We start from the raw sequence: 51,507 nt of genomic DNA, 5'->3' as shown, positions 1-51,507 counted from the left end.
TCATTCAGTGACGGGGGTCAAAGTTCACAGGGTTCTCTTCCTCATTGTCAGTCTGTGTCTGAAAAATAACAATAATTTTACAAACTGCTAAACACTTTAAATACATACATAATCATTTAAGGATTGAATATTGCTTTGGTCAATTTCATGGGGTGATGAATCGAGTTGCTGTTGAAACACTCATTTAAGATCGTATTTAGGGTAGATATATTATACAGATCTAACAATTTATACCTGGAGAATTTATGTTTTAGTTTATTTGAGTGAATTTGATTTCATTTGCCATGGTATTGGAAAATAAAGGTCATCATACTGGATACAATATGGAAGATTATGATTAAGCAGAATTAATCTGAAAACACAATTGAATGGACACAGAAATTAACATACTGTTCTGTTAATTTATAATGCATGCTGTGCCCTTTATATACAACCCTGAGGTATTTATGTTATCTTTCTGAAGCAAAATTTGAAACATAACCAAATCTGATATTTTTGCAGTAGCCTATGAAAAACCTGTGGTGCAAACACATAGATTCCATACTGAAACTGAAATGGCTGAACACAGCTGGCCAAGAAATTTCTAGTTTCTAAGCCTACAAGGCTAGTTACAGCACATCTACTTGATGTTTGAATGGAATTTGACAAAATAATTTACATACAGACTCTTTGAATGTAAGGATTTCCTAGCGTGTGTAATAAATTTGGTTAAAATCGTATATTGTAGCACCTTATTTCCATTTAAACTGCTGTCACATCGCGATAAGGTCAAAATGCAAAGAAGCACGGTGGGTAAAAATCCCTTCCATGTATCTCAAGTTTTTCTGAATAAATTGACATTCACAAGTGTTGTTTTGTAGAGCTTTTAAATAAGAGCGGGCTATCTTTGTCCATCCTCAGTCATTATGTCAGGACCGTGGGCAAAGTTCTCAGATGCATGTTCAGTTTTAGGTCTGTGTTGCATTTTCAGAAAACTTTTCAGGTTGTGTAAGTCTTTCAAACTGTCTTACATGTACCAAAAGAGTACATCACAACTCATTTGGTTATGAAAGTACAACCAAGAGAGATACGTCATCAGCCAAGTAAATGTTTAATGTACAAACATGTATCTATATGTTAGTTTAATTGGAAACATGAACGATGGTGTCATATCTATGATAGAAGGTGTACCACTACTGCTAATCCTGCAGAATATAAAACATATCGAGAAAATTTTCAATATTGCAATAAAAAAAAATGATGGAAGTTAGGCTGCCATGGAAACCAACGGAAACTAAATTTTAGATGGTTTTACCGTTTGGTTACCAACATTTTGAAGAAAGCAATTGTAGTTGGACAGTGGAGTTATAAAAATTCAATTTAAGTTTACATAATCAACCATTGAAATGTTGACATGAAATATTTATTGTCTTTGCCAAGAGAAAAAATACAGATTCTTTATTAAAGTATAGGATTAAATTCTTACATAAGATAGAAACAAACTGATGTGTGGTTGATAAATCACTAGTAGTACATCGTGTTTGAATTAACCAGATTAAACGACAATGTTATCTAGTCCGTAATTGTTCCATTTACTGCTAGTAACAGTATCAATTTAATGATGTTAGTAGCTCTGAGTGACATGATCCTCCAGATGGATGCTCCCCGCCTGTGGTTATGTTGACAGATGTGAAGATTTCATTAGGTGTACAAAATTTGGGAGGAGAAGACAAAGAAGATGGTGTAGAAATAGCTCTCCTCACAGAATTTACATGGCTGACTTCTTCCAATTCAACTTATGGTTTGGGTTATTGCCTACTCATCAGAAAATTAATTTGAACACTGTTTCAATTACCAAACAGTTAGAATTTCAAATTTAAAACCAATGTGTTGAGACAGAATGGGTCGCTTATTGACATTTTAGGTTTGTTGGCTTTGAATTGTCAAAATCAAACAACAGAACAATTCAGCCGGCAGTTCAATGATGATTACATTCTTCTAAATTTTCACCAGCATATAAGGGGAGACGAAAGAGATGACATTTCTTCAATCAAAATGACTCACAATAATTTATACATATGTACCTTAACATCTTAAGATAGTTTTTAAAACACATATTCAGTGAGTAATCCAGAGTTCCATAAATGAGGTTATTCTCAGATAAAAGGAGGAGGTGGATATGAATTAGTAAGAGATGGATATAACTTATTGAGAGGTAGATATGAATTGATAGGGAAAAGATATAACTTATTGAGAGATGGATATGAATTGAAAAGGGATGGATATAATTTATTGAGATGTGGATATGAATTGATGAGGGATGGATATAACTTATTGAGATGGGGATATGAATTGATGAGGGATGGATATAACTTATTGAGATGTGGATATGAATTGATAAGGGATGGATATAACTTATTGAGGTATGGATATGAATTGATGATGGATGGATATAACTTATTGAGATGTGGATATGAATTGATGAGGGATGGATATAACTTATTGAGAGATGGATATGAATTGATGAGGAATGGATATAACTTATTGAGATGTGGATATGAATTGGTAAGGGATGGATATAACTTATTGAGAGATGGATATGAATTGATGAGGGATGGATATAACTTATTGAGATGTGGATATGAATTGATGAGGGATGGATATAACTTATTGAGATGTGGATATGAATTGATAAGGGATGGATATAAATTATTGAGATGTGGATATGAATTGGTAAGGGATGGATATAACTTATTGAGAGATGGATATGAATTGACGAGGGATGGATATAACTTATTGAGATGTGGATATGAATTGATGAGGGATGGATATAACTTATTGAGATGTGGATATGAATTGATAAGGGATAGATATAACTTATGGAGAGATGGATATGAATTGATGAGGGATGGATATAACTTATTGAGATGTGGATATGAATTGGTAAGGGATGGATATAACTTATTGAGAGGTGGATATGAATTGATAAGGGATAGATATAACTTATTGAGAGATGGATATGAATTGATGAGGGATGGATATAACTTATTGAGAGGTAGATATGAATTGGTATTGAGAGGTGGAAATGAATTGGTAAGGGATGGATATAACATATTGAGAGATGAATATGAACGTGATACCCGATAATATTTGTGGAGGACTAGTATCTCCAGTGGTGATAGAACTTAACTCTGTGTAATCTTCCCGCTGAAATGACGTGATCCCACGATAACATCATTTGATGTCATTCCATCACCAATAGAAACAAACATCCCGCACAAACATAACATTAGGTATCACGTGGTACATGAATGAGTCTCACTGGTTATAAGGGATGGATATAGATTATTGAGAGGTGGATATTAATTGGTAAGAGGTGGATATAATGGTTTCCTATAGGACATGATCAATTAAAAACATTTTGGTAGCATGTGTTTAAATGGAGTATTTGTTTCGTTGCAGGTTGTGACCTTGACCTCCACACCTCCGTCCTGGATATTGATGGCGTGGTAAGTATAGATATATTTAGTCTTATTGTCAGCTTACAATGGTAGACGGTCATTTCAGAGGAGTCTTATCCTTTTGGAGAACACAGCTTCACTTCAGCTCAATAAATGGCTACGGACGTCTGAAAACAAAAAAATAAAGAATACTTCTTTATGAGAAGGAAACACATGCAGCTGAAACCTAGTTTGGATGACTTCTAAGTGGATTCTGATTTAAAAAAAACTAGAATTGTTATTTAGAGTTTGATCTCTCTGTGTTGATGACCTTGTATTAGAGGGATACATCTGTGACTGACTGACTAAGGGGTTTAATTGTAGTGACCTCTCTGTGTTGATGACCTTGTATTAGAGGGATACATCTGCGACTGACTGACTAAGGGTTTAATTGTAGTGACCTCTCTGTGTTGATGACCTTGTATTAGAGGGATACATCTGTGACTGACTGACTAAGAGTTTAATTGTAGTGACCTCTCTGTGTTGATGACCTTGTATTAGAGGGATACATCTGCGACTGACTGACTAAGGGTTTAATTGTAGTGACCTCTCTGTGTTGATGACCTTGTATTAGAGGGATACATCCGTGACTGACTGACTAAGGGTTTAATTGTAGTGACCTCTCTGTGTTGATGACCTTGTATTAGAGGGATACATCTGTGACTGACTGACTAAGGGTTTAATTGTAGTGACCTCTCTGTGTTGATGACCTTGTATTAGAGGGATACATCTGTGACTGACTGACTAAGGGTTTAATTGTAGTGACCTCTCTGTGTTGATGACCTTGTATTAGAGGGATACATCTGTGACTGACTGACTAAGGGTTTAATTGTAGTGACCTCTCTGTGTTGATGACCTTGTATTAGAGGGATACATCTGTGACTGACTGACTAAGAGTTTAATTGTAGTGACCTCTCTGTGTTGATGACCTTGTATTAGAGGGATACATCTGCGACTGACTGACTAAGGGTTTAATTGTAGTGACCTCTCTGTGTTGATGACCTTGTATTAGAGGGATACATCTGTGACTGACTGACTAAGGGTTTAATTGTAGTGACCTCTCTGTGTTGATGACCTTGTATTAGAGGGATACATCTGTGACTGACTGACTAAGGGTTTAATTGTAGTGACCTCTCTGTGTTGATGACCTTGTATTAGAGGGATACATCTGTGACTGACTGACTAAGAGTTTAATTGTAGTGACCTCTCTGTGTTGATGACCTTGTATTAGAGGGATACATCTGCGACTGACTGACTAAGGGTTTAATTGTAGTGACCTCTCTGTGTTGATGACCTTGTATTAGAGGGATACATCTGTGACTGACTGACTAAGGGTTTAATTGTAGTGACCTCTCTGTGTTGATGACCTTGTATTAGAGGGATACATCTGTGACTGACTGACTAAGGGGTTTAATTGTTTAGTTGTGACCTCTCTGTGTTGATGACCTTGTATTAGAGGGATACATCTGTGACTGACTGACTAAGAGTTTAATTGTAGTGACCTCTCTGTGTTGATGACCTTGTATTAGAGGGATACATCTGCGACTGACTGACTAAGGGTTTAATTGTAGTGACCTCTCTGTGTTGATGACCTTGTATTAGAGGGATACATCTGTGACTGACTGACTAAGGGTTTAATTGTAGTGACCTCTCTGTGTTGATGACCTTGTATTAGAGGGATACATCTGTGACTGACTGACTAAGGGTTTAATTGTAGTGACCTCTCTGTGTTGATGACCTTGTATTAGAGGGATACATCTGTGACTGACTGACTAAGGGTTTAATTGTAGTGACCTGTCTGTGTTCATGACCTTGTATTAGAGGGATACATCTGTGACTGACTGACTAAGGGTTTAATTGTGGTGACCTCTCTGTGTTGATGACCTTGTATTAGAGGGATACATCTGTGACTGACTGACTAAGAGTTTAATTGTAGTGACCTCTCTGTGTTGATGACCTTGTATTAGAGGGATACATCTGTGACTGACTGACTAAGGGTTTAATTGTAGTGACCTCTCTGTGTTGATGACCTTTATTAGAGGGATACATCTGTGACTGACTGACTAAGAGTTTAATTGTAGTGACCTCTCTGTGTTGATGACCTTGTATTAGAGGGATACATCTGTGACTGACTGACTAAGGGTTTAATTGTAGTGACCTCTCTGTGTTGATGACCTTGTATTAGAGGGATACATCTGTGACTGACTGACTAAGGGTTTAATTGTAGTGACCTCTCTGTGTTGATGACCTTGTATTAGAGGGATACATCTGTGACTGACTGACTAAGGGTTTAATTGTAGTGACCTCTCTGTGTTGATGACCTTGTATACTCATCACACTGATCAATAGTAGCCGAGCCTGTGTGATAATTACAGATTACAGTTGTGTAAGTGGTGGATCAACACTCGTGTCAAGTCCATTTCTCACACCATTTCTTCCTGTCTGTTGTCTTCTATCAAGCTTTTGTGATAATTTTGTTTATGTTTTCAAAATTTTAATTAGACATATATATATATTTATTATTCAAATTAGCATTGTTACAATGTGAGTTACATTTTTACTATGTATCAATCATTATTAGTTGTGGATTTCATATTTTCCATGTTTTGGGCTGTGAAGGATACAGGCCCTTTAGGCCTCTTGTCATTTCATAAGTGATATCAAGATTGCTTTCACACAGTTAATAATAGATCTAATCACTTTGTGTTCTACGTGGTGTGAAATGTGTAGGGGTAGAATACAGGTGTCAGAAACAATTAAGTGGCCATGAGAAAAACAACAATAAAATTTCAGACCTAAACAAAATATAGGACTATGTCTATGATATCTGTATAAAACTAGAGTCTATTGTCATATTGACGATGGTCGACTTATCACTAAGCTATTTAACACATTACTAACTGTTATTTGTTTGTACTGGATCACATTGTTACCACACATTTTATAAACAGTTGTTTACTCTAGAGTTGATTAAACTAACAGTATCAATTTCAGCATCATATGATTAAATGCTATACGTCCTATCTAATCAGTGTAAATTAAAATGTTTATCAATTACAGATGTTATAGACGCTGGGACCAGTCAGCTAGACATGACATGTTTGTACTCAATACATAGAAATAGTCTCCTCCTATACTCATTAGTGCATTTCATTCTTTTAATAATATTTTTAAATCTTAAAAGTCAAAAGTTTCATATCTGTTCAATGTACAGCAATTCATATCTGTAGGATAATGCATAACAATAACAAACTTTTTTGGAGTTATGGCCCTTGATTTGATTACACGAAAAGTTCCTATATATATCATTAACTATATTAGGTTACAACGGTGTGTGAAAATCCAGATTTCTGTACACCAGTCTATAGACCAAGCTAATTTTATTTGAGTAATTAAAAAGATATAACAGATCAGAAAGCAGATACCTTCAGATTATTACAGATCTTTTGTTAAATTGGAAATTTAATTTCCTTCAATTTCATTTATTTCTATAATTGTAGTTGATAATGTCGTGTTGGCAGACTGAACCAGAGGTTGAAAAGTTTAAGATTAGAATTATTTACAGATCGTGGCATTAATTACCTGTACGAGTAAGTCAGTCAAGTAAGTCGAGTGACCTTGGGTAGAGGACGGGGAGTTTCTCAGGTTACAACCCCCAATAGACAACAATTACAATCAACATTCATAGCTCACCCTAATGTTAGACATAATTTATGAAACTGGCATATTAGAAATGTAAATTAGTCTATCTCACCTTGATACAGGCGACCACTTGATGTCTTGTGCAGTATTTTAAAATTTGCTTTTGTTTGTTTTTTAATACTACTTTCAAAGAATTTAGCTATCACTGTCATATCTGTTGCCAACAAAAGGTGTTTTTTTTTGTGAAATATTATGAAATGTATTAATCATGTGTATAATGCTTATTGTAAGTGGTCATAATTATTGTGTTAAATTTATGAAATCATTATTCAAACTTTCAGGTGATTAATGGTCCTGACAATTTCATGTTTTATTGATGGTAATAAAAGAAAATGTGCTTTCTTCGGGACAAGGGTTTTAAAAGATTCGGAAAGTGAATAATGAATTAAGTTTGATATGAATAATGTATTTATAAAGAATAAGGGTGGTCTTCAGCAAGGAGCAGAACAATACTGTACCAAATGCTTCTCAAGCTCCAACGCATCACCAGTAATTCGAACTGAAGGCTTGTAGAACTTGATAAACCAAGCGCAGGATAAATCAGACAATGGTAAAAATGAGTTTTAATGTATTGAAACGACAACATTTAATTTAGATCTTGTGACGGAAAAAAAAAATTTGTAGAAATCTTTATCACCAAGTTATTAGGTTCCTTATTGAATGTGATCTACCACCAAACATAATAGGTTCTCTAAGGAGGGAAAAATCTCCCATTTAAAATGGATATTATTGAGAGGTATATTTCTATTTATAAAACAGTTGTGACAGCCCAGTGTACATTAACTAGTGGTTAACTGTAATGTGCGACATGATCTTCACTCTGGTGTAGGGAAATACTGAATGAAAGAAAATGATGATTCATACTTTAAGTGCAGAACATATATATTTTTGTGAAAAGTATAAGTTTTTGAGAGTGTTGTCCCGATAGATGTACTGTACCTTATAATGGAGTTTCCCAGTGTAAAGTTTATGTAAATATTATGTTTAGGTCGCTGTGTTAGCTAGTGCAGAAACACTTACGACATTTGATATGAAAATATCTTTTAGCAATAAAATTAAACAATTTTACAAGAGTATTGTGTCTGTTTTTAATGTCATTTTAAAAGGAGAATCTACCTGAATATCTGTTGTCGTCCTTAAACTTTCTTTGTGTGGTCTGCAAGTCAGTAAAAATATTTCATGATGGAATCTTCTAATAACCCCTACATGAAATTGGATGGGGAGGAGGGGGGGACATCTTTAGTATTACGGATCTGTCCCATCTTGTCCTGTCCTAGTTTTGTTGACAATATAATAAATCTAAATGTAGGTCACTGTACCCCTCGGGATGACCTGTAAAATGAGAGTTGTATAGAAATAGTGAAGATAAATAATGCGTTAATTTAGTTAAGTTACATTTATACATAGATCAAGACATGTTCATTACCAAGGAAGACTACAGCTTAATTTCTGTGATAGTCGGTACATATACATTTCCTACAGCCATTTTTGCCTACAGTCCTAAAGCATGTGGAGTCTGGCACTGCACTTGATACAAAACCTAATATTTAATATGAAAAAAGGGTTACGAGAAAAGCTGGAGTGCCCCAGGTACATAAGTTAAGAGTTTTTAGCCCACCATCATCAGATGGTGGGCTATTCAAATCGCCTTTCGTCCGTGGTCCGTGGTCTGTCCGTCCGTCCGTCCTTCCGTCCGTCCGTCCGTTAACAATTCTTGTTACCGCTATTTCTCAGAAAGTACCGAAGGGATCTTTTTCAAATTTCATATGTAGGTTCCCCTATGGCCCTAGTTGTGCATATTACATTTTGGGACGGATCGGTCAACAAGATGGCCGCCAGGTGGCCATCTTGGATTTTGATTGTTAAAGTTTGTTACCGCTATTTCTCAAAAAGTATTGAAGGAATCTTTCTCAAATTTCATATGTAGGTTCCCCCAGGGCCATAGTTGTGCATATTGCATTTTGGGACGGATCGGTCGACAAGATGGCCGACCGTCGGCCATCTTGGATTTTGATAGTTAAAGTTTGTTACCTCTATTTTCCCAGAAAGTACTGAAGGGATCTTTCTCAAATTTCACATGTAGGTTCCCCTAGGGCCCTAGTTGTGCATATTGCATTTTGGGACCAATCGGTCTACTAGATGGCCGACCAGCGGTCATCTTGGATTTTGATAGTTAAAGTTTGTTACCGCTATTTCCCAGAAAGTACGGAAGGAATCTTTCTCAAATTTCATATGTAGGTTCCCCTAGGGCCCTAGTTGTGAATATTGCATTTTGGGACCAATCAGTCAACAAGATGGCCGACTGGCGGCCATCTTGGATTTTGATAGTTAAAGTTTGTTACCGCTATTTCCCAGAAAGTACTGAAGGGATCTTTCTCAAATTTCACATGTAAGTTCCCCTAGGACCCTAGTTGTGCATATTACATTTTGGGACGGATCGGTCAACAAGATGGCCACCAGGTGGCCATCTTGGATTTTGATTGTTAAAGTTTGTTACCGCTATTTCTCAAAAAGTATTGAAGGAATCTTTCTCAAATTTCATATGTAGGTTCCCCCAGGGCCATAGTTGTGCATATTGCATTTTGGGACGGATCGGTCGACAAGATGGCCGACTGGCGGCCATCTTGGATTTTGATAGTTAAAGTTTGTTACCGCTATTTCCCAGAAAGTACTGAAGGGATCTTTCTCAAATTTCACATGTAAGTTCCCCTAGGACCCTAGTTGTGCATATTACATTTTGGGACGGATCGGTCAACAAGATGGCCGCCAGGTGGCCATCTTGGATTTTGATTGTTAAAGTTTGTTACCGCTATTTCTCAAAAAGTATTGAAGGAATCTTTCTCAAATTTCATATGTAGGTTCCCCCAGGGCCATAGTTGTGCATATTGCATTTTGGGACGGATCGGTCGACAAGATGGCCGACCACCGTCGGCCATCTTGGATTTTGATAGTTAAAGTTTGTTACCTCTATTTCCCAGAAAGTACTGAAGGGATCTTTCTCAAATTTCACATGTAGGTTCCCCTAGGGCCCTAGTTGTGCATACTGCATTTTGGGACCAATCGGTCTACTAGATGGCCGACCAGCGTTCATCTTGGATTTTGATAGTTAAAGTTTGTTACCGCTATTTCCCAGAAAGTACGGAAGGAATCTTTCTCAAATTTCACATGTAGGTTCCCCTAGGGCCCTAGTTGTGAATATTGCATTTTGGGACCAATCAGTCAACAAGATGGTCGACTGGCGGCCATCTTGGATTTTGATAGTTAAAGTTTGTTACCGCTATTTCCCAGAAAGTACGGAAGGAATCTTTCTCAAATTTCATATGTAGGTTCCCCTAGGGCCCTAGTTGTGAATATTGCATTTTGGGACCAATCAGTCAACAAGATGGCCGACTGGCGGCCATCTTGGATTTTGATAGTTAAAGTTTGTTACCGCTATTTCCCAGAAAGTACTGAAGGGATCTTTCTCAAATTTCACATGTAAGTTCCCCTAGGACCCTAGTTGTGCATATTACATTTTGGGACGGATCGGTCAACAAGATGGCCACCAGGTGGCCATCTTGGATTTTGATTGTTAAAGTTTGTTACCGCTATTTCTCAAAAAGTATTGAAGGAATCTTTCTCAAATTTCATATGTAGGTTCCCCCAGGGCCATAGTTGTGCATATTGCATTTTGGGACGGATCGGTCGACAAGATGGCCGACTGGCGGCCATCTTGGATTTTGATAGTTAAAGTTTGTTACCGCTATTTCCCAGAAAGTACTGAAGGGATCTTTCTCAAATTTCACATGTAAGTTCCCCTAGGACCCTAGTTGTGCATATTACATTTTGGGACGGATCGGTCAACAAGATGGCCGCCAGGTGGCCATCTTGGATTTTGATTGTTAAAGTTTGTTACCGCTATTTCTCAAAAAGTATTGAAGGAATCTTTCTCAAATTTCATATGTAGGTTCCCCCAGGGCCATAGTTGTGCATATTGCATTTTGGGACGGATCGGTCGACAAGATGGCCGACCACCGTCGGCCATCTTGGATTTTGATAGTTAAAGTTTGTTACCTCTATTTCCCAGAAAGTACTGAAGGGATCTTTCTCAAATTTCACATGTAGGTTCCCCTAGGGCCCTAGTTGTGCATACTGCATTTTGGGACCAATCGGTCTACTAGATGGCCGACCAGCGGTCATCTTGGATTTTGATAGTTAAAGTTTGTTACCGCTATTTCCCAGAAAGTACGGAAGGAATCTTTCTCAAATTTCATATGTAGGTTCCCCTAGGGCCCTAGTTGTGAATATTGCATTTTGGGACCAATCAGTCAACAAGATGGTCGACTGGCGGCCATCTTGGATTTTGATAGTTAAAGTTTGTTACCGCTATTTCCCAGAAAGTACTGAAGGGATCTTTCTCAAATTTCACATGTAAGTTCCCCTAGGACCCTAGTTGTGCATATTACATTTTGGGACGGATCGGTCAACAAGAATGGCCGCCAGGTGGCCATCTTGGATTTTGATTGTTAAAGTTTGTTACCGCTATTTCTCAAAAAGTATTGAAGGAATCTTTCTCAAATTTCATATGTAGGTTCCCCCAGGGCCATAGTTGTGCATATTGCATTTTGGGACGGATCGGTCGACAAGATGGCCGACTGGCGGCCATCTTGGATTTTGATAGTTAAAGTTTGTTACCGCTATTTCCCAGAAAGTACTGAAGGGATCTTTCTCAAATTTCACATGTAAGTTCCCCTAGGACCCTAGTTGTGCATATTACATTTTGGGACGGATCGGTCAACAAGATGGCCGCCAGGTGGCCATCTTGGATTTTGATTGTTAAAGTTTGTTACCGCTATTTCTCAAAAAGTATTGAAGGAATCTTTCTCAAATTTCATATGTAGGTTCCCCCAGGGCCATAGTTGTGCATATTGCATTTTGGGACGGATCGGTCGACAAGATGGCCGACCGTCGGCCATCTTGGATTTTGATAGTTAAAGTTTGTTACCGCTATTTCCCAGAAAGTACGGAAGGAATCTTTCTCAAATTTCATATGTAGGTTCCCCTAGGGCCCTAGTTGTGAATATTGCATTTTGGGACCAATCAGTCAACAAGATGGCCGACTGGCGGCCATCTTGGATTTTGATAGTTAAAGTTTGTTACCGCTATTTCCCAGAAAGTACTGAAGGGATCTTTCTCAAATTTCACATGTAGGTTCCTCTAGGACCCTAGTTGTGCATATTGCATTTTGGGAGCGATCGGTCAACAAAATGGCCAACCGGCGGCCATCTTGGATTTTGATAGTTAAAGTTTGTTACCGCTATTTCTCAGAAAGTACTGAAGGGATCTTTCTCAAATTTCATATGTAAGTTCCCCTAGGACCCTAGTTGTGCATATTGCATTTTGGGACCGATCGGTCAACAAGATGGCTGAACGGCGGCCATCTTGGATTTTGATAGTTAAAGTTTGTTACCGCTATTTCTCAGAAAGTACTGAAGGGATCTTTCTTAAATTTCATGTGCAGGTTCCCGAAGGGGTCTAGTGCATTTTCGGACCGATCGGTCAGCAAGATGATCGACAGGTTGCCATCTTGGATTTTGATAATTGAAGTTGGTTACTGCTACATATCTCAGAAAGTACTGAAAGGATCTTTCTCAAGTTTCATATATAATATGTAGTAAAAGTTTGAAAAGCAGGGAAAAGATCCCTCTTTCTGTTGTCAGACATAGATCATTCTTTGGTGGGCGCCAAGATCCCTCTGGGATCTCTTGTTTTTTTACTCTGAGCTTCTGGGGGATTTTAGAAAACAATGATGATACAGAGTACCAGACTCTGCCAGTAAATGTACCCTTGACAGTATTGTACAGTAGGGATATGTTAACACAATAATAGCTGGCTCGCCTTAGGCCGCCAACAAAACAAAGACTTTCTACATAGGAAACAACCTGCAAGAAGTATTAGCAATGCTTTTGATGGATTTGTTTTCTGAAGTTTCTTTCAAAGTTTGAATGTTTGTAACCATTTGGTTTGATTGGGATACCATTCTTTTAACAGCCAGGGTCATTTAAGGATGTGCCAGGTTTAAAATTTAATAACTGTCCACTTGTGATCTCAGTTAATAAGGTGCGGTTTTTAATTGAGTTAATATGCATGTTTAAATAACCCAAAGTGTGGAATTGTTGCAGAACAAACACTACTGGATGCATTCACCATTAAAATGACCTTTAAAATTTCCCATTAAATTTCCTGTTAAATAACCATTAAAGGGCCACTACCTTTCCGAAACGGCTTTTAATTTTTAAAATAGGAATGTAAAACGAGATCAATAATTTTGTAGAGTTGCAGAAGTTATCAACTATACGTTTACTAGCACACTTATCATCACCTTCAGAACTGTTTAATTAGAATAAATAAAATGTTAATTTTCATAACGCGGGTCGTTTTATGTTTCCCGCCGTCGTCCTAAATGCCGCGTGGTAGTAGTTGATTATCACTGCGCTAGACGGCAAAACAGCGAAATGAATCTCCACTGTTATCGTACATTAGACAGGGAATCTTGCATATGTTTGGTGTTGTAACCTCATCTTAAGCCATCGATATATATTTTCTTTTGTTATTAATGTTTTTAAGAAACCTATAAATTTTGCTCCGGAAAGGTAGTGGGCCTTTAAATTCGCCCCTTAATCATGTACACATTAAAGGTAGGTTTCGCTCAAGCAAATAAATATTTTTTGTAAAACCAGACAAATAAGAGAAAAGACGAAAAATCATATTAATAGTACCTCAATTTAATTTCTTAATGCATATGAAATTGAACAAACGTGTCTTGAATACAAAATTGATGGAAATCCTTGTTTAATATAAAACGACTGATGGACGAAATACGATGTAAATGACGTTTAGGTTGTCGAAGTTTCGCGCATGCGCATTGCTGCATACTAAGCGTAAACAAAACATGGATGATCGAAAGCGTGTGAGAAAAAAAACTGTGTCTGAATCGGCAACAAAGAGGAGGAAATTGGAATGGAGTCGGCAGCATCGAAGGATATCTTTAGGGATTGAACTTGAGAGGTGGAATGCTGCAAAAGTAGAGATCGAAGCCGCATCTGATGCAGAGCTTGCAAAGACTCTGTTGGACTCGTGGTAAGTTTAGATTTCAACATATGTCAGTGGACATGCCGTGTCAGATTAACTACATATATGTTTTATGTACTATGCTAGCGAGCGTGTTTCAATAACAATAAAGTGTTTTAGATCATATGACATGTGTAAAACGATCCTTCAGACTTCGATTTGACTCATTTTTACGCAGACGAACTCGATAAAATAGGTCTGAACAGTTTACGATCGCTAATTAAGGGGCCTCATAAGGGGTAATGAAATGTAATTATACTAACACTAATTTATAAATAATCACGCATGTTTAATTTCCGTTTGCTGTACACACAATATCTGTGGCAGCAATATGTGTAACATATATTATTTATATCATTATGAAACTTGTCTCTCAGCCGCCCGTGACGTTAGGTATTTCTATTAGTTGTTATTGTTTTTGGCGAGGATCACCTCGCCATTGTGATCCTGGTTGCAAAATTCTCTTACAGTCAATTTCCTCAATATGATTGGCTTAGAAATTGCTCGCAGATACTAGCGCTCCAAGCGGCAGTGTATTCAACAACTTTGATTTTACCGGGAATTTTAAATAGCAAATTTTGAATATGAAAGTTACTGATATAAGCGTATCTGTAACGTTGAAATAGGAATAGTATATTACGGCTTTTATATCCTTACTATATACACTATCCAAAAGATCTTCTGTTTGAAAATTTTCACCTGAATTATTTACAAAGTATCTAGACTTTTCGTTCCCAAAATGGTGTTTACAATGAATGAAGACGTTTCGTCCCAAAAATGCTTCGCTTCGAAGCTGGTTCCCCCCAGTCGTTTACTCCCTATTAGTGACAGTTATCCCGCAATGGAAAAAAATGAAATCAATATTTCACCTCGAACATCAAAATTGATACCTTAATGCATTTTGTAATTTGAATCAAATTTGTCTCGGAGCAAATACATTTCATGGCGAAATGGAAATGCATTTATCACGGTTGTGTTATGGCACATGGCGTTCATCCGGAACTACAATGGAAGAAAGACAACTCTAACAAAATTTTGGACAAATTTGGTCTACTGATAAAATAGTACGTGACAGACGGTGAACATTTTGTAAATGTCCAGGGATGGCGTAATCTTAAAACTAACTGCAGTTAATAAGGTATGAATATTTACCACATCCATAATTATCGATAATTTTATAAGCACATGTATAAATATCAGATTATATCCATATACTAAAGTACGTTCAGAGATTACCACTAAACCATACTTTTAAAACATTTTAGTTATTTTCACCACAGGAGCTTGACGTTCTGATCATATACATACAGCATATTCATTAAACTAGGTAATACGAAGTAAATTTTTGGCCGAATGACATAAATCATATATGGAATGTTCATATAACTCGAAGTGAAGTGGGGGGATAGTCAACAGAAGGCTTTTGATACCATTGTTGGTCTTCTATCATCTCCACCAGTGTTAGCATATGCAGACTTTACTAAGCCTTTCATTGTTAACACGGATGCCTCAATAGAAGGTTTAGGTGCTGTACTGTACCAGAATCAAGGGGGCCATGAACGGGTAATAGCGTATGCTAGTCGAGGATTACGTCCCAGCGAGAAGAACTACCCAGCTCATAAGTTGGAATTTCTTTGTCTCAAATGGGCCCTCACTGACAAGTTCCATGATTACCTGTATGGCAACACTTTTGAGGTACGTACAGATAACAACCCTCTAACCTATGTGACGACCACTGCAAAGCTGGACGCAGCAAGCCATAGGTGGTTAGCCTCACTCTCAAACTATAATTTTAAATTAGTCTATAGAGCGGGCCGTCTTAATGGGGACGCTGATGGGTTGTCAAGGCGACCATATCAGCTAGAGGAAGTTTTCCCAGATGTTGTGAGAGCAGTTTCCTGTGCTTGTTTGACTACGAGAGAGGAATTGCCATTAGCTGAAACTGTGGTACTCTCAAACACATCATCCCTAGAACCAGAGAATGATACAGAGAATGACACTCTAGATATGGGTAATGTAAAACTCTCTGGTGTGGATTGGGAAAAAACAACAGTCCTTAGATAAACATCTCAGGAGGGTTATACATTTTGTCAGGGAGGGGGTTCGACCTGATAAGAGTGTTCTGAGACACGAACCTGAGGAAGTGCGGCAGTATATGCGGGAGTGGCGGCTGTTTGATCTGCGTAATGGTGTGTTGTATAGAAACACCACCATTGATAATGACCCTATTCAGCAGCTAGTCATTCCTGAGGCATATAGAGAGAAGGTCCTCAGGGGAGTGCATGAAGATGTCGGTCATCAGGGACGTGACCGGACAAACTGGTTGGCAAAGCGTCGGTTTTTTTGGCCTGGCTTTGATGCCGAGGTAAATAGATGGGTCGAAAGCTGTGGTAGGTGTATTCGTAGAAAAACCCCTACTGTCCCAAAAGCAGAGTTGGTTAACATCCAAAGTTCTCGACCAATGGAACTACTCTGCATTGACTATTTGACCTTGGAAAGGTCAAAGGGGGGCTACGAAAATGTGCTGGTTATCACTGACCATTTCACCCGCTATGCCCAGGCAATTCCAACCAGGAACCAGTTAGCGAGTACCACCGCCAGGGTGTTGTACGAACAGTTCATTGTCCACTACAGCTTTCCTGCCCGAATCCACAGTGACCAGGGTAGGAATTTTGAAAGCAAAGTTATCAAGGAACTTTGCAAGATAGCTGGAGTGGATAAAACGAGAACTACCCCTTACCATCCTATGGGCAATGGCATGGTCGAACGGTTCAACCAAACTTTGCTAAAAATGTTAGGTACAATGGAGGAAGAACAAAAATCCAATTGGAAATCTTACGTGGCTCCTCTTGTTCACGCATATAACGCTACAAAACATGAAACCACTGGATATTCCCCTCATTACCTAATGTTTGGTTGGCACCCAAGACTTAGTGTAGATGCATTTTTAGGCATCGATACAGATTCTGAGACTGTAGGGAGTCGCCAGGAATTATGCCCAAAAGCTTAAGCGTCGGTTAGACTTTGCCTACAAAGCTGCCTCAGCTGAAAGTGATAGGAAGGGTAAGAGGTACAAAGATAGGTACGATAGGGGAGTTAGGGAAGCTACTCTAGAAGTAGGTGACCGGGTTCTGATGAGGAACGTAGGTATATGTGGCAAACAGAAATTAGCTGATAAATGGGCTAAGGATCCCTACATTATCCTTAGTATACCAAATGCTGATATGCCCGTATACAAGATCCGGAAAGAGTCGGGACAGGGACCTATTAAAACTGTGCATAGGAACCTGCTCCTCCCTTTCATGTGGCTACCTAGAACTCAGGGTGCTGATGAACCAAGGGAGACAACTCAGAATCAGAATCCCGGGATACAGTTTGACGAGAGTTCCTCCTCCACTACTGACTCTGATAGCTCAGATGATGATGGAAGTCAATCACCCAGGTACGTCATTCCTGCGAGGAGACCCAGGCGCACTGTCGCTGGCGCGCAACGACCAGTGCAACCAAATACTGTTGGTACAGGGAATTCTCCGAAACAGGGTACCAACGGTGTGTGTCGAAATTCTAACGCTGCAGGCATGCGCAGTGTTGGTCAGACACAAGACTCAGTTCCAGCTACAAGGTCCAGACGAGCCTGTAAACCTCCTAAGTTGTATGGAGAATGGCTCATGGAAACCTTGGTGCCATCAAATTCTGGGTCCGAGGTCTACGTTTAGACATTTAGAGCAGTGGGAGAATGTCATAGTGAGCAAGACCACTCCTGATTGTGAAAATTATATTTAATCTCTACAGCTACTAATGTGTATTACCTTATGGTTTACCATTTATTAAGTAGAATTGTAGCATAATTGCAATTTACATTCAATTATAATAAATGTTAGATTATATTCGCATCAGGAATGTTTTGTTTCACTTGGCAGAGGAGAAATTCTAGTTAAGCTATAGATGCTGGATATTACCTTGGGACACTGGCCAAGGTGATAAATTTTGTAAATATTGATTTCTAATATTGGTAAAAAAAAATTCTGTTCAGTGAGCAGTGATCCTTTAATCCTTGTAGGTAGGGATTGCCCCAATCACTTTGATACTGGATACTGTACTGCTCATTGATTTTCCTATGAATATTTTAACTGTGATGTTTAACATTAGGTGATTTAAATGCCAGGAGTCATTTTCCTTTGCAGGGGAGAATGTCGCGGTGTTTAAATTCACCATATATATAATATGTATTATATATGGTGTTTTAACTACATGCGCTGTGTATTGTCTGAATTTACATGTCCCTGTGTCTGTCTGAATTTACATGTCCCTGTGTTATGTAATGTCCTGTACATGTAAATCTGTGTGTGTAAGTTGTTATGATGACGTATGAGAGGCGAGTGAATGGATTGGTTGAGTGTGTCACATTGACCCTGCATGACCCTGTCCTTGCACGTGCACGCCCACCCTTGAGGAAGCGTGTCCGCACATTACGTGGAAATAGGCACTGGACTGTACATGTGTGCTTTACGGCCACAGTACTAAAAGGTATGTTTATTTAATGAATAACTAGAAATAAAGTAATTAACTTATTCTTCACTGTGCAATATAATTAATATACTTTATATAATTAAAACTTCTTTAAATAACTTGTCCATAAAGCTTTATATTATGTATAAAAAAAGGACCGCACGTGGTCGGTGAGGTTAGGGCAATGCATAGAGTCAAGTGACTGTAAATTAAATGTTATTTGTAAATATATGTAACTCGGAAATTAAAATACAATTTAATATTATAATATATTAAATAGATACCTGTTTATATTTTATACCTTACAGTATAAATATAGAAGATATAGTAGTCTGTTCATTTATGTGTCCCTATATATTGTCAGGTATTGTTCTTTTTATTTCAGGGTTATCTGTCTCCGTTTTTGTGTAAATAAACTTTCAACTGTTTATAGCTGTTGGATTATATTTATATATTCGTGAACCAACCCACATACTATCACTCTCGTGACATGATATTTTTTGGACTACTAGATCGACGAAAATGCCGATTTCTTTTTCATAATTCTTCCGTAAAACGGCATTTAAAAAGCTGTTTCAATCCGTAACAAATGTAGAGAAATTAATTGTTAATCGTTTAGCAATTATCCTGAGTTATATTTTACCAACAAGCATCAGAGATTAGCAATCAAAACTTACATAAACATATTCCCGACTCTCACTTGCATTGTGTGATCACTCGAACGGAACTAATCTCTACCACCTGGCACAGTCTTAGAAATGCAATCGCACAAAAGCCCACATGATCACTGTTTTTAGTGCGATTACATCTTAGGGTGTGAACAATGTTAGTTTTTTTAACTTTTCACTCAACAAAATAAACTTTACGCTTTTCATGATCAGCACCATCATTTTCTGTATAACTTATTAATTTACCACTGTACCCATGCATACGTGTGTATATTTATACTTCTTTGTGCACATTATATAACAACTGCTATATTACAAACAATTTATGAAGGACAAAACTCTTACATGTAAGAACAGGAGGACTGAAGAACAGCGGGAATTAAACTTCAATAATATTTCCTCTATGCTGGTATTGGTATTTATGATTAAAATGTTTAATTATATGATATTAGCCTTTTCAGTAATTACTCTGTTAACACATTTATTGTTTCCTTATGTTTTACAGAATGTCAGCATGCATGTTTCATTTCAACTGGAAACAGTCTAGGAGAAGAAATTGTGTGAACAAAAAGAAGTAATTTTCCACTGTGGAAGCTTAATATTTTAATAATTATCAATCCGAAAAAATTACTATCATCATCTTCAAATTCCTTATTGTGAATTTAACTGTAATATGATTTAAGCATATACCTGACATTTGTTTATATTCTATGACATGTACATGCTTGAAATGAAAAGAATAAATAAAAGATAATTTAAATTTAAAACACAATATGACATTAGCTGGTATATTTTTTGTCAAAAACATTTGAAGCTTATCGTTCATAACACACTAATCATCACCTTCGAGACAATTTAATGAAAATCAATTAAACATTAATTTGTATAACACAGGTCGTCTTATGTTTTCCCCGATTTGGCTATCAATGTATTAATTTTACTTTTTTTTCGGTCACCACATGAACTGCCTTTAAATCAATCACACCAATGAGACATACATTAACTGCATTCATTATAACACTGTAAGGCAATTCTGCAAGATCAGCGAACATTGTTGATTTACCTTGAATATCTGCATGCACAGTATGGTACCATATGTAACAGGAGAGGAGAAAATGTAGCGGCAAGACCGGGATTCAATCCCGGGACTCTCCGAACACTAGCTAAGTGCTCTACCGTGCTCTACCTTGTCATCGATAATCGACCCAGTCCAGTCCCGCTACACTCCTCCCTCCTTTTTTGAATACATACGAGACCCTTTCAAACACCACAACCGTTGGTTATTTAGTTGGGTGCCAATTCTGTAACAGGAGAGAAGAAAATATAGCTCTTCCGACTGAGCTACCTGATCACCGATAGTCAACCCAGTCTGATCCCGCTACAAATATTTATCTGGTTATTTTATCTCCCTTCCTATTTTCAATCTACCTTTATGACTTAGAATCTTACCTGGTGGAAAAGAATATTTTGTCTTACAAATCTCGTCAAATTATGCACACTGTGATTGTTGCAAGCTAAACTACGTATCCGCTAGCTGATTACTGTTGATTGTTAATGATCTCAAACACACTAATTACTTATTGTGCCAATGTAAATATATTCTACTCTTTTCAAATATTCCTGATTACTATTCATGTGTCATATCTCAAAACATCGACATGTGCACGGAGTACGGCGGACCAGACAGCCGATGTTTTGGACATATCTGCTAGATATTTCAGTTTCAGGTTACGGTGGCCAATAAAAGAAAACAAACACAATGCGGTTTTCATATGTTATTTCTTCTAAATACAACACTTTTTGTGCAAGTTGTCAAGCATTTATGGGGAATATTTTGCATTGAAATTGTCACCTTCATACATCGGTTTTGGGACTCCCTGGACATTGTAAACCCCATTTTTTGATGCGCAAAATATACTGATAGTAGATTTTTTAAGCATTTTCAGCCCTAAAAAGTACCTGCGCAAATTATACAAGTTTTTACGGTATATGATATTGAAATGTATCCCAAACTTTTTATCATATTATTTGCCAATAACACTGTTATGATATCAGAAATATTTGATGGTCTACAACAAATGTTACCTGAATTTTAACAATATTGCATAACATGGAAATTAGAACTTAATATCAGAAAGATAAAAATTGTGATATTCTCAAGACGTAAATCGGTACCACAACACCAGTTGATGTTATGGAATACAGAATTAGATTTATAAGAATTGTTTACATATCTAGGTACAGAACATAATGTTAATGGTAGTGTTTTTAAAGAAAGGGAAAAAACCTGCTGAACAAACAATTAAATCGGTGTTTGCTATTTATAAGAAATAAAGGAATGTATCTCTTCCTGTTCATCTTAAACTGAAAATATTTGATTCACTTGTAATGACAGTTTTAGTATACTCATCAGAGGTATGGGGATTTGAAAATAAAAAAATGTTGTAGAAAAATTCAATTGTAATTTTGTAAAACAATCCTGAAGTTAAGAAAGTGTACAAACAATTTCATGGTCTATGGTGAGCTAACAAGTTATCCGGTTTGAATTGAAGTTCGGATACAATGTATATCAATCAACTTGCTGTTTTACAAAAGAATAGTTACAAAACTTGTTAAAAGTAGACCAATTGACCAATTTATTCAAAAATCACGTGGTGATATTGATAAGTCTTCTAGAGGACAGACATATTCTATATTTAAGACATTTTGTCATAGAAAAGTACGCCTCTTGTCTTTCTCTGCTGCAAACGATACTTGTTAACTGATACTGTGGTCCCAGGAACTTGATGACAATAGTCATTAAGAATGGATATTTTCATTAACATCAAATTAACAAGGAAAATGCTGAATGTGTTATAAAATCATTTGACATATAACATCATAGGAAATATTAGAATAGGTTTCCAAGATTTTAGTATGTGTCTCTTATTTTACACCTTGGTGTCCAAGGAATCCTCAAAAGTCCAAACTGGAAGGAACACCAGCCAAATATATTTCTTATTGTACAAAACTATAGTAGTATTGACCTTAAAAATATATTTCTCCTATCATCAAGACCGAGCCATTTAGTACTTTCAGTACTTTGATTATACTCTAGACCTTCTATTATTCAATTAGCATTGAAGTCACTAATTTTTATTTCGTCGGGGGAATGAAAGATTTTTTTGCAAAGCGTGTGAATCCGCTTAGCGATTATTATAATGTAGTAAAAATAATTATTGTTTTAATTAATTATGGAATGCTGTAGCCTGTTATACTTGATTTACATGTTAGCTGATACATGTAAATGTAAGGAAATACTGATTATGTAATTGTAATAACTTTATAATTTTATTTTTAGGTCATCTGACCGAAGGTCAGGATGACCTATTGTCATCGTGTTTCGTCCGTCGTCGTGCGCCGTCCGCCGTCCGCCGTGCGTCGTGCGTAAGACTATTTATACAAAAGCCTACTCCTCCTTCATCCTTTGATGGATTTCATCCATATTTGGTTTGAAGCATCATTAGGGAAGGACAATCATATTTTATATAAATGAGCCTGGTCCGACCCCTAGGGGCTGAGGGGTGGGGCACCAAAAGGGCAAATTTTCTTATTTTAAGCTTTAAAATCCTACTCCTCCTTCATCCTTGGATGGATTTCATCCATATTTGGTGTGAAACTTCATTGGGGAAGGACAATCATATTTTATATAAATGAGCTTGGTCCGACCCCTAGGGTCAGAGGGGCAGGGCCTCAAAAGGGCAAATTTTCTTAATTTTAGCTTTAAAATCCTACTCCTCCTTCATCCTTGGATGGATTTCATCCATATTTGGTGTGAAACTTCATTAGGGAAGGACAATCATATTTTATATAAATGAGCCTGGTCCAACCCCTAGGGTCAGAGGGGCGGGGCCCCAAAAGGGCAAATTTTCTTAATTTTAGCTTTAAAATCCTACTCCTCCTTCATCCTTGGATGGATTTCATCCATATTTGGTTTGAAACATCATTGGGGAAGGACAATCATATTTTATATAAATGAGCCTGGTCCGACCCCTAGGGGCTGAGGGGTGGGGCCCCAAAAGGGCAAATTTTCTTATTTTAGCTTTAAAATCCTACTCCTCCTTCATCCTTGGATGGATTTCATCCATATTTAGTGTGAAACATCATTAGGTAAGGACATTCATATTTTATATATTTGAGATAGGTGTGACCCCTAGGGGCTGAGGGGTGGGGCCCCAAAAGGGCTAATTTTCTTAATTTAAGCTTTAAAATCCTACTCCTCCTTCATCCTTGGATGGATTTCATCCATATTTGGTTTGAAACATTATTGATGAAGGACAATCATATTTTATATAAATGAGCTTGGTCCGACCCCTAGGGGCTGAATGGTGGGGCCTCAAAAGGGCAAATTTTCTTAATTTTAGCTTTAAAAACCTACTCCTACTTCATCCTTGGATGGATTTCATCCATATTTGGTGTGAAACATCATTGGGGAAGGACAATCATATTTTATATAAATGAGCCAGGTCCGACCCCTAGGGGCTGAGGGGTAGGGCCCCAAAAAGGCAAATTTTCTTAATTTTAGCTTTAAAATCCTACTTCTCCTTCATCCTTGGATGGATTTCATCCATATTTGGTGTGAAACATTATTTGGGACGGACAATCATATTTTATATAAATGAGCGTGGTCCAACCCCTAGGGGCTGAGGGGTGGGGGCCCCCAAAGGGCAAATTTTCTTAATTTTAGCTTTAAAATCCTACTCCTCCTTCATCCTTGGATGGATTTCATCTATATAAAGTGTAAAACATTATTGGGGAAGGATAATCATATTTGATGTAAATGAGCGTGGTCCAACCCCTAGGGGCTGAGGGGTGGGGCCCCAAATGGGCAAATTTTCTTAATTTTAGCTTTAAAATCCTACTCCTCCTTCATCCTTGGATGGATTTCATCCATATTTGATGTGAAACATCATTGGGGACGGACAATCATATTTGATATAAATGAGCCTGGTCCAACCCCTAGGGGCTGAGAGGTGGGGCCCCAAATGGGGAAATTTTCTTAATTTTAGCTTTAAAATCCTTCTCCTCCTTCATCCTTGGATGGATTTCATCCATATTTGGTGTGAAACATCATTGGGGAAGGACAATCATATTACAAATGAGCCTGGTCCGACCCCTAGGGGCTGAGGGGTGGGGCCCCAATTGGGGAAATTTTCTTAATTTTAGCTTTAAAGTCCTACTCCTCCTCCATCCTTGGATGAATTTTATCCATATTTGGTGTGAAGCATCATTGGGGAAACACAATTATATTTTATATAAATGAGTCTGGTCTGAACCCTAGGAACTGAGGGGTGGGGCCCCAAAAGGGCAAATTTTCTTAATTTTAGCTGGCTCACTTCCTGTTTTAAGGTTTCAGTCTCCGATCTCAATAAAAATTGGTCTATAGGGGTTTTAATTGATGCCGAACAACATGCAAACATTTTCGTAAAGATTTTGGTATTCCAAGATGGCCGCTGGCCCACTTCCTGTTTTAAGGTTTCAGTCTCCGATCTCAATGAAAATTGGTCTATAGGGGTTTTAATTGATGCCGAACAACATGCAAACATTTTCGTAAAGATTTTGGTATTCCAAGATGGCCGCTGGCCCACTTCCTGTTTTAAGGTTTCAGTCTCCGATCTCAATGAAAATTGGTCTATAGGGGTTTTAATTGATGCTGAACAACATGCAAACATTTTCGTAAAGATTTTGGTATTCCAAGATGGTCGCTGGCCCACTTCCTGTTTTAAGGTTTCAGTCTCCGATCTCAATGAAAATTGGTCTATAGGGGTTTTAATTGATGCCGAACAACATGCAAACATTTTCGTAAAGATTTTGGTATTCCAAGATGGCCGCTGGCCCACTTCCTGTTTTAAGGTTTCAGTCTCCGATCTCAATGAAAATTGGTCTATAGTGGTTTTTAATTGATTCAGAAGGGGGAACTTTAGGTAAGGACAATCATATTTTATAAAGGACCGAGGTAAGACCCATGGGGATAGTATGACCGAGGTCCAAAATGGGAGCTTTGCTTTCAACAAATGACATTTACCTTTTTCAGAAACTTACATATTCAACTAAGGAGTTCCTTGTATTGTTTATATTAATCGTTAACCAATACTTTATACTGTGACTTTGTTGTTTTGTGCCATGAGTCAGATGACCGTTAAGGCCCATGGGCCTCTTGTTGTTATAGGTATAGCAATAAACAAACAGCCCGCATCCAAAACCCAGTCTTAGAAGCTGCATCATCCACACCTGTCGGCCCTGGAGCTGTATTTTCAACTCCAGTAGTACCTGGATCAAAGCTGGTAGTTCCAGATATATCTGATATTGAGTAAGATACGAAATTATTACTTGAAATTATTCTGGATGTTGTTATATTGATGATTATTTTCCAGAAATATTTTATGCTACGTAATTAATTTTATGATAATTACAACTAAATTATGATATACATGTGTTATCAACTAGGATTACATTTCTTTGTTTATTAACTTGATGCCAACGTTTTTTTTATTGATAAGTGGTGCTATTTTTTAGAGGGAGTGTCAAATCTTCTTGTGAGATATCTGGGGTTGAGGAATTGTCAACTGACAGTGAAGAGCCAACACATAAGAGCTTGTTAACACGCTATGAAGAGAAGGCAGCAAAAGCAGAGTCATCTTTTATAAGGTATCTACCTGTAGTGACATTTCTTTGTCACAATAATAAATATGTATATTTTATTATACCAGACAGAAATGAATCTGTACTGATATAACTTACATCCAAAACATTAGCCAATTATGACATCATTCTGTTGACATGGAGATGCAGACTGTTCATGATCACCAGTATAACATTTTACGGATAATCATCATTGTTAACAATTGTGTAAGTCTAACCTAAACAACTGTAAAGCAGTGACCAATCAAATCTATGGTTTATAGAGATGCTAGGGATCTGTTGACAATCAATTCATAATCAATAGAGCATTGACTTTAGTCAGTGTGACAAATCCTAATAATAGATGTGAGTTATGAAGGCGATACACCAGTATCTAGCTAAAGAAACATCCTGAAAGAAAATAATGCTTATATAAAATGAAGATGCAAAATTATGACAAAGAATACCTTCCAGTATTGTGCTAAGGGCATTGTTGCAAAATTGATTTTAAACAATTACAAAAAAAAAAAAAAAAAAAAAAAAGTAATGCATAATCTTCATTATGATAAAAAAATGTATTGAGAAATATCAATTATATTTTATTTACCAGGTTTTCATTCTCCGAAGATGATGAGGCATTGAAAAAGGACGATACATACAGCCCTGCTGAAAGTGACATCAATGATGATTGTGATGATGATTTAGAGTTTGAAATGTCTTTATGGTAAGAATAATAAACTTTATAGCTTTTGCCAATAAAGGATCTCTAGCAGAAAGAATTTTTTTATGAAAACAGTTTTAATTTCAATAAAAATTAGAGTTAATTTGAATATTGATACTGATATACAGAAATATGTATTTTTGCAGAAACAAATATGAACATTCCACTTTCAGACCACTAATTTTACCAAAATCTTTATACATGTATTGCAGTGATGGTGATGAATTATATAGCCATTTGGAAACTCAGGTAATGGCAGATGATCTCCTTGACTTTGATATTCCTAATGAGGAGGAGGGAGAGGAGGAAGAAGAGGAGGAGGAGGAAGACATTGAAGACCTTTCTGGTGATGAGGTGGATGTAGTTCAGGAGAAAAAGTCCATTTGCTTTGAATCCTCACTGAAAAAACTTGCCCATCTACGGATTCCAAGTGTTTGCCAGAAAAAAAACTGTGACGGGAAAATTTCCATTAGCTTTAGATATGTTGGAAGTGCTGTTCAACTTGTTTGGGTAAGTTTCTACCGACGACTGTTTTCATTTCAACTTGTATGTATGGCAAGAATGACTTTAGGGCATATGGTTCTAATATTGGACTAGAGGGGCTGACGGTGGCTGAGTGGTTAGATGTCTCGACATTTTACCACACAGACTCCAGCTCTGGGATGCAGGTTCAAATCCCATTTGGGGCAGTTGCCAGGCACAGACGGCTAGTTGGTTGTTTTTTAGCCCACCATCATCAGATGGTGGGCTATTCAAATCGCCTTTCGTTCGTGGTCCGTCGTCCGTCCGTCCTTCCGTCTGTCCGTCCGTCCGTCCGTTAACAATTCTTGTTACCGCTATTTCTCAGAAAATACTGAAGGGATCTTTCTCAAATTTCATATACAGGTTCCCCTAGGACTCTAGTTTCCGGGTACTATGGCTTTCTTCCACCAACAAACCTGGTACGTTCTTACATGACCTTGGCTGTAAAAGGACATTAAACTGATAAAATTTAAACCAAACTGTTGGACTAGTGATAAATGCTACTAAATAATAACTGACTTATACCTTCTTTCAAGCCAGGCTTATGTCAGAATTCTAAATACAATAATTGGACGACTCCACAGAAAAAAATACCTATAGCTAGTAGTACAAAAAATGTATTATGAACGAGCTACCCAATTTTCATTATGTAAGTGAAATAAGTGAAATCAGCTTTTAAATCTCCTTTCTTTTCTCTTTTAGACTGCTATTGTTTGTTGTTTATGTATTCATTTATGAGAATGCTATATTTCATACAAGCATGATTTGTTTTCATTAGATATGCACTGGAGGACACACGGTGTACACATGGAACTCCCAGCCAAAAATTAAAAGAATGTTTTCGGGGAATTTGCTGATGTCAGCAGTCATTCTTATTAGTGGCAACAACTTCCAGAAAATTTCTCTTATGGCCAAATTCCTGAACCTAGGCATGATTTCATCCACAACCCATCATCGAATTCAAAGGTTATTTACTGCCCCAGTCATCAATAGCAGTTACCAACAGATGATGATGGCGATTTTACAAAGACACAGAGGAAAGGAAATCATCATTGCAGGTAATTATTTCTTATAACAGAAACATATGAAATATATGATTTGTTTTGAATGCAAGATTCTTAGAGGAAACCACCAAAAGGTATTCTGTGAAAGCTACATAATATATACACTGTATTCTATTATATTATGTTATGAAAGCTAGTAAAAACATTCATACCTGTTGCGACATGTTACTTTGAAATTTTAAGTTTAAAGTTGAGACTTCCAAAACAAAACCAAGCAGATCATATTCAAGTTCTCCGTTTCTTTTTTTTTTTTTGTGTATATTAAATGGGGCAGACGTGTGTTCATCCGTTTTTCTATCTATAACTTGATGATAGATGTTTCTCTTTTTCTATATTATGTTTTATGTTTGTAGGGGATGGTCATAATGATAGTCCTGGTCATTCGGCTATGTACTGCACATATTCTTTTATGGAATATGAAACCAAGGACATAATCAGCAGTGTCATCATAGACAAAAGAATGACACAGCTAAACTCTACTGCAATGGAGAAGGAGGGTTTCATAAGGGCTTTGCAGTACCTTCTGGAAAATGATATAGATGTGAAAGAGGTTTGAACAGATGCACATCCTCAGATCACAGCTTTACTGCGTATGTGTTTTGTTCTTTCATAACCCATTTAATTTATTAAGTGAACTTTATTTGTATTTATAATTGATCAGAGTAGAAGTAAATTAATGATCATCGGTTGAAAGGTCTATCTCTGTTGACTCCTATAATTCTTCACCATGTTACTAAACATATTTATTACATGGCTGTTTGTAAAACATAAATCAACAATAAACCATGAACTTCCTATTGATATTTATAATCCAGTACAGATAAAGTATGAGTTCATCATATCAATATAACAATCATACAGAAATACTATATTATCTCATACTGATTGTGTAAAATAATTACATGATTCATTATGGTTTCAGGTGAAAGATATCCTCAAATCTGTCATAGTTATGACACTTGGCATGGTGCACAAAAAACATTGGAAAGAAAATAAATGCAGTAAGTTTGAAATATTTGCAGCCATGAATAGTTTTGTGTTTACATCTGTACATGAAATACATTACAAATAATTGCATTATTAGTCATTGAGATGATCAAAATCCAAGATGGCTGCCTGTCGGCCATCTTGAAGACTTATTGTTTCCAAAATGCACTATCTGCATCCTTACTAGGGAAAGCAATATTAACTGTTTGTTATTACTGTTTCTAAATGTGCTATCTAAGAAATTTCATATTTAGGTTTCTCTTTGTCTTCACAGGTTGCATCAGAAAGCAGAAATAAAATGCTAAGACCATGGGCTTCAGACATAATCAACCATTTCTGGTACTGCAGTCGAAAAGCTGAAGGCAGCGAGATGGCTCTTATAGTAAGTATATAGAGATAAAAAAAGGTTTAACATTCTTTTCATGTGGTAAAGGTGTTCTGAAATGAAAACAAGAAAGCAAGTGCATGTCTATCATCTGTTTCATGCGATTTCTTCTTCTTGTTTTAGCCTGTTGCACACTAGGAATGGTTATACAATGTTCAAATACATAACCTAACTACATTCAAAGTGCAAGATGTAACAATGGATGAATTTTTAGTGACCCCTTTGTCAATTACAAAGAAGCCAAGACAGTTGATTATAAGTATTATAAGTCCAGTGTTGTATTGGGTTAGTATTATCAGCATTGGTCAAATTTATGACAATGCCCATGATAAATGAATGCAGTATTGCCTAATATCTGTCCTTTGTCTTTAAACATTTAAACTTACCATAACATTTCACCTCCTGTGTTATTATTTAGGCTAGATGGAGAGGGATATTGCACCATACTACCAATGTGCATGAATGGGTGAGTGGAGATGGGGCAGGACCAGCTGCCTGTGAACATGACCCAATAGACCAGGAGGAGCATGAAGACAAATGGTTAGAGCCAGGCTCTGATGCCCACTCTGCCCTTGGAAAATTGGTCTTAGACACCAGACTTCTCCACAAAATGAAGTTCTTTGTGAACTTTAGGTAAGGCCGAGTAGTTCACATTGTAATACCTATCACAAGTTAATAATTTTGTCCATCTTGTATTCAATCAGTCTCTACACATGACTAGCTTGTAAGATTTAGTAGAATCATGGTTGTAATGCAAATCTTCACATGATGCATTAATTTCACATCAACTTATTGGTGAGGGTAGAATTTAGGGCAGTACATTTCAAATCATTATGGCAATAATATGTTTCCCTCATATTTTTTCAGGCACACAGGCGAATTAGAGAGCTTCCATGAGCAAATTCTGATGTATGCTGCCAAAAGATTTGCATATGTGTAAGTATTATTTCGTTAGATATATTGATTCAATATGTGTTTTCATCGGATTTATTTTGATATTGGAGTATCAGATTCACATTCATTGTCTGTGTCAGTCTTTATATTATCCAATTTCTTTCAAAATATTCTTTTAAAACATATTAGCCTTTTGATTTGTTTTGTGGTATGCAGATGTACATTATAGGTTTTAATTTTTTCAAAGATCTGTGTACCTAACAAAGTAAGATTTTAGAACTCTACTTATTTTAGGATGAATGTAGAACGTACATAATACAATATAGATTTTGAATTTATTGTGAGCATCTGTTTTTTAGATTCCCAATGTACAGAGCTAGGAACCAGCTTGCTGTCCTGGATTACCAGCACCACAAGAACAGACAAACTGTTGCTACCAAAGAGGGGGAAACCAGGTATGCAATCTCAATTAGCTAAGTCAGATGTAATGACGTTGAGAAAGAGGTACCATTCCAACTTATATAAATTGATAAAGTCAGATGAAAAAGAATATTATAAGCTCAATAATTACATGTCAGTTGTTACAAGATCTTCAGATATAAAGTTTGTATTGTGTTTGATAAACATATTTCTTGTTTTAGATATGTGCGGAAATACTCCAAGAGAAGTAAGAACTGGACCGCGGTTGCAGTAAAAGAGAGAAAGAACTATAACTACATTCCAGGCCTTCTTTCTGAAGTTGTTCGTGCCCTGAAGGAACACCAAGGTCCCTTACCCAAGAGGTTTCCTTTGGAGGAGGATGATCCAAGACGCATTAGGAAGACAATAGCTGCTGTCTCCCCAGAATCTACAAAGGTCTTAGTAGAAAGGAAGCTTTCTCGATTCCAAGACCAATGACTTTGTAATTGTGATTTCAACCAATTATGTCATGTCATTCCACTCCCGGGCCCTTGTTCAAATGTGCTTGGTGTTGGATAAATATTTTGGCATTTTACTTGTGTATTATGACTGTTCGGTCTTTTGATTGGTTGAAATTTTAACTCTGACTCAAAACTATTGTTTATCCATGTCACCACACTTATCATGATGTTATCAATAACCGAATGACCCCATACTGCTGTATTCTGACTTGTGCTTGCAAAACAAACCACTGTTAAACCAGATGGATGGTGGTGTCAAAGTCCTTGCTGCTTTCACATACATAGCATAAGATAATGACTCAAAATATATATTTGTTATTTGATGAGCGTTCTGTTTTGCCGTATGAGGATTGACCCTTTCTATGATTTTGTTACCTACCCTGTACTTACTTGGTTTTATGGTTCAGTGATTGTTGGTAGGAAGATCATGTTTATCATGTGATATATTGATGTTTTACCATTTATTTCATATATGTGAAAAGATGGTCCCTGATAAGATGCATCTCTTTAGCATGTATTGAAGGTATATTTCGTTGGTGCTAAAAATTAGTTTATTGCTTTTATGGAATGTAGAATTGATACACTCTGCCAAGACATTTGTCAAGTAATAAAACAGTATATCATTGTACAAATGATGTTTCTTGATTTCTTCTTACAGTGTTTTTTAGTAATTTTGAAACTTCTTTTCTAAATAAGACATGATTAACAATTAAAAATAGAATGTTAGAAATTATTTATCTTTATCTTTTTGACTGGAAATATTGTTGACCTAAATCCATTATGTTTGTTTTGGTCGTCGTTGTGCCGTTTACAGTACATAAAACTTCCCTAGATCTACCAGGAATTACCAATAATGACGATATGATAGTCTTCACATAATGTTCAGTATTTATTTATATGGGTAAAGATGGAAGTTGGAGGCATCGTAAGAGAGAGGAAAGAGAACATGGATCCTTCACACAGAACTATAACATTTGCACCCTCCTCTTCCATTTCATTATAAAGTCACGAAGTCTACTGGTTATTGAAAACAAAATTTGAACACACTCAGAAGTCGTTCTATAAGTATGGTATGGACCAAGTATTTTTTACGCTTTTTATAAACCATTACCATATTTCACCGCAAATAAGACGCCCCACACAGATAGGTAATAAAGGTCAAAAGTGGTGGGGGGTCTTCTTTGCGGACAGCCCGCCTGATAACATTGATCTATGAGGTGGCCATCTTGGATTTTTCAATGTCTTGTCAGTGTTGTAACAGTCTGAAAATGTGTCGAAATAGGTGGGAGTCTTATTTGACGGAGGGGGTTTATTTGCGGTGAAATATGGTATAAGAAACAATTTGACCACGACAGGCTGAGTAGACTACAAACCACCAGCCATTCCATGTGGACATGTGAGATAATGAAAAATAACACTTTATATGAATTCACTTTTTCTTATATGAGTTTATTATTTTATTTTTTTGCCCAATGTACTCTACATTACAAAACATTTTGACACATTCATTCTAATCTATATAGCTACTTGCTTTGCTCTCTAAAATAAAAATGTTACCTTTCACATAAATATAGTTTGATATCATGATATGTAAAACTATCTTTGAGACCTTTGTGATTCTGTCTAATATTTGTTTCTTTAGAAGAGGTTGAAGTTAAACACTCTATATATAACTTGCAACCACGCAATGCACAAAAATATACAACCAACACAAAGTAAAAAGGAAAGTTAGATGTGACTGAAGTTCATAAAATATGAACACATGAAATGTTGTCATATATATCCTTACACCTGAAAATGTATAACTTACACCAAATAACACATATATCTCTCTCTTGCCTTATCATAAGTTCATACAATAATGTTTGGGGGAAGATGTCCGGCCTACTACATATATTTGTTTCTATGACCTGATTCACATAGTCAAGTAAAAATTAAATCAAATAAAACTAACTAGTACACAAAACGTCCTGGCTGGAAACCTGTGTATGTATTTGTCGAGGAAGGAAATTTATTCCTGATTTTCCTTATCACACAACTTGGTATCACTTTTCTTTTTCCCTGGCCTAGTCTTCCATGGCGCCACAAAGTGAAGTTTCTATAAGCTGAATGGCGCATAGATTTATTGTAATTGTCCACCCTTTCCCTCGTCCTTCCTAGCATATCTCTGTGGTACCTGTGTCCTAACGCCAAGACCTGTGGGTCAAGTACCAGAGTCTCTAATTCCTGAAAGTAAATGTGTTACATCATATTACATATAATATACACCACATATGAATATAAAAACATACAGTGATACACTGCAAGGAATATCGAAGATATCAGATGAAATATGATCTACAGAATATACTTTATTATTTCAAGGATTATAATATTATATCAGGTCCTGAAACAATGAAATCAAGAAAAATTTGAAACAATGATACAATAATTATAATAGTATCTCATCTAACCAAGCTATCACTCGAGCGATGGTCCCAAACCACGGATGACCATATTTGTAAAAGTATTTAAATGAGTATTTGAGAGACTGTATCTCATTGGTGGACCAATCAAAAAACTACAGTACCGCTTCCGGTTTTGAATAGCATCGATCGCCGCCATATTGCCTACGCTTCGTAGTATGCCTAGACTGAGGATAACATCAGAACGTCTTACGTAATGCCAGTAGCCATGCCTGTATCAACAGCTAGCCAAACGTTAAGTCGCTGAACAGAAGGTAAGCAAATGATACAGCATTTCGAAATTCCTGCGATGTACTGTACAGTTAAGGGACAAGTACAGTAACTAGGCCTACTCTCCTCAAAACTATTGTTTTCCTCACAAAAATATAACGTTAGGCCTACTGGACGAAAAATTACCTATAAAAGATGTTGAATATCAATGTTTAATGACACTGCTACATACCAAGTAGGTCTTATGTCTATGTAAGCCTTAAAACTGACAATGCAAGTTAAAAAGTATGCATTTGAAACTAAAAAAATATATAAGGTTAGGTCTACTGGGGTCACACTTAATAACGACAACAAACGACAAGAAACGACAACAAACGACAACACGTTAAATACAAGGAAAAGTTAGTGACAACACAGGATATGTTATTCAGTACATTAAAATGAATATTTCTACCAAGTTTTATGAAGATTGGAGCAAAAATGAAGGAATTAGAGCGATTTGAATATTCTGAAATCGGCCGCTGGTCAACGATAGATCGAGTGACAAGAGGTTTGCCGTGACGGTATACCGACAACACATTGTAACATCGAAAATGTTTTGAAACCTGGACAGGTTTAACGACAACAGAAGATATGTTTTTTGTCATACTATAATGCATCTATGTACAAAATTCCATTTAGATTGGAATAAAAATGAAGACTTTATACCTGTTTTAATGTTACGAGATCGGCGACTGGTCAGGTTTATATCGTGAGTGTGTATGTTCAGTATTACCGACAACACATCATAGCATTGAAAATATTACAACAAGAGAGATCCCAGAGGGATCTTGGCGCCCACCACAGAATGATATATGTTTGACAACAGAAAGAGGGATCTTTTCCCTGCTTTTCAAACTTTTACTACATACTATATATGAAACTTGAGAATGATCCTTTCAGTACTTTCTGAGATATGTAGCAGTAACAAACTTCAATTATCAAAATCCAAGATGGCTACCTTGCTGACCGATCTGTCCGAAAATGCACTAGACCCCTCGGGGAACATACATATGAAATTTGAGAAAGATCCCTTCAGTACTTTCTGAGAAATAGCGGTAACAAACTTTAACTATCAAAATCCAAGATGGCCGCCGGTCGGCCATCTTGTTGACCGATCGGTCCCAAAATGCAATATGCACAACTACACATGTAGGGCCCTAGGGGAACATACATATGAAATTTGAGAAAGATCCCTTCAGTACTTTCTGAGAAATAGTGGTAACAAACTTTAACTATCAAAATCCAAGATGGCCGCCAGTCGGCCATCTTGTTGACCGATTGGTCCCAAATGCAATTTGCACAACTAGGGCCCTAGGGGAACCTACATATGAAATTTGAGAAAGATCCCTTCAGTACTTTCTGAGAAGTAGCGGTAACAAACTTTAACTATCCAAATCCAAGATGGCCGCCGGTCGGCCATCTTGTTGACCGATCAGTCCGAAAATGCAATATGCACAACTAGGGTCCAAGGGGAACATACATATGAAATTTGAGAAAGATCCCTTCAGTACTTTCTGAGAAATAGCGGTAACAAACTTTAACTATCAAAATCCAAGATGGCCGCCGGTCGGCCATCTTGTTGACCGATCAGTCCGAAAATGCAATATGCACAACTAGGGTCCAAGGGGAACATACAGATGAAATTTGAGAAAGATCCCTTCAGTACTTTCTGAGAAATAGTGGTAACAAACTTTAACTATCAAAATCCAAGATGGCCGCCAGTCGGCCATCTTGTTGACCGATTTGTCCCAAAATGCAATATGCACAACTAGGGCCCTAGGGGAACCTACATGTGAAATTAAAAGAAGATCCCTTTAGCACTTTCTGAGAAATAGCGGTAACAAGAATTGTTAACGGACGGACGGAAGGACGGACGGACGGACCACGGACCACGGACGAATGGCGATTTGAATAGCCCACCATCTGATGATGGTGGGCTAAAAACCTAACGACAACATAAGATATGTTGTTTGTCATACCATAATGCATATATGTACAAAATTTCATTAAGATTGGAGTTAAAATACCGGAGTAATGACGATTTCAAACATGAAGAGACGCAGCGTGTATACATGTGTGTAAGCCAAGCTTACATGTACAGATCTAGATCCGACCGACAACACAAAATATTTTACGAAATTACGCAGTAATGTTACCGCAAATAATAATATATGTAACCTATATCTAAAGAAAGTAATTCATGCCAATTGTAATGACTATTGATGAAGATTTGAATGAGTAATGATCATTGAAATTCTCAGTAGACCGACGGCTTGCATACAGTATACATAGAAGAAGCACACACGTGTGTATATTATCAGTGTGATTTCAGTTCGCGATTGTATTTATTGTTATGTAAACATATGGTGTTTATATATACTCATATCATATGTTTATCTTAAGAAATACACTATTATATGTATATTTTTTTTATTGTACATTTTTGTATAAAATATTTGCGTATATTTTCGAGAGCATGAATGAACGACAAAGAAAAAGCGCCGATAATGTCGTCTATCTTTGGCGAGGATGGACTGATCGATCAATTCGGATACTATCAAAGAATTTGATTCAGTATCAAGCAAAATCGACGATATGTATGGTGAACGTATGGGTACATATTGGTCTGAAAAAACTTTACCAACTATATCCGGCGCAGGGTGGTTGAGGCCCGAGTACGATGCCTCCATATACCCAAAGGCTGGAAAAACAACAACTGCGAATCAATGAATCACATCATAAAGCTTGTTGGTGACAGGAAAATTTCGAAAGTTCCAGATTTGATAAAACGATTAGAGCACATACAAAACACGCAGTACAACCATGTGCGCAGATCGCTTCAAGGAATAGGAGAGTACGAAATAACTCCGCATGCGCAACATTTAAAAATAAGTTCAGTATTTTGGAGAGAACTGCCCGTTGTAGAAAAGACAACGGAAAGTGCACAAGTTTTTGAAACTTGTGAAGCAGTAAAAGGAACTTATATCTTCCACTAATGGAATGCTAACTATTCCAAAAACTGCAGCCATCTCGAAAAAACCGGGTACGCGAAAACGTGTGCGTGGAAATCGAACAGAATCGCACGGTCCGTCTAAACAGAAAAAATGTCTTAGCGAAATCTTGTGTGCCCGCAGGACGGGATTCAAGATATTAAAACTTAATCTTTCAAATAAAACGTATTAAATAAAGTCAAAGTTACCGCGTAAATAAAATAGTGAATTAATATAAAAAAAATATTTACGCAGCTAAAAATACACAAAAAAAACCTAAATAGATTAGCTACACCAACATATATAAAGGACCCTGAGTAGAACCACGTCCGTTCGTAGGGTCTGGAAACATATTCGTGTATTGAGTATGGCCGAGAGTTCTACACCGACTATAATGATGTTTACACAACAATGGTTTAGACAAACAGTATCGAGACCCTATGCACTCGTACACACGCGTGTACAGGTGTGTGTGTGAGTCGTCGATCTGTTGTCGGTAGTAAACCTGACCAGTCGCCGATCTCGTAACATTAAAACAGGTATAAAGTCTTCATTTTTATTCCAATCTTAATGAAATTTTGTACATAGATGCATTATAGTATGACAAAAAACATATCTTCTGTTGTCGTTAGGTTTTCAAAACATTTTCGATGTTACAATGTGTTGTCGGTATACCGTCACGGCAAACCTCTTGTCACTCGATCTATCGTTGACCAGCGGCCGATTTCAGAATATTCAAATCGCTCTAATTCCTTCATTTTTGCTCCAATCTTCATAAAACTTGGTAGAAATATTCATTTTAATGTACTGAATAACATATCCTGTGTTGTCACTAACTTTTCCTTGTATTTAACGTGTTGTCGTTTGTTGTCGTTTCTTGTCGTTTGTTGTCGTTTGTTGTCGTTATTAAGTGTGACCGGTCTACTGTAACGGTTAGGCCTAATGAAATTTTTTTTTTTGAAAATTGTTTCTGAGACCACAGGAACTTGGCGTTCTGTCTATAATATAATATGAATGTAAGGCAAAGCCTCAGAAGAGCTCAGCTACATGTAAAAGATTATAACATCATAACTTTATATTGTCTATATTTTTCTACGAGATCAAGGACGTATATGAGAAGGATAAGTCACACTGAGTTTTGGGCAAAGACAACGCAGGCGCTTTTGTGTTTGTGCACTGACCGTGACGTTGGGCGACGACTGATTTCCTTTGATATCCGCCGCCGCAGCCTTTGATGTAGCATGGGGGGTGCGAGGGTTACCGTCTTACTTTCTGAAGCGTGCTGCCATTTCATGAGCGGTCGTATTTTTTTAACGATAGTTTAAGACATTTCTTCTAAATCTTCCGTCTTTAAAGCAAGTTATAAACGTTGTGAAATTTAATTTACTTTACATTGGCGTTTCGTTTGATTCGATAAGACAAGTATTTGTTGAGAAAAACGGTTTTTATTCCCGGTTCATAAGCGTCTCGCGTGGTGTTTAGTAATGTAAAGAGACAGACACGAATCCTTCTCACTTATAAATCCTTGACGAGATTAACAATAAAATATTTCACTGACATGCACATACTATCGATAGTTAGAGAGAATTCAAAATAATCCAAATGGAATAGTTCAATATACATGTACTTTAATCTTGTTTTTATCAGATGCAAATGCTATCAAAAATATGCGCGAATCTATGCCGTCATCTTTGGCGTCAGGTTTTGTGATCTCACTGCTGACGGTTCCGTGCGCTTTAGAACATACACGGTATATATTGGACCAGTACATTTATTGTGTTGTTCTTGTATATGTGTAAATTAAAACTACGTACAGTAATTTTAAAGCGTATACCGATGACACATTTCGTCTAGTACAGAAAATTTCAAATCTTGTCGTGCTGATAACGAGAATTAAAACATGGCTGCCTACATGGAGGCGCGAGACTTTTCCTGCGGGACACAATTTCAAAGTCCAAGGGGTACTGGAATGTATTGGAATCTTTATGATCACACACGTATTATGGTTAGTAGAGCTTCGCTCTACGCGGCCTTCGGCCGCGCAGAGAGCTGCGCTCTTATAAATCTACTTAGTCTAGTATAAATATATATATATAAAAAAATACCCCTATAGTATAAAAAAAACATATAGGGGTATTTTTTTTATATATTTATACTAAATATTATTGACAGAATATCAAGCTCCTGTGATGAGATATACCTCAGTTATGTCAGTGTCGTATCCAAGGAAGTGTCAGCCATTTTTCTTTCTGCTCTGCTTAAATTAGTTACCTTCACTGGCCAACCCCCTATTTTAAGTAGCGAACTTTGAATCTCGTAGCGAATCTCCCCGCTGAAATGACGTTAGCATGCGTACACGATATTGTGTTTTGACGTCATTCCATCACCAATAGAAACAATAGTCCTGCACAAACATTAACGGGTATCCGTGGTATGTGAATAAGTGCCATTATGTCCAATACAAGCTAATATAAATTTTCAATATACATTTAGGTTTTATGCGCACATGTCACTCGTTCTGGACAGGTAGTCACGTGCACATGGCCAGTTGAGTGCATCGAGTATGATGATGTACATGGCGATATGTGGACGGATTATTATTTGGAATTCTATTCAGCTTTAGTTGACGTGTTTTTTAGGTCATCTGACCCGAAAGGTCAGGATGACCTATATTCGTCATATTTCGTCCGTTGTCGTCTGCCGTGCGCCATCCGCCGTGCGTTAACTTTTCACATTTTGAACTCAAGTTCTACCAGTGTGATTTGGCTGAAACTTGCCTGAAATGATCCTGACATGGTCCCGACAAAGTGTTCTTATTTTTCGGGTCGATCCGAAATCCAAGATGGCCGCCACAGCCGCCATCTTGAAAAACACATTTTGAACTTCTTCTCAAGTTCTACTGGTGCGATTTGGCTGAAACTTGCATGAAATGATCCTGACAAGGTCCGGACAAAGTGTTGTTACATCTCTGGTTGATCCGAAATCGAATATGGCTACCATGACACTATATCTAATTAATTTCCTATATGATTATTGCCAAGGTAGTCAGATGACCGTTAAGGCCCTTGGGCCTCTTGTTTGCTAAAACAATTAAGCCCCATACAGCATTACAGGTAACGACTTTGTTTACATATTAGTAGGTGATGCACAGTGGACAAATGCTAGGAGTAAATGTATATGTGTAGACTGAGCGCAGGTGTGTCAATTAATTTTATACGCTTTATATAGGGGTCGGTAAGCGTGTCTGAATGTAAAACAAAAATGGCTGTCCTTGACAGGGGAATGTCTCATAACAATTTTTGAAATACAAGTACATGTATACTTTATTTTTAATCATTTGAATATTTTTTACCTTGCATTGTCAGCTTTAATAACGTAACTTATAGTGGCGTTCCGATTAGTCGAGTTCGTCGAGTATCGTTGGTTCGAGGTGTTTGATCAATTAATCGAGTAAGAAATCTGTAATCGAGTTTCATCAGAATTTTAGGACGCCATGATAAAACAAAGTATAAAGTGAAGAAAATCAGGCGACATAAAAAAATGACAGCACCGAGAGGCCTTGCAATCATAAGCCTTTGAAGGATTTTTTTTATATGAAATTTGTTTATACATCAAGGAATAAAGTAATCGATTTTAATCGATCATTGATTGGTTAAATAAAACTGATGATCGACCATGAAATTTCAACCTATTCCCAACATTACCAGGATTTTACAGTAAATTTGATATCTGCCTCTGCCAGGCATCGAACTCGGGACCTCAGCTCTGGATTACCAGTCTGACGCTCAAGCGATTGAGCTAAAGAGAAGTTCTTTCTAGCCGAGCGCTAGTATTGACCAGGGTTACATATTCCCCCTCCTGGTATCAACTCGTCCTCGAGTTTCCAGGGGTCACAACGATTCCTTTGCAGGTATTGTGAAGTATCATTCCCGAGTCCCTACGTGGGAGCCAATGTAACAGGGTGCAGGATTTATAATAAATCTAATACCTGCCTCTGCCAGGGTTTGAACACAGAACCTCATGATTACTAGTCTGACACTCAACTGATTGAGCTAAAGAGAAGTTCTCTCTAGCCGAGCGCTAGTATTGACCAGGGTTACATACTCCCCCTCCAGGTATCAACTCGTCCTCGAGTTTCTAGGGGTCACAACGATTCCTTCGCAGGTATTGTGAAGTATCATTCCCGAGTCCCTACATGGGAGCCAATGTAACAGGGTGCAGGATTTACAATAAATTTAATACCTGCCTATGCCAGGGTTCGAACTCAGAACCTCATGATTACTAGTCTGACACTCAACCGATGGAGCTAAAGAAAAGTTCTCTCTAGCCAAGCAATATATTGCTGCTGGTATTGACCAGGGTTACACTAATTTATACTAGACTAATTAAGTAGATTTATATATTATACACCAATTTCCTGTGGTCTCAGAAAAAATAGGTATAACACCATGTTTATGTAGACACTATAAGTCTAGAACCAGGGGTATGTACACATTACAAGTCTAACACCAGGATATATAGACACTATAACTTTTTAGGTCATCTGACCCGAAGGGTCAGGATGACCTATAGTCGTCATGTTTCGTCCGTCGTCGTCCGCCGTCCGCCGTCCGCCGTCCGCCGTGCGCCGTCCGCCGTGCGTTAACATTTCACATTTTGAACTTCTTCTCAAGTTCTACCAGTGCGATTTAGCTGAAACTTGCATGAAATTATCCTGACATGGTCCCGACAAAGTGTTGTTATTTTTCGGGTTGATCCAAAATCCAAGATGGCCGCCACAGCCGCCATCTTGAAAACACATTTTGAACTTCTTCTCAAGTTCTACCGGTGCGATTTGGCTGAAACTTGCATGAAATGATCCTGACATGGTCTCAACAAAGTGTTGTTATTTTTCGGGTTGATCCGAAATCCAAGATGGCCGCCACAGCCGCCATCTTGAAAACACATTTTGAACTTCTTCTCAAGTTCTACCGGTGCGATTTGGCTGAAACTTGCATGAAATGATCCTGACATGGTCTCGACAAAGTCTTGTTATTTTTCGGGTTGATCCGAAATCCAAGATGGCCGCCACAGCCGCCATCTTGAAAACACATTTTGAACTTCTTCTCAAGTTCTACCTGTGCGATTTGGCTGAAACTTGCATGAAATGATCCTTACATGGTCCTGACAAAGTGTTGTTATTTTTCGGGTTGATCCGAAATCCAAGATGGCCGCCACAGCCGCCATCTTGAAAACACATTTTGAACTTCTTCTCAAGTTCTACCACTGCGATTTGGCTGAAACTTGAATGAAATGATCCTGAAATGGCCCCAACACAGTGTTCTTATTTTTCGGATCGATCTGAAATCCAAGATGGCCGCCGAAGCCGCCATCTTGAAAACACATTTTGAACTTCTTCTCAAGTTCTACCAGTGCGATTTGGCTGAAACTTGCATGAAATGATCCTGACATGGTCTCGACAAAGTGTTGTTATTTTTCGGGTCGATCCGAAATCCAAGATGGCCGCCACAGCCGCCATCTTGAAAACACATTTTGAACTTCTTCTCAAGTTCTACCGGTGCGATTTGGAAATCCAATATCTGGGAAGTTCAGCCCTACCTACAATGACATCACAACACTTTAACAAGAGGCCCAAAGGGCCTTAACGGTCATCTGACTACCTTGGCAATAGTAAAATTAATTATATATGGTGTCACTTTGTCAGGACCATGTCAGGATCATTTTCAATTTCTTTCAACAAATTTTATTTCAAACAAGAGGCCCAAGGGCCTTAACATATAGGAAATTAATTAGATATAGTGTCATGGTAGCCATCTTCGATTTGTGATCAACCAGAGATGTAACAATACTTTGTCGGGACCATGTCAGGATCATTTCATGCAAGTTTCAGCCAAATCGCACCGGTAGAACTTGAGAAGAAGTTCAAAATGTGTTTTCAAGATGGCGGCTGTGGCGGCCATCTTGGATTTCGGATCGATCTGAAAAATAACAACACTTTATCAGGACCATGTCAGGATCATTTCATTCAAGTTTCAGTCAAATCGCACCGGTAGAACTTGAGAAGAAGTTCAAAATGTGTTTTCAAGATGGCGGCTGTGGCGGCCATCTTGGATTTCGGATCGACCCGAAAAATAACAACACTTTGTCGGGACCATGTCAGGATCATTTCATGCAAGTTTCAGCCAAATCGCACTGGTAGAACTTGAGAAGAAGTTCAAAATGTGTTTTCAAGATGGCTGCTGTGGCGGCCATCTTGGATTTCGGATCGACCCGAAAAATAACAACACTTTGTCGGGACCATGTCAGGATCATTTCATGCAAGTTTCAGCCAAATCGCACCGGTAGAACTTGAGAAGAAGTTCAATATGTGTTTTCAAGATGGCGGCTGTGGCGGCCATCTTGGATTTCGGATCAACCCGAAAAATAACAACACTTTGTCAGGACCATGTAAGGATCATTTCATGCAAGTTTCAGCCAAATCGCACCGGTAGAACTTGAGAAGAAGTTCAAAATGTGTTTTCAAGATGGCGGCTGTGGCAGCCATCTTGGATTTCGGATCGACCCGAAAAATAACAACACTTTGTCGGGACCATGTCAGGATCATTTCATGCAAGTTTCAGCCAAATCGCACCGGTAGAACTTGAGAAGAAGTTCAAAATGTGTTTTCAAGATGGCGGCTGTGGCGGCCATCTTGGATTTCAGATCGATCCGAAAAATAACAACACTTTGTCGGGACTATGTCAGGATCATTTCATGCAAGTTTCAGCCAAATCGCACCGGTAGAACTTGAGAAGAAGTTCAAAATGTGTTTTCAAGATGGCGGCTGTGGCGGCCATCTTGGATTTCGGATCAACCCGAAAAATAACAACACTTTGTCAGGACCATGTCAGGATCATTTCATGCAAGTTTCAGCCAAATCGCACAGGTAGAACTTGAGAAGAAGTTCAAAATGTGTTTTCAAGATGGCGGCTGTGGCGGCCATCTTGGATTTCGGATCAACCCGAAAAATAACAAGACTTTGTCGAGACCATGTCAGGATCATTTCATGCAAGTTTCAGCCAAATCGCACCGGTAGAACTTGAGAAGAAGTTCAAAATGTGTTTTCAAGATGGCGGCTGTGGCGGCCATCTTGGATTTCGGATCAACCCGAAAAATAACAACACTTTGTTGAGACCATGTCAGGATCATTTCATGCAAGTTTCAGCCAAATCGCACCGGTAGAACTTGAGAAGAAGTTCAAAATGTGTTTTCAAGATGGCGGCCATCTTGGATTTTGGATCAACCCGAAAAATAACAACAATTTATCAGGACCATGTCAGGATCATTTCATGCACTTCTTCTCAAGTTCTACCGGTGCGATTTGGCTGAAACTTGCATGAAATGATCCTGACATGGTCTCAACAAAGTGTTGTTATTTTTCGGGTCGATCCGAAATCCAAGATGGCCGCCACAGCCGCCATCTTGAAAACACATTTTGAACTTCTTCTCAAGTTCTACCGGTGCGATTTGGCTGAAACTTGCATGAAATGATCCTGACATGGTCCCGACAAAGTGTTGTTATTTTTCGGGTCGATCCGAAATCCAAGATGGCCGCCACAGCCGCCATCTTGAAAACACATTTTGAACTTCTTCTCAAGTTCTACCAGTGCGATTTGGCTGAAACTTGCATGAAATGATCCTGACAAGGTCCCGACAAAGTGTTGTTATTTTTCGGGTTGATCCGAAATCCTAGATGGCCGCCACAGCCGCCATCTTGAAAATATATTTTGAACTTCCTCTTAAGTTCTACCGTGCGATTTGGCTGAAACTTGCATGAAATGATCCTGACATGGTCCTGATAAATTGTTGTTATTTTTCGGATTGATCTGAAATCCAAGATGGCCGCCACAGCCGCCATTTTGAAAACACATTTTGAACTTCTTCTCAAGTTCTACCAGTGCGATTTGGCTGAAACTTGCATGAAATGATCCTGACATGGTCCCGACAAAGTGTTGTTATTTTTCGGGTCGATCCGAAATCCAAGATGGCCGCCACAGCCGCCATCTTGAAAACACATTTTGAACTTCTTCTCAAGTTCTACCGGTGCGATTTGGCTGAAACTTGCATGAAATGATCCTGACATGGTCCCGACAAAGTGTTGTTATTTTTCGGGTTGATCCGAAATCCAAGATGGCCGCCACAGCCGCCATCTTGAAAACACATATTGAACTTCTTCTCAAGTTCTACCGGTGCGATTTGGCTGAAACTTGCATGAAATGATCCTGACATGGTCTCGACAAAGTGTTGTTATTTTTCGGGTCGATCTGAAATCCAAGATGGCCGCCACAGCAGCCATCTTGAAAACACACTTTTGAACTTCTTCTCAAGTTCTACCGGTGCGATTTGGCTGAAACTTGCATGAAATGATCCAGACATGGTCCCGACAAAGTGTTGTTATTTTTCGGGTCGATCCGAAATCCAAGATGGCCACCACAGCCGCCATCTTGAAAACACATTTTGAACTTCTTCTCAAGTTTTACCGGCGCGATTTGACTGAAACTTGAATGAAATGATCCTGACATGGTCCTGATAAAGTGTTGTTATTTTTCAGATCGATCCGAAATCCAAGATGGCCGCCACAGCCGCCATCTTGAAAACACATTTTGAACTTCTTCTCAAGTTCTACCTGGTGCGATTTGGCTGAAACTTGCATGAAATGATCCTGACATGGTCCCGACAAAGTATTGTTACATCTCTGGTTGATCACAAATCGAAGATGGCTACCATGACACTATATCTAATTAATTTCCTATATGTTAAGGCCCTTGGGCCTCTTGTTTGAAATAAAATTTGTTGAAAGAAATTGAAAATGATCCTGACATGGTCCTGACAAAGTGACACCATATATAATTAATTTTACTATTGCCAAGGTAGTCAGATGACCGTTAAGGCCCTTTGGGCCTCTTGTTAAGTGTTGTGATGTCATTGTAGGTAGGGCTGAACTTCCCAGATATTGGATTTCCAATGATCATTCACTGACTGTTGGTTTTTAATAATTGAGGAACTGGATTTCTCTCATGAACATTTTCGTTCATACTAATATTATTATATACAGATACACTTGTACAATTGTCTTGTAAATAAGTATATAGAATCATAAAGAATTATGAATTGCATTTATATATATGTTTAGAGATCTTAGGAACATATTGTTCATATGCTTGCAATTTGTTGTCCATTAGATATGTGTATATTAATTAGCAATATATAGGGTTGTCATTGATATCTTTTTTTTATTTATTGTCAATATTGATTCCATTAGTTTAGTATTGAAACAAATTTAAAAAGATCTATATTTTTTGGAATCCATCTCAGAAACACATGTACATATTGTATAACTATTGCCTAAAATTATATATATAAGTACCGGTATTGTCAACATCTGACTCATGGACACAATCATGTATGCCTTCACTAGTACTGTCAGGTCATTGATGTCATTCAACTCGATCAACATGTATTATAGAGGCAGGGAATATAACTGGATACACTGGTTGCATACATAAGATAATGTCAGGATCAATGCCTTCGGGTAAAACGAGGATTCACAGTCAGATCATTTTACATATTCTATATAAGTATTATTGGTTTCAATGTGTTAAAACATTAATAGATACTAGATAAATAATACTTAAATCGACTTAGCCTCCTTATAATGCATATTTTTTTTATTGTAGATGTCACCACAGCATAGACCCTATTTTGTGACTTCTTGGCAGAGCACAATCTTCCCTACAATGCATATGTTGCTGATCATTTCACAAAGATCTACAAGAAAATGTTTCCCGATATCAAGCTTAAGATTTCCTGTAAGTTTGACTGTAGTCAAACAAAGACCACCATGCTAGTGAAGAAAGCCCTGGCCCCAACGTTAGAGCAGGAAGTAGTTCAGCACCTGAGATCTTAGCAGTAATGGTTCATTTCTTAAACAGCAGGACTGTCTCACGGTCCCTGGCCATGCCTATTTGTAACGTCAGCAATTCTCAGAACATCTGCAAATATACCTTCAACAAATGTTCTTGTAAGGATATCTTTCATAAGGTATCAAGTTCTAAAATAAATGAAGTAAGCTATAGCCTGTATGTAAAAAATCCATCTTGTTGGAATTTGAATGTAAAAAGAAAATTACTGTAATTACCTGCATATAACCCGCGCCGGGGTATAGCCCAGGGGAAGCAAAATCAAGCATTTTCTATGATTTTGAAAAATAAATTACAGATAACCCACACAGTCAGATTGCCTTCGGGTTATACTTTGATGTAATCCTTGAAAATACAGTTGATTTTTGACAGGACATATGTAGTATATGATATACTAATAATGGTTCATGAGTCTATATATATACACATATATATATGCTTTATAGTCATTTCATTTCGAAAGGGCTATAGGTTTATTCAAAGATATGTAAAGCTATCAATAACATATATTTTTCTTTGGAAATAGGTTTTAAATGCAAGGAATAATAGCTCATACAAAAATATTTTAGAATAGTGAGAGGGTTACCTGAACTATTTCCAACATACATGTATAGCCCGCATATTTTTAGCCCACCATCAGCAGATGGTGGGCTATTCAAATCGCTTTTCGTCTGTAGTCCGTCCGTTAACAATTCTTGTTATCGCTATTTCTCAGAAAGTGATGAAGGGATCTTTCTCAAATTTCATATGTAGGTTCTCCAAGGGCCCTATAGCTAGTTATGCATTTTGCATTTTGGGATCAATCGGTAAACAAGATGGCCACCAGGCAGCCATCTTGGATTTTGATAGTTAAAGTTTGTTATCACTATTTCTCATAAAGTACTAAAGGGATCAGGCAGCCATCTTGGATTTTGGTAGTAAAAAATTGTTTCCACTGTTTCTCAGAAAGTGCTAAAGGGATAATTCTCAAATAACACATGAAGGTTCCTCTTGGGCCCTAGTTGTGCATACTGACATTTGGGACCGATCGGTCAACAAGATGGCTGACCATGCCAGTCGCCGTCTTGAATTTTGATTGTTGAAGTTTGTTACCACTATTTTTCAGAAAGTACTGCAAGGATCTGTCTCAAATTCCATATGTAGGTTCTCCTCGGGTCCTAGTTGTGCATTTTGGGACCGATCGGTCAACAAGATGGCCGACAGGCCGCCATCTTTGATTTTGATAGTTGAAGTTTGGAAAGTAGAGAAAAGATCCATCTGACAATTGTCAGACATAGATCAATCTTTGGTGGGCACCAAGCTCCCTCTGGGATCTCTTGTTATAATTTGGTAATAGTTTTCACAGATAGTCCGCATCGGCAGATAGCCTGCATTAGGCATCTTCTGATATAAAAAATTGTATAGCCCGCTGGCAATACGCAGAAAACTACCGTAAATGATTAAAAATAAGAAATCAATATCCAGATATGTTATTTTTGATTTCAAATAATAAATTTCCTAGATTCAATAAATTTTGCTGTGCTTAACTGGCTAATAGATATTTAGTTAAGACTATTGTAATTAGTCATCATGTTTCGTCCGTCGTCGTCCGCCGTCCGCCGTGCGTTAACTTTTCACAATTTGAACTTCTTCTCAAGTTCTACCGGTGCGATTTGGCTGAAACTTGCATGAAATGATCCTGACATGGTCCCAACAAAGTGTTGTTATTTTTCGGGTCGATCCGAAATCCAAGATGGCCGCCACAGCCGCCATCTTGAAAAACACATTTTGAACTTCTTCTCAAGTTCTACCAGTGCGATTTGACTGAAACTTGCATGAAATGATCCTGACATGGTCCCGACAAAATGTTGTTATTATTCGGGTCGATCCGAAATCCAAGATGGCCACCACAGCCGCCATCTTGAAAACACATTTTGAACTTCTTCTCAAGTTCTACCAGTGCGATTTGGCTGAAACTTGCATGAAATGATCCTGACATGGTCCCGACAAAGTGTTGTTATTTTTCGGGTCGATCCGAAATCCAAGATGGCCGCCACAGCCGCCATCTTGAAAACACATTTTGAACTTCTTCTCAAGTTCTACCAGTGCGATTTGACTGAAACTTGCATGAAATGATCCTGACATGGTCCTGACAAAGTGTTAATATTTTTCGGGTCGATCCGAAATCCAAGATGGCCGCCACAGCCGCCATCTTGAAAACACATTTTGAACTTCTTCTCAAGTTCTACCGGTGCGATTTGGCTGAAACTTGCATGAAATGATCCTGACATGGTCCCGACAAAGTGTTGTTATTTTTCGGATCGATCCGAAATCCAAGATGGCCGCCACAGCCGCCATCTTGAAAACACATTTTGAACTTCTTCTCAAGTTCTACCGGTGCGATTTGACTGAAACTTGCATGAAATGATCCTGACATGGTCCGGACAAAGTGTTGTTATTTTTTAGGTTGATCCGAAACCCAAGATGGCCGCCACAGCCGCCATCTTGAAAACACATTTTGAACTTCTTCTCAAGTTCTACTGGTGCGATTTGGCTGAAACTTGCATGAAATGATCCTGACATGGTCCCGACAAAGCATTGTTACATCTCTGGTTGATCACAAATCGAAGATGGCTACCATGACACTATATCTAATTAATTTCCTATATGTTAAGGCCCTTGGGCTTCTTGTTTGAAATAAAATTTGTTGAAAGAAATTGATCCTGACATGGTCCTGACAAAGTGACACCATATATAATTAGTTTTACTATTGCCAAGGTAGTCAGATGACCGTTAAGGCCCTTTGGGCCTCTTGTTTTTTGCAGGAATCATGATAATCCTTTGCAGAATGTTATTTCCTTTGTCCCAGATAACTACTCTGTTATGAAAGGTAGACACAACTCTCTGATGACCTACATCAAAGAGAAAACACCCTTATATTTTTGATATTGGATGTAGCTGCCATCTGAGCAACCTGTGCACTGTGGCAGCTGTCAAGACCCTCCCTATGCCCATCGAGGATCTATTGGTGGACACCTTCTATTACAGGTACATATAATTTGTATATATTGCTTGAGGTAATTGGTTCCCAAATTCTTTATAAGATTTAAACTTTTAAGACAAAGATCTCGTCAATGATGTAATGTGTGTTAATATCATATAGTCCCACTTGAAAACATGTATTTATAACATTTATCATTCAGTGAAGATATTTCAGTGGGTGTTTGTTGAGATGATAGATTGAAACTGTGGGAATGTTAAAGATGCTCCACCTCTGACAAACAGAATTTTTTTTTACAATAAAAAACATGAGCAGACGAATTAGTATTTTTCTTCAGTTACAAAAGTTACTTACTGTACACCATTACCACTATTGAAAAGTTTCAGCTTCTAATTTTACTTCAAGATAACAATATTAAACAATAATTACTTGCGTCCGGAAAAAAATCGATGGCACTATGTCCTATATGGAATGAGGTACTGATTGCGCGTGCAACCGAAAGCAAAATTATATTGTTTTTTGTGTTAATCAGACATATATATATACATGATTAAATACCAATCGTTGTTAAAATGATAAGAATCATTTATGCTCTGTCAGTGGTGGGGCTTAAAATAAAATATTGTTTGTTTCCCCTTTCCGACCTACCCACCAAAACACTCCCTACCCAAAATATTTTATTGGCATTTTTCATACCAAAAATATTTTTTCATTTCTAATTTTTTTTTGTTTTCTCTGTTTTGTTTCTTTTCTTATAATACATTTTATGCTTTTATAACTTCAGTTTTAGAAAGAAAACTAATAACTTGAGGTATTTGTTGTCTAATAAAAAAAAAAAAAAAAAAAAAAAAAAAAAAAACTACCTACCTACCCAACACTGGTATGGGTTGTTAAAGGGGAAACAAACAATTCATTAGGGCTGGCCTGGAACATCTTTAATTATTTAACTGAGAAATATGTTAAATTATATATTTTCAGCTCAGACAGGAAAGAGAAGTACATAGAATTTACAAAGTTTTGTGATGTGGAGCCAACCAAGATACTGAAACATAGCTCTACCCATTGGTTGAGCCTTGAGAAGTGTGTAAAGTGAAGTGCCTCCTAGATCACTGGCCAGCCCTCCAGAGCTACTTCAATTCTCGTGATGACGTGGAGAAGCCTGTCCGCATCAAGAGGATTGCTGGTCAACTATCATCTTCATAGATGAGAATGTACTACTTATTTCTGGCTTTCATCCTAG

The 51,507-nt window shown here is 37.6% G+C and overlaps 1 long non-coding RNA gene and 1 pseudogene across 5 annotated transcripts; both read left to right on the top strand.

Moving 5' to 3' along the window:
- Window positions 1–23,772: 23,772 nt before the first annotated feature.
- Window positions 23,773–32,253, top strand: LOC138312979 (uncharacterized; annotated as a pseudogene).
- A 1,812-nt stretch (window positions 32,254–34,065) lies between these two features.
- On the top strand, window positions 34,066–51,501 carry LOC138312980 (uncharacterized). 5 transcript variants are annotated; one of them, XR_011207108.1, is made up of 4 exons: window positions 34,066–34,340; window positions 47,045–47,388; window positions 50,092–50,314; window positions 51,246–51,501. It is a non-coding gene; the product is annotated as an uncharacterized lncRNA (long non-coding RNA). The 5 variants fall into 5 exon arrangements; XR_011207107.1 differs by having other exon boundaries at window positions 47,045–47,408; XR_011207111.1 differs by having other exon boundaries at window positions 34,067–34,340; window positions 47,045–47,276.
- Window positions 51,502–51,507: the final 6 nt, after the last annotated feature.

The sequence above is a fragment of the Argopecten irradians genome, unplaced genomic scaffold (genome assembly GCF_041381155.1).
Source record: "Argopecten irradians isolate NY unplaced genomic scaffold, Ai_NY scaffold_0549, whole genome shotgun sequence".
NCBI classification, from domain to species: Eukaryota; Metazoa; Mollusca; class Bivalvia; order Pectinida; family Pectinidae; genus Argopecten; species Argopecten irradians.
This window is presented reverse-complemented; position numbering and strand designations above follow the sequence as displayed.